Raw genomic sequence first — 72,089 nt, 5'->3', positions numbered from 1 at the left:
CTGACTTTTCTGTACAATGGGCCGAGCTGAAGGATTGATGTTGAGCTTGTGGCAAGCAAATTCTGGGTCCAACCCTGGAGTATCATATGCTGACCACGCGAATACCTCCATATTTTCCCTCAGCAGTTCCAGCAGCTGAAGTTTCTCATCAGTGCCTAGCGAGGTACCGATAAGGAAGTACTTTTCAGGGTCATCTTCTTTTACCAAGACTTTCTCCAAATCCTCTACCATGTTTTCCTCTGGAGTTCCCCCTACATCTTCCAAGACTAGCTGTCCGGCCACTTCTACCGTCTGTACCCGATTGCAGAGCTGTTTTGCCTTTAATGCTGCCATGAAACAATGTTTGGACGCAACTTGATCCCCTGAGATCTGCTCTACTCCGTGTTCCATTGGGAAACAGATGAGCTGGTGATAGGTTGAAGGGACTGCTTCCATTCGATGAATCCACGGACGGCCAAGTATGGCGTTATAAGGGGATGGTGTATTAATAACCAAGAACTCTATCTGGAGGGTTTTTGTCCCCGCTATGACTGGCAATACTATTATGCCGAGCGGCCATTTCGGCTGTGAATTGAAACCGACCAACGGGGCTACCGCTGGGGTGAGATGCTGCTCGGAGAGGCCGAGCTTTCTGAACAAATCATAATATAGTATGTCTGCCGCACTGCCCTGATCTACTAGGACATGTTTTACATCAAATCGTTTCCCAATCCCAACAGTTATAATCAATGCATCAGTATGTGGGTGTTGTATGCCTTCTAAATCTTTGCTAGTAAATGAAACAGTGCACAAGGGAGATTTTGGTACTGTACGCACCTTTTTCGATGCCGGCTCCACTGACATGATTCGTTGAATTTGCGTAGCCTTAGCGATCTCTTCCTTCAGTGCCTCCTTAGATTCCTGAGCCGCTGTCCCATGGATCACATTTATTATCAGCCAGGGTGGATGCTCAATATTTACTTCTAGAGGTGGGTTCCCCAGCTCGGCCACTTCCTTATCCTGATCAATGTATTCCCTTAGGTGTCTAGCTGCCACCAGGTCTTCCAAGTGTTGCTTCAGTGCCCTGCAGTTCTGAGTCATGTGTCCCCTGTCTTGGTGGTAGGTGCATCTGAGCTTCTAATTTTGTCGAGCTGGATCTCTCAACATTTTCGGCGGCCAAACAAAGAAGGGCTCTCTCTTGATCTTTTCTAGGATTCGATAGATTGGCTCTTTGAACATAGTCACAACAGCTTCGTGGGATTTGGACTTATCCACCTCATTCACTGCAATCCCTTGGTGTTCTCCTCGATCCGTTCTCTTCTTCTGTTGGGCTGTTTATTCTGCTGACACTACCTCGATGGGGATCTGATCGTCTTCGAGACGAGCATATTGCTCAATCCTGGCACGCAAGTCTTTCAAAGCTGTGGCCGGGCACTTGGTAAGTGATTGTCTCAACTTACTTTCTTGGCGCAGACCATGTTTGAAGGACATAACGACCATCTGCTTGCTGCACACATTTTCTTCCAGATCATTATACTCTTCCCAATATCACCTATCATAATTGCGCAGCGTTTCCTCTTGCTCCTTCCTGAGGCCAAATAGTGTATCCGGCTCTTTTGGGATCTTAGTATTGGAGACGAACCTGGCTAGGAACTCTTCGGAGAGCTGCTTCCAGCCATGAATCGATCCAGCGGGGAGTCGATCGAACCATCGGAGTCCGGTTTCTCCCAAGCTGGATGGGAAAACTTTGCACATCAGTGCCTCATCTCGGCTCCATAGAGACATCATCTGTTTAAAATGGCTGATATGTGTTAAAGGGTCCGATTTCCCATCGTACGAAGTGAACTTTGGTGGAGTGAACTTCTTTGGAGGTCTCATGGTCTCAATCTCCGGAGAGAATGGTGAAGAGACGAGCCTGTCCAGCGCTCGATGTTCTCTCTGGTGAACAGTACGGTCCAGATGATCTCGATGTTGCTCGTTCTGCCTATTGCCAATCAGCCAAGTGCGAAGGTCCTGAGGAGGGTGTTCAGTTTGTTGACTAACCGTCTTCTGCCTCTTTGCCCTCCTCCGACGTGACCCATGGGTATGGCTACTCGCCGCTTCACTCTGTTCTAGGATAGGTAGGCTTCGTTGCCTGGAGTCATTCCTGGGGAATTTTTTCACTGGCAGTTCTCTAGACGAGCTCTTTTGTTACAAATGAGAGGGCTCTGCTTCCGTCCTCTTTTCCGTCGGATCACCCAACACCTTCTTAAGTTGAGCTTTCAATTCCTGTATCTCCATTCCCATGGAATCTATAATTCAATCTCTATAATCCTTTTCCAGAAGGAAATGATGAGAAGAACCTCCGGCGAAGGGCAGTTGATGCTCGACGGATTCGGGGGTTCGATTATTGTTTCCAGTTTGCTCCTCCAGAACTGTTGGGAGTGCCAAACCTTTGTCCTTCGTCTTCTCCGTCTGTGGAGTATGTGCTGAAGGCGAAATGTCCTCAATCCCCATTGTCGAAACTGAATGCAGAGCTCAGAGATAAAGTGATCCACGCTCACTGCATCAATTGTGCGTACCGGATTCCGCACTAGATGAAAGTGGATCGGGGTTCCGCACTCAGTTGGACTATCCAGGGACCGGGACTCTTGCCACAAGAAGCACCGTTAGAGCTGCCCGGCCGGTGTTGGCCAGATAACCCCTCCGGCGTGGGAATCAGTGATCGGAGAAGGAATGTATGTTAAGTGTGATTAGAACAGTTCTCCTTAGTTCAGTCCAAATCCGTTACCTTCAATGTGAAGTTTATGAAATATATATAGTAATCCTTACTTGCTTCTCAAGGTGGTTTCATGGAATGTGGATGCTGCCAGGTGTCCTTTCAGCATTGCTCCAGGTGGGGGACCACCTGGTAGTTGTCATTGATTGCATATACTCATTGTAGGCATGTTGATAACAAATCACATTCCTTTGGTTCAACAACTTCCGTGATTCTAGGTGTGGGGGACCAGCTGAGGTGGCAACCTGTACATGCTTGCACTCACAGCTCCCACGTTTCCTTGTGAGGTTTCTCCAGCTTAGTACTCATGTACTTCAGTTCGGTACTGATGTGACTCGGCTCGGTCTTTTTCAGGATCATTCATGGAGATGGGCTGGCCCATTATCTGTTCGGCCCATAGATTCCGTTTCGCAGCTCAGCCTAGACCAGCACTATGGCTGGGCTAGCCTTTCCACTGCGGGTTGGGCCCAAGTGCTTGAGGACTTGGGTGGACTGTTGATCATGAAGTTGGGCTCAACTAGTTTGTCCATATACTCATCTAACCCACTTGGATTCAGACTTTGTCAGATTGGGCCGGCCCAAGGCTTGGACCTGACCCATTTCACATTTAGCCCCTTCAAAAAGGATTGATTCGTGAGGCTTTTACATCTTATTCCATCTTATTCTCAGTCTCTTATGCAGTCCTTTCATTTCTTTCTTTCTATGTTTACCTTAAATGATAGGGATGATAAATACTTCAATCTAACAAATCCACACGGAATTTTTTAGGATAATAGATACCCAGAATATAAATCACACACACAGAGAACACAAATTTTACATGGTTCGGCCCAATGCTTACGTCCACGGAGTAGAAAAGAGAATTTCACTAAACTTGAGCAAAATACAAAAACAGAGGAGATAAAATTCTCACTTAATTCACAGATTTCTCTCTTAATTTTCTGATGCAATGCATCCTCTCCATCCCATCTCTATTTATACACAAAGACAGAGAGAGAGAGAGAGAGAAATACCAACCCACCAAAAATTTCTACCTTCTTTAATGGTGAGGGTGAGTGTCAGTAATGGCAACAATGTGAAGAGAAGGAAGAGATGCCCATCTTAGACCTCCTTCCCTTGCGGTGGAAGTCTTCCTACGCCATTCTTCTTTGACTCTCTCCTCTGCATGCATAGGGTTAGAGCTCACAATTCTCCCCCTTCATACCCACATGCATGACTGACTTCTCACTTGAAGTCCATTCCGGCAATGTCTCTGCAAATTTCGAGTTTGTCTCTCGAGATCACCTTTCTAAGCATGTCAGCTAGATTCTTATTTGTGTGGATCTTGACCAGTTCCAATAACTGTTTTTCCATCACTTCACGTATGCAATGATACCGAACATCAATATGCTTTGTGCGGGAATGGTACATTGAATTCTTGCTCAGGTCTATGACAATCTGGCTATCACCATGTACCGTGAACTTTTCTTGCTTTAGTCCCAACTCTTGGAAAAACCGCTTTAACCACAACATTTCTTTCCTAGCTTCTGTTGCTGTAATATATTTTTCTTCGATTGTGGATAAAGCAACACACTTCTGCAGCTTGGATTGCCAAGATGCAGCTCCCCTTGCAAAAGTGAACATAAATCTTGATGTAGATTTCCTATCGTTAAGATCGCCTGCCATATCTGAATCAGTATAGCTTTCCATGACTGGTTTAGCTCCTCCAAAGCACAAACATATTTTAGATGTACCCTTAAGGTACCTCAGAATCCACTTGACTGCTTCCCAATGCTCTTTCCCGAGATTGGAAAGGAATCTGCTTACTACTTCAACAGCATAAGCAATATCTGGTCAGGTGGACACCATTGCATACATCAATCTCCCTAAGGCGGATGAGTAGGGAATAACCTCCATCTCTTCTCTTTCTTTTGTAGAGGAGGGACAAGAACTCTTGCTCAACTTAAAATGATTAGCCAGCGGAGTACTGACTGGCTTGGCATCTTTCATGTTGAACTTCTCAATCACCCGTTCAATGTACTTCTCCCGTAATAGCGACAACTTCTTGGCTTTCTTGTCACGCACAATTTTCATGCCCAAAATTTGCTGTGCAGGGCCTAGGTTCTTCACGTCAAAGGACTGTGATAACTCCTTCTTCAGTGATCTGATTACTGTGGCATCCTGTCCAACGATCAGCATATCATCAACATAGAGCAGGAGTATGATGAAGTTTCTATCGGGAATTTTCCTGACATAAACACACTGGTCTGCAGTAGTTTTCTTCTACTCATGACCCACCATGAATGAGTCAAACTTCTTGTACCACTGTCTCGGCTCTTGTTTGAGGTCGTAGAGACTCTTCTTCAATCTGCAGACTAAGTTCTCTTTCCCTTTGACTTCAAAACCTTCTAGCTGTTCCATGTAAATTTTTTCCTTCAGATCACCATGGAGAAATGCCGTCTTCACATTCATCTGTTCAAGTTCCAAATTCACTAGTCCCAAAGCTACTCGAATGGATGTCATTTTCATAACTGGCGAGAAGATTTCATCAAAATCAATACCTTTCTTCTGTCCAAAACCTTTGACAACCAATCGGGCCTTATACTTGACTACCTTTCTGCTGTCATCTTTCTTTAACTTGAACACCCATTTGTTCTTCAATGCTTTTCGACCCCAGGGAAGTTTCACCAAATCATAAGTCTGATTCTTCTGCAAGGACTGCATCTTCTCTTGCATAGCTTGCTGCCAGCTACTCTTCTCCTTATGATTCTAAACTTCTTGAAAACTTTCTGGCTCCCCCTCACACTACAACAAAATACACCTTTGGTGACTAAAACAAATTTAGTCGCCAACAGTTTTGGAATTGGCAACTAAAATGTTTTTTTAGTTGCCAAAAGTATAAAATTTAGCTACTAAATTTTTTTAGTCGGGATATATTGATTATTAGTGACTAAAAAATAATTTAGTCGCTAAAAATACTAGAATTGGGGCCAAAAAAAAATTTTCGTCGCCGTATATTGAGTTTTGGCTACTAAAATATTTAGTCGCCGAATGTAAAATTAAAAATTTATTTTTTATCTTTTGGCGACCAAAAGTTTAGTCGCCAAAACATATTTTTAGCGACCAAAAATTAGTTTAGTTGCCGTATATTAGGTATTGGCTACTAAAATATTTAGTCGCCAAATGTAAAATTAAAAAAAAAAAAAACTATCTTTGGCGACCAAAAGTTTAGTCGCCAAAACATATTTTCAGCGACCAAAACTTAGTTTAGTCGCCAAAAAATAAAAAATTGGAGGGAGACATTTCTAATTTAAATTTGAGGGATTTATAAAAGTAATTGGCGACTAAAAAATTTAGTCGCTAATGGTGTAATATATATATAATTGGCGACCATTAGGTATTTTAGTCGTCAATTGTATAAAATGATATATATATATATATTTTGTACCAAACCAAACCCTAAAATAATTTGCGCCTCTCTCTCTCTCTCTCTATTTTCGGCGTCCCTCTCCCTCCCCTTCCCCAGCTCCGCTACTCCTCTCCCCACCCTCTCTCACTGCCGCTCTTCTTCACATTCGACAGAAACCGGAGCACCTCCTCCTCATCCGCCGTCGCCATCATCATCGTGAGTACCGCCGATCTTTTCACGCCACCACCTCCTCCTCCTTCGCCGATCTTCACAGATCCACCGCCGCGAGATCCAGAGGCTTCATCGCTGAGATGAACTCTACTTCATTGATGCTCCGTCTCGCATATGCTTTCTCTCTCTCTCTCTCTCTCTCTCAAAATATTCAGAGGTTTCTTGTGGGGATCTTAAAGATCTAACTGGTCCTTTTGATTCTCCATCTAAGGGAGATTGAAAATAGGGATTGTGTTTACTTGATTGTTCTCTTCACTTTTTGGTAACAAACTCGTTCTTGGTCCTAAAAAGGCTGGAAAAACCACAATTCTCTGTAGAAAATCAATCCCAACCTTACTGTTAATTTTCACTTAAGTTGAAGTTTGGTTTTTGTCTTTTTTGTAGATAATTAAATAATATTTTTTTCAGAATTCATATTTCATGAATTTCCGAATATCTGATCAAATGTTGCTCAGCCTGTGGTTTCTGTTATATTAATGATCATTTTTTTAGTTTTTGATAGGGCATTGTCTCTGATCTGAATTCTAGGTGGAGCCAAAACGCAGGAAGAGGTGACTGATCACGATGCTTGCTATGGAGGTACTCATTTTATTGTGTATTAGCTCTGCAGTATTGTTGTTGTGTTTGTGGAAATTGTACAGTGCAAAGAAGATACTGTGCTTGCACAAACCAGAGGTTTTCTTAATTTTCCATGTTAAACCAAATTATATATAAATGTTTGTTATTCGTGCGCTAAAAGGGGGAGGGGGGAAATGGCAGCTACTTGTTGAAGTGTAGAGTCGTTAAAACACATTAAAACTAAATTATTAAGAATCAAACTTGAATCTATTGTGATATGCTTATTGTTGGTTATATTCTGTATATGCAAATAGCATAGTAATTGTTTTACTCACTCCCCACCCAAATTTTGTTTTGATTTTCCTCTTTTTGGAGGGAAATGAAAGAAAGAGAGAGAAAAGAGAAAGAAGGGGTGGATTTCAAAACTTTGATGTGAATTATTGACTGCTATGTTAGCATGGGGATATGATAAGGTTGTGCAGTCTGCACTAGCAGATCAAGCCTTCGATGCATATTACAATTTAAAGAAGAAAATGTGGTTCTGATTTCTGATGATGCAATTTTATTCTACCTATGGGATTAGGCTTTTTGTCTGCACAATTAGCAAGTTTGTTCTATTTTTTTTGGTGGTTTCAGAATATTATGAGCAAGATTTTGTAGTTGAACTAATTGTTGATTTGACGAATTGAACTGCTCATTTTCGTTTGGTTTTTAGTATCTGGTGATTTTATTCAGACCGACCACCACTCTATGCCACTGTCGATATTGGCGTATTGCTACAACGGTATTACATTTGTTATATAGGGTGTAACACATAGCTAGGGCAAGTTCTCTTGATTGTGAAGTGTAGCCTCTGTTTTTGTTGTTCATTATAAACATATGATGCTTTACAAAATTGTATTCAAATTATTATTGTTTTTAGACTGTCAACTGTTTATATATATTTCGAGATCTAGAAACTGTGCAGGCTACATATAAGTTGGGACCAGTTTGCTAGAGGTTCAGTGGGTAGTGTGTATTGCCATGGTTAGAGAGACAGTGTATACTATTAGATAAACATATTAAGACAGTACAAAAAATGATATGGCTTTTATCATCTGTTAAAATTTTATTTTGCTTTTAGAAAAAATAAATCAATTGGCATTGTGTTTGGCCCAGTAAATTTTGTAAAATTTATGGTGGTAAAACAGACTAGCTATATAAGTCTTGTTAAAAGTAGAGTTTGTTATTCATTATAACAACATAAAGTTTTAAGTTTGGGATCTGGGTATGCCAACTTATTAGTTTTGACTATCTGTGTTATCTTATCTGTTGCCAGATCGTTACTGTAAATATATCATTGTTTGTCCCAAAATAATTATTGTGCATTATGTCCTAAGTGCTATTCCCTAATTCCTCTGTATCATGAATACTTTTTATTGTTTTCAAGCTAAGATACATCTTTCCATATGGTGCTGTTTTACTTCATGCTCTTTTTGTGGAAGTACTCTTTGAATTATTCTAGTTGCAAATGTAGTCATTTGGAATCATTGTTCGAACCAATATGGATTCTTTAACTTAAGTTGCTGCTAGTGCTAGAGAAAGGGAATGGATCTTTTTACATTATAGAATCTAAGGTGGATGCAAACTTCAGTTTGTAGTCATCATGCATGGTTAAATATTGGTTTGCCAAGAGTATGATTACATAGTGCTTTTGGATCCTCTTATTCTGATAATTTTTCTTTTCTCGTCAGGGAGCAGTTCATCTCAAAGAGCTTAATCCACATTTCCTGCCTCTTCCAAAATATGTTTCTCAAATCTCACCTAGACCAAACTATGACTATTATTCGTCAACTATGCGCTTTACAATATCATCACCTGTGGTATGTAAATCATACATGACTTATTCATTTTTAAGGTTGTTTCACGTACAATGTTATTTAATTTATAAATCTCCATTTGGTATTCATCAATAACTTGCTTTTTAGACTCTTGTCCAAGTTAGCATATTTAGTAATTTGAGTTCACCATAAAACTATACATAAAACTCCTATATTATGCAGGAAATGCTCTAAAAATATTATGCAAGAAATGCTCAAAATCATTGGGTAGTTTATGGGGATCTGTTATTGGATGATCCAAGCATGGGGCATTTAATGGATGATAATCCTTTTTTGTTAATTAAATACATGATAAGTCTGAATTTGTAAATATATATGGGTTCTGATATCAGCACTGCATTAGCTAACCTTCAGTCTTGAACTACTGTGTTACCAACATTTGCAGTGTGGTTTTTACCGCAATTGAGTTGGTTTTTTTATTCTTTAAATGCTATTTTCTTTTTTCTTATTTAATTTTTATTTCACTGTCTTTTAATTTTGACATAGTTAACTGTCTTGATTATGCAGGCATGGCTCCTTGCTCTAGTTATTTTACCAGCAAGGTCAAATATGATGATATGTGTTGGATTAATCACCTACTTGGCTCTAGTATCTGTCTTAATCACCTAAATTAAATATACATATGGGTAAAATTTTTATACCCATGTTTTAATTCTTCAAGCATGTTCGAAACTGTCAATAGTTTCCCAGAAGATTAACTCATTATGCACAATATACATATGGATTTATGCAAGAGAATGTAAATGGTGAAACTTATTGATTACTCAATATATTTTTTGAATGGTCATTACTCTGGTATGCCTTCTCATTTCTGCTCTATATAATTATTTTGTACTTGGTTTGAGAATAAAATGAGAAAAGTTGATCAGTGAATTGATGATGGATAAAAATTATGTATCTGTTTGTGCTATCTTTTGTTAGTAATTGTTGTGATCTATGTTACTGATCTATATTAATTTATGTATGCAGCTTTCGGCTTTGCTTCAGTAATTGCTTTAAGGGTTGGACTACAGCTGGCTTCATCACTAGTTTTTATTTTATTTTATTTTATTTTACTTTTTACGTTTTTGGTGTTTTTGTTAGTTGGTTTCTTGCCAAATTAACAATTAGATATTAATTTTGTTTAATCTTCTGTTCTGTATGGAATTATATTTTTGAGATTGGATTATACTTGATTTGTGTAGAATTTTTTTTGGAAATATTGATTTGATGTTAAATATGATTTTTTTTATGGTTGAAAGTGAAATGTGTGTGTGTTGTGGAATGGTTGCTAATTTTATCAGTATATAGATAATTTTATTTATAAAATGGAAAAAAACTTTTGGCTACTAAATATTTAGTAGCTAAAATAAAAGCAGACTTTAGGTGACTAAGAATTTAGTAGCTAAAAAAAATAAAATAAAAAAATAAAAAGATGAAAAAAACCCTTTGGAGACTAAAACTTTGGTCGCCATAGATACTTCAAGTTTTGGCGACCAAAGTTTTAGTAACGGAAAATAATATTTTTGGTGACTAAAATTTTATTTTAGGCGACTAAAAATATTAGTCGCCATTTATAGGACTTTTGGCGACTAAAAAATATTTAGTCGCCAATACCTTCCCCGACAAGTTTTCCGCGACCAGTCTAGCGACCAAAATATTTAGTCGGGCAAAGCATTTGGCGACTGAAAATTGTACTTTTGGCGACTAAAAATTTAGTCGCCAAATGTGCATTTTGTTGTAGTGTCATCAGTAAGCAAAATATACTCAAAAGCAGGGTATTTTGACGACGGCTTAGACTCTCTTATTGATCTTCGTAACTGTGGACCAACAGTCTTTGGTGGAGGGGGTTGTGGCTCCCCCTGCTTAACACCCTCTGCTTCTGGATCTTCTTCTTTTGTAAATCCATCATGCAACTCTACATCATTGGCTGCATGCTACAGTAGCTCTTCTTCATCAGTTGCATGTTGTGATGGTGCAGGATTCAGAATAATTTTTGAAACATCATCAACTTTGGGTTTAGCTAGTTACCCAAAGTCTTCTAAGGTCTGGCCTTCTTGAAACGCCACATCTCGGCTTCGAATGACCTTCTTGTTTTTGGGATCCCACAATCTGTATCCAAATTCTTCATCTCCATAGCCAATAAAGATGCATGGAGTGATTTTATCATCCAGCTTCTGTCTGTGCTCCTTGGATACATGTGCAAATGCTTTGCACCCAAACACTCTCAAGTGAGAGTAAGAAATCTCCCTTCCAGACCATGCTTCTTCTGGAATTTAAAAATTCAGTGAAACGGATGGCGATCTGTTAATCAGATAGCAGGCAACACGAACAACTTCTCCCTAAAATGGCTTTGGCAACTTTGCCATTTTGAGCATACATCTGACCTTCTCCACAATGGTCCGGTTAATTCTCTCGGCTACATCATTGTATTGTGGGATTCCAGGAACAGTCTTCTCATGCCAAATGCCGCGAGTAGCACAGTAGGCTTTAAACTCCTTTGATATGTACTCGCCTCCATTGTTTGTTCGGAGACACTTTAGCTTTTTTTCAGTCTCTCTTTCTACCATAGCATGGAATTTCTGAAAATGCTGGAACACCTCAGCTTTGGTCTTTAGGACATAAACCTATACCTTCCGTGATGCATCATCAATAAACGTCAGGAAGTATTTTCTGCCACCCAAAGATTCTACTTCTATGGAACCACATACATCAGAGTATACTCTGCTCAACAACTCTGATTGTTTTCTAAATGATGAGTGGAAAACGACTCTATGATGCTTCCCAAATAAGCAGTTATCACAAGGATTCAATTTCACATCTTTGGCAAAGGGAATAAGAGACTTCTTTGCCAGAATCTGTAACCATTTTTCACTCATGTGACCCAGCATTTTGTGCCACAAATTTGGTGACGCCTCATTTTCTGCTGCGTTGAGGCTATCTGAATTCACCTCTACAGGAGTCTTGTAAAATGTGCTAATTTCCTGTCCTCTGGTTACCACCAGAGATCCCTTTTTCAATTTCCATATGCCTTTGCCGAAGTAGTTCTCATAGCCTTGTTGATCTAAGGCTATTCCTGAGATAAGATTTAGGCGTAAATCAAGAACATGACTGACATCTTTCAATACCATCGTGCACCCAACTTTGGTTTGGATGCGAACATCACCGATTCCCATAATCTTCGAAAAACTGGAGTTACTCATCTTCACTTTACCAAAATCTCCAGCTTGGTACGTACTAAAAAACTTCTTTCGAGATGTAGCATAGTAGGAAGCTGCTATATTTACCACCCACTCGGTGTCGTTGTCTGACATATGGAGGCATTCTTCTTCTTCGGTCTTTGGTTGACATATGCAGTGTTCCTATCTTTGGTCTTTGGCTGTCTATTACCTTGCTTTTGTTCTCCTTTCAAGGCATAACAGTATATCTTTATGTGACCCTCTTGGCTACAATGGTAACACTTGAACCTTGGCCGACTCGTACCTCCTTTGCACTTCCCTCTGTCCTTGTCTAACATATGGAGGCATTCTTCTTCTTCAATAGAGAATAATGCAATATCCTCTGAGATAGTAACTGCATTGTTCCTATCTTCGGTCTTTGGCTGTCTATTGCCTTGTTTTTGTTCTCCCTTCAAGGCATAACAATATATCTTTATGTGACCCTCTTGGCTACAATGGTAACACTTGAACCTTGGCTGGCTCGTACCTCCTTTGCACTTCCCTCTGTCTTGAGATCTTCCTCTGCTGCGTCTTTTACTTTTGCTTCTTCCGCTATCTCTGCCTCTACCTTTATTTTCTGTGACGAGGGCATGGGATTGATCTCCACCCATGTCTTTCTTTCTTGCTTTATCGCTGAATAGAGCATATGTAACCATGCTCATGGTCAGTTTTCCTTCTGGTATAGAGTTGTTGAGGGACACCACCAACGTCTTCTAACTGTCTGGCAAAGAACTGAGCAGCAATAGGGCCTGCATCTTATCATCTAACTCTATTTTGATAGTTGCCAGTTGGTTCACCAGATTTTGAAACTCACTGGTGTGTTTAGCAACAAAGATACCGCCTTTTAGCTTCAAATTTAGAAGTCTTCTCATTAGGAGGGCTTTGTTCCGAGCAGTCTTTGATTGGTACATGCCTTCTAACTTCGTCCAGAGAGCATACGCGTCAATCTCCTGGGCAACATGGTAGAAGACACTGTGATCGATCCATTGTCTGATCTGGCCAATGGTTTTTTGATTCTTTCGCATCCAGTCTTCGTCAGTTTCCATTGCTGGTTTAACTCTATGAAGCTCAATGGGGTCAAACAAATATTGGTAGTACAAGACATCTTTCATTCTAAGCTTCCAAATTGCATAGTTAGAAGCATTTAACTTTATCATGGATTCCAAAGTCGACGTTGATTCATCCATCAACACTTTTCTTTATAGAAAATGATCTCTATTTGAAAAACAGGCTTCACTGTTGAGTCCAGATTGGTCAAATTAGACAAAAAAACACTTCGGATTGCCAAAATAAAGATCGCAAATTTTTTAAATCTGATTTGAAAAATATGAATGTACTGATGTGTCCGAAATATTCCAAATAATTGGAAAACACTATCGGATCGTCAAAAACAGACTCAAAATGGCTTAGATCAAGCCAAAATAGCTGGAACGATAGCTTGGTTAGCGGCGCAGTCAACGGCTACGGCTCCGGCTTGGCTCAAATGACGTCAGTGGATGACGTTAGATCGTCTAGTGTGCGCGTGTGTGGCACGTTCTTGCGCATGAGATCACGCGTCTTTGTCATGTCCCGAACCCGCCCCTATGAATTAAGGTCATAACCGGCCAGTAATCAAGGGATTACCTACGGCCTCAAACCAAAACAAAAGATATTCCATCAGAGTTAAGGGGCCAAACAGAAGCAAGCTTAAAAATTTTGTCCAATGAGCTATTCTTACATGGCATATCAAAACATTTCACATATACTTAATAATAACTCACACCACATATCAATAGTTAACATCTTGTATACCCAGGATCATTCAAACGCATAGTCAGCTAAACCAAAAGCTTATACACATAAACGGTCTACCATGACCAATAGAAATAGTAAAAGATCATAAACAAAGCCTCTTGCATGAGGCACCTGGGGTTGAACGTCCCTTTGCTCACCTACATACATATAAATGAGAGTGAGCTAACGCCCAGTGAATAATATCAAAATAAAGAGATTAATGAATGAGATTCGTTCATAAATGAATCACACTTATAATGTACACATTTGAACCACTATTCTCATTCACATCAGACTTACAAATCTCAAAAAAGCAAAACGACATCGGGTCCAACACATCATATCCATATGCAAACGACCTCAGGTCCAATTCAAACATATCAAATGGCCTCGGGCCCAATTTGAATATATCAGGCGTATTAAACGGCCTCGGGCCCATTCTCTTTATATTCATATCCATGCGTATTTCATATTCATGATCATGATCCCTTTCATTCAAACGGCCTTTGGCCCATCACGGTATTCAAACATATCAAATGATATATTCAAACGGCCTTTGGCCCATCTTTGTATTCATGTCTAACGGCCTTTGGCCCAATCGTTCATATCCGACAGCCTTTGGCCCAATCATTTATGTTCGACGGCCTTTGGCCCAATCATTCATGTCCAACGGCCTTAGGCCCAATTCAGATATATCAAACATATCAACGGCAAACGGCAAACGGCCTTAGGCCCAATTCAAATATATCAAACATATCAACGGCAAATGGCAAATGACAAACGGCAAACGGCCTTAGGCCGAATTCAAGTATATCAAACGTATCAAACGGCCTTGCACAAATTAGGCATATAGAATACTCATTCGTATTTCAAATCAACAAATCCATGGAGCTTATACAGGAGTAGCATTTGGAAAGTAACATACTTGAAAATATCTTTACTAAGATATTACTCACAGTGATCTGCCGGTGGATTTGCTCTCGTGCTCGACCCTACATATTTCATGAACATAATGGGTCACAAACGATTCAATCAATTCTTAACTTATGCATTCCTCTTAGGCCTCTTTATTATCTTCTTACTCTATTTACAATGTTCAATGCATGCCTAAGAATGCTCAGAAATAGAAGAGAACGGAAAATGAAATACAAAACATCTTTACAAACTTTCTAAAACAGGGCTCCCCGCTCGAGCGGACCCTTTAGGTCTGCAAAAGTGCTGGTTACTTCATTTTCACGCTCGAGTGTAACTTAGGACGCTCGAGCTGAGAGTCAAACTACATGGCTTCCCGCTCAAGCGTGAATATCCCCGCTCGAGCGGACGCCCAAGTCTGCAAAAGTTCTGGGAACCAACATTCTACGCTCGAGCGGCCCTTTCCCCGCTCGAGCAGACATGCCAAATTCTGGAATTTTCAAAACTGGTTTTGAAGTTCAAATTCGACATTCAAAGGATCAAAACTCATGTTCTTGACACAAAAGCATGGAAAACATTACATAACATGAGGACAATAGCAATATGAGACCAATTCTTCAAAATCATGATTTTAATTCTCAAGTTTACCACCAAAACACATTGCTTCATGATTAAACTTCAATGTACATATAACCAAACTCCATAACTTCATGGATCATTAATGCATGTGTATTATAGATCTCAATACCATTTCAAATGGCACAAATGATGCCTATTCTCGTGAAACTCAACAAAACCATGCTTGCATGTATGCTTCAATGCTTAATTCTTCTTGTTCAACATGATTCATGTTTGAATGTATAAATTCATGGCAAATATGCACATGCATGCACATACAAGCTCCAAATTCATCAATTTCAACTCAAATTATGTTCTTGATCACCATCTAACTTGGATTCACAAAATTACAAACTTAAATTCATGAATCTATGCCCAAATACTTATCTAGGAGCTTCAATCTTCCAAATTCTAATTAATCCTTGAGTTAAACTCCAAGATCTTCAAGCTTCTCAAGCAATTCTCTAACTTGAGCTCCCTCTCTCTCTCTCTCTCTAACCGGCACACTCTCTCTCTAGAGTGTAATCTCAGCCAAAAATTAGCTCAAAACATAACATGAAGCTATATAGGCCTTTATATAGGATGGCCTAATCAAATTTAATTAAGGCTAAGCAATGGTGCTTAATTTAATCGTTCTGAATCTAATTATTTTGATCCAAATCAATTTCTAATTAAATTTCACCGTAGGCTCTAAAAATTACGCCAATCACAATGGCGTAGGCAATTTCGGTTTCTGTGGCCGATAAGGCCTTCAATTTAAATTTCAAAACAGAAAATCAAACAGATTTTCCTATGGTGAATAGATACAAAGCCAAAATCACATAAAATCATGCAATTAACACCCAAATTCACATTAAGCACATAATTACAAACACAATCATGATTAATTAACATAGTACAGGACACGGTTATCACAGTCTTCTTCCTTTGGAAGCGCGTGCGGCACCTGTGAGAGTGGACGCATGCGAGAACGACGTCACAGAGCGCGTTTAGCGCGTGCGAGCTTGTTCGGCTTCCTTTTCTGACACGGTTTTCACCCCTATGCTCGTCTCGTCGAGGGCTTTTAGATGGTGTGATCAAAAGTGGATTTTGACCACTTTGAATTCTCGGTAAATTTTGAAAATCACACTTTTTTTTTTGCAAAAAATGCTCCACCGGCTTTGATACCACTTTGTTATGATCATGGACACCCAGAATAAAAATCACACACACACAGAGAACACAAATTTTACGTGGTTCGGCCTAATGCCTACGTCCATAAGGCAGAAAAGAGAATTTTACTAAACTTGAGCAAAATACAAAAACAGAGGAGATAAAATTCTCACTCAACTCACATATTTCTCTCTCAATTTTCTGATACAGTGCATCCTCTCCATCCCGTCTCTATTTATACACAAAGACACAGAGAGAGAGAGAGATACCAACCCACCAAAAATTTCTACCTTCTTTAATGGTGAGGGTGAGTGTCAACAATGGCAACAATGTGAAGAGAAATGAGAGATGCCCAACTTAGACCTCCTTCTCTTGAGGTGGAAGTCTTTTTACGCCATTCTTCCTTGACTTTCTCCTCTGCATGCATGCGGTTAAAGCTAACAGAATTTTGTTGAGGCTTTACTACCTATTGGCTTTTTTGGCTTTCGAAGGTTAATTATGTAATTTTAAGCGTGCCAGCAAGGATCAATCAGTCCTTATAGAATTTTAATTGCCAATCAATTATCAGACAATTGTGTTGAAGTTCTTTCAGCCTTAATGAAGAGGACTTTTACTGGTGGCTTGTTTGAGGAGAAGTTTATAAGAAATAACGAGTACAGAATAATTCAGAAACTGAATTTCATTAAGTAAATAGAAACTTATAATGAAATGACCCAGCCTTAAAAAGATTTACAACAACGAGTACTTGAAACTACTCTTAAGAAATGAAGTGCAGTACAGGAATTGAAGTGCTGAAAATGTAAAGAACTGGAAATGTAAAACTGGAAGGAATATAAAGTAAATAAATTGGTTTCTAGATCTGAGTCTGAGTCCTCTACAATGTAGCTATGAATGGCTATTTATAGGCAAACATTTGTAGGAAAAATTATGTAAAATTATCCACTCTTCCACCTCCTCCATTTCATACTCCATGATCTTCCATAACTTCCTTCAACCTCCACTTCATGCTCCATGTTCTCTACTTTGTTCTCCATCATCTATTCATATTTCACAAGTTCTCATAACCTCCAAATGAGTAGGAGGATGCCACATGTCCTGCTACATGCCCTGCAATTATATAAATAATAAAAATTACAAATTTATGGTGCCAACATTACCCACCGCGACCTTTAAAAATGATATTTATTTGAATTTTTGAAGGGCCGATGCAAAACCCAAGTTATTTATAGAATTATTTTGGATAGATTAATAATTTAAAATAAATTGTATGGGTAATTTAGTAATCTTAAGAATTAGGTTTTCAACCCTTTTAAAAAAAGGAAAGAAAAAAAGAAAGAAAATGGAGCCTTGTGAAAGTGCTGCTGGGTATTTGGAGGCTGTTGTTACTCAGCGGTTTGAAGAGAAAAAAAAAAAACACAAACAAACAAGGGGAGGTGTGGATGTTGCGGAAAGGCAAGGCAACAAGGGTTTGAAAAAAAAAATTTAAGAAAAGAAACCAGAACCAAAAGGAAGAGGGAGGATTCATAAGAGTAGTGGTTTTGCTTTATTCATCACTTAGGTAAGATTTATTTTATTGTATTCCTAACTATGATTTTAGTGTTAATATATTAATAGATGATTTTATGGGCGTATATGATTAAATAATTATATTGTTGTAGTCTATGTTGGGGGTCTCGATTTTGCTCAATTTTAGAGTGTATTTTGCATTCCGTTTGGGTGGTTCATATTTTGAGATTAATATGTGATGGGTTAAGTTTAATGGTGGTGTGTCTGTGGGATACAAGATTAGCTAGAAGCAATTACAAATTTATACATGTATATGAACAACAATAGGATAACATAGGTTGAGAATTTCTGAAGCCGTGATGGCTTTGTTTTGATGCTAAATCATGGGAGTTCCTAATAGACTATTGGGTTAATTTATTCTATTGTTGTTACAAAAAGAGATGGATGGGTGCACATAATAATTGTTTATGTGGTGTATTATTTTATTAGGTTTGTGAGATTGAGGTGGATCTTGGTAATTTGAGATTAGCTTGGGAAATATTATTTTAGTTGTTTGAGGTAAGTAACCCTCTATCACTGTTGGTTCATTTTTATTCCTATCGAATCGTTTAAAATCATAAATATTTATTTATAGCCTTCATGTTCTCTTAAAATAGAATATGGGTCAAGTATAAAACAACATCGAATATTATTACGAAAAGTATTTGAATATTTGGTGAAACTATTCTGAAAATTGTACCAAATGTTTATTCTGAAAATATCGAATATTTTATTTAAAAGTTGTGTATTGTTTGAATGCAGAACATCACTCCAGTCTGACTATGATTTGGACCCTAGCCAATGGGGATTATTTATTGGCACAGAAACTAGTTTCTTTTGGGGCTTTACCACCGGCCTATGTGTGGTTCTGGGCCTTGTCACGGACTAAGTGACCGTAGTCACCAAGACTTGGGTTTTGTGAATTGCATCATTGAACCATTTGAATATCGAACCATCAATTTTGAACAACGAAATTTCATCGAATTACCTCATTGTCTTTTCAATTAAAATGTATTGCTACACTGTTTATTTTCAGCTACGAAACCATCTTACAAAATAATTGTTCATTTATTGAATGGTAGCAAAAAATATATTTATTGGTTATCGACTATTTTTTTTTTTTGTATACTTGATCCAACTAACAGTGATGGTTGGTTATTTACTAGGCTGTCTAGCTTACCCTTATTTTATTTTTCAGATTCTGAGGAGTAGAGCTGCGCGGGGTTTTTACTTGTGGGAGTGCCGAGAGTAAGACTATGATTTAAGTACTTGGATTATTGTTTTGTTAATGGATTTTATTAGTGGACTTGGTGGATAATTTCATATGATAAGAATAATCAATTTTTATGGATTTTAGCATTATGATAATTAAGGATTTAATTGGAGTATTTTACATTGTTGGTTATGTGTTGGACTCTTAGCCTTGCATGCTCACTTAAATGAGTGTGTGGCGTTGTCACGGAGCTTGGGTCGTGACAATTTTGTGGTATCAGAGTCAGGTTGTAATTTTAAAGGCTGGTATAGAATAGTTGTAACGCCCTCAAAATAATAACATTAAACCCATCAAATAAGACATTCGTTGACATATGAAATAACCACATTCTTTTATACATCAGAGTTTCATTACAAAGTATTACATGTTAACAACAAAAGCAAAATGCCCTACAGGCTTACAGCTTTCCAAGTTAACACTTGGTTACAATAAAAGAGTACTAACTCAAACACGTTAAGCCCTCGGCTTGTATTTACATGTAATACATCAAAAGTAAAACGACAAAAAGTATGTCCGCCTCTAGCCTCCCAAGCTATGTCCTTGGAGGTGGCATGCTACCTGTACCTGAAAATGATATTCCCATATAGGGTGAGCCACAGCCCAGTAGAAATACACTAAACCAACCATGAATAATGACTAAAACATTAGCAATTGATAGATGGCCAACACTGATACATTCACATAAATCACATATTTATGTCATACGACTTATGAGTCCAAGTTACTTTTCATTTTCCCTTTTTCAACAGATAAGCATATAAGCTATGTCCACATTCTCAACAGATATGTATAACAACAATATCCCACATTCACAGATAAGCATATAAGCTATATTCTCATTCTCAACAGATATGTATAACAACAATATCCCACATTCACAGATAAGCGTATAAGCTATATCCACACTTCACAAAGATAAGCATATGAGCTCTATCTTCACTTCTCTAGACAAGCATATGAGCTGTATCTACGGGGTTCATCCCCTATCTTCTCCCAACACTATCCGGTTTAGAGGTACATCCCCTATCTTCCCCTAAACCGCGGAGTACATCCCCCATCTCCTCCTCTACACATAACGTATACAAACACATTGGTTCTAAGTGGTGAGATTGGGTAGATGTGGTATTGGGAACGCTTATAATTTGATATAATGTTAATTTTATTTACATGTTATAGGGACTTGAGAATAGAATAAGATGAGGTTTTATTATTGATGCATTTAGGTTGCAATGGAACATGAGGAGACATTGGCAAATATGGCTAGGAATACACGCCAGGGTCAAATGAATCGACAGACTGGTAATAACAATCGGCGAGGGAACGTGACTAATAATGGTAGTGGTTCTCAAGCAGTCCGAGGAAATCAGGGGCAAGAGTTGGGACAACAAGAACAAGCTGCAATCCCCAATCCAATTGGAATGGTTCAAGTGCTTCAGACTTTGGCCGGAGTGGTGTAACAACAAACCACCATAGGGAATACCTTGACTAGACTTATGGAGCAACAACAACGGATGCAGCCAGGTGTTGGGCCACAACCGAGGCCATGTTGTAACATTACTAAGTTTAGGAAGATAGCCTTGGCATTTGACGAAGCCATAGACCCTTTGGAGGCTGAAAAATGGTTGACAGAAATGGAGAAGTTATTTCCCGTTTTTGAGTGTACGGATGATCAGAAGGTGATCTATGCTACATTTATGTTACAAGGGATAGCTAATGATTGGTGGCAGATGGAGAAGCGCATACACGAGCATGATGCCAACCCCTATACATGGGAAAGGTTTAAGAATGCGTTTAATGAGAAATACTTCCCTAGGAGTGTTCGTCTACAAAAACAGAGGAAATTTTCAAAGTTAGAGCAAGGGAATAAGACGGTTGCAGAATATGAAGCTAAGTTTACGAAGTTGTCTAAATTTGCATCAGCATTTGAAGCAGACGAGGATAGCAAAGCATGAAAGTTCAAAGGTGGGCTAAGAACGAACATTATGCAATAGGTGGTTCCTTTCGAGTTACCTACTTTTGGAGTAGTGCTGAATAAGGCATTATTGGTTGAGAGTGGCCTCACTAGAGCCCAAGAAGAGAAAGAAGAGAATTATAAGAAGAGGCCTAGTTCTACCAACTTTCAAACTAATAACAGTTCGAAGGGCAATGCTAAGAGACAAAACACTTCTTCGGTTGGGAGTTGGGGAAGTCGAACTGTGGGTGGTAGTGTTGACAAGCAGAACGATCGGGTACAGTGCACTAGGTGTAATGGATTCCATCGGTATAATGAGTGTCGTTGGATTACTGGGGCTTGTTTCTCTTGCGGGCAACAGGGACACAGGATAGCTGATTGCCCTAACCGGAAGGGGCATAAGATTGAACAGAAAACATGGACAAATAAAGAAGCATTAACAGAAAAAAGGGTCTTTAGGAAGTCAAAAGAAAAATGGAGGTCATAAGCCAAAGACTCAAGGTCGAGTGTACGCACTCACGCAACAAGATGTTCAGACTTCCAACACGGTGGTGTCAGGTACTGTTTTAGTGTCTTCTGTTTATGCACATGTGTTATTTGATTCTGGCGCTACAAATTCATTTGTGTCTATGGGATTTGTTGAGAAACATGGATGGAAATGTGTCTCTAGAGAGATCGACTTATGTATTGAAACCCCGATAGGAGGTGTTATGGTTGCTTACTTAATTTGCAAATCTCGTGTGGTTAGTATAGATGACAGGAAATTGCTTGTAGACTTAACTGTTTTAGATATGCGGGACTTTGACATAATTCTTGGAATGGATTGGTTGGCAACCAATTATGCTTCTGTTGATTGTCGAGGCAAAAGGGTAGTATTTCAGATTCCTAATCAACCAAAATTTTGTTTTGTGGGTAGTGGAGTTAACACTCCTCTTTTGGTAATCTCAGCTTTGCAAGCTAGACGGTTGTTAAGGAATGGTTACGAGGGCTATTTAGCTTATGTGAGAGATACCCGTGAGACTGAATTGAAGTTAGAGGCTATTCTAGTTGTGAAGGAATTTCCCGATGTTTTTCCTGAAGAGTTACTGGGGTTGCCACTAGATACAGAGATTGAGTTTGCCATTGAATTGATACCCGGCACGGGTCCTATCTCCAAGGCTCCGTATCGGATGGCCCCAGCAGAGTTAAAAGAGTTGAAGGAACAATTACAAGAGTTACTAGATAAGAGCTTTATTCGGCCTAGTGTTTCTCCTTGGGGTGCTCCTGTTTTATTTGTGAAAAAGAAGGATGGCAGTTTTCGCCTTTGCATTGATTATCGAGAGTTGAACAAGGTGACAATTCGAAATAAATATCCTTTGCCTAGGATAGACGACCTATTTGATCAGTTGCAAGAAGCACAAGTCTTTTCTAAGATTGACTTTCGTTCTGGCTATCACCAGTTGAAGGTTAAGGCAGAAGATATACCTAAGACAGCCTTCAGAACTAGGTATGGGCATTATGAATTTTTAGAGATGTCGTTTGGGTTGACCAATGCGCTTGCAGCTTTTATGGAGTTAATGAACAGAGTATTTAAACCCTTCTTAGATCAGTTTGTGGTAGTTTTTATTGATGACATTCTTGTGTACTCGAAGAGTAAAGAGCAGCATGAAGAACATTTGAGAATAGTGTTGCAGATATTAAGGGAGAAGAAATTATTTGCTAAATTAAAGAAGTGTGAATTTTGGCTAGAGAGTGCATCATTTTTGGGTCATGTGATATCTAGAGATGGGGTGTCTGTTGACCCCAAGAAAGTGGAGGCGGTGGTAGAGTGGAATAGGCCTACTAGTGTCACTAAAATTTGTAGCTTCTTGGGTTTAGCAGGTTATTATAGAAGGTTTGTTGAGGGATTTTCTCGAATTTCTATGCCTTTGACTCGTTTAACACAAAAAGGGGTTAAATTTGAATGGTCTAATGATTGTGAGAAGAGTTTTCAAGATCTAAAGAGTCGATTGGTGTGTGCTCCAGTACTTAAAGTTCCGTCCAGAGATTAAGGTTTTACCGTCTATAGTGATACATCGAAGATGGGCTTGGGTTGTGTCCTGATGCAAAATGATAAGGTAGTGGCATATGCGTCTAGGCAGTTGAAGCAATATGAGCAGAAGTATCCTACGCATGATTTGGAGTTGGCTGCCGTGGTGTTCACATTGAAAATCTGGAGGCACTACCTGTATGGGGTGAAATGTGAGATATTCACTGATCATAAAAAGTCTAAAGTATATTTTCACTCAAAGAGAATTGAATATGAGGCAAAGGCGATGGTTGGAGCTATTAAAGGACTATGATTTGACTCTCAATTATCATCCAGGAAAAGTCAATGCAGTGGCGGATGCCTTGAGTAGAAAGACCCCGAGTAATTTGGCTACCTTGATCACTGACCAAAAGAATATCTTAGAGGACTTGCAGAGGTTGAATATTGAGATTAGATGGCATACCCATGGAGTGCAGTTGGCAAACCTTAGAGTTCAACCCACATTGATTAATAGAATTAAAGATGCTCAGGGAAGAGATCCTCAGTTGCAAAAACTTAAGGCTGAAATGGAAATAGGGCTACAGATGGAATTTTGTATGCATAAAGATGGAACCTTGAGATTTGGAGAGAGGTTGTGTGTGCCCAATGATTTAGATCAAGAGAGAAATCCTGAGAGAAGCTCACAGTTCAGGATACACTGTACATCCAGGGAGCACTAAAATGTATAAAGACTTGAAGAGGAACTTTTGGTGGAATAATATGAAGAGGGAAATTGCTCAGTATGTTGCTCAATGTTTGGTATGTCAACAAGTGAAAGTTGAACATCAGAGACCTGTAGGTAAGTTACAACCTCTTCCTATTCCCGAGTGGAAGTGAGAACATATTACCATGGATTTTGTGACAGGTTTGCCTAGGACCCAAGGTGGTAACAATGCTATTTGGGTTATCATTGATTGATTGACCAAATCCGCTCACTTTCTAGCTTTTAAGGTAGGGTTTTCCTTAGAGAAGTTTGCAAATTTGTATATCAAGGAGATTGTGAAGTTGCATGGAATTTCGGTAACCATAGTGTCTGATAGAGATAGCAGATTTGTATCTATGTTTTGGAGGAGTTTGCATACAGCTTTGGGTACTAGTTTGAATTTTAGCACTGCCTTTCATCCTCAGACTGATGGACAGTCAGGGAAAACTATTCAAACTTTGGAAGACAAGTTGAGGGCTTGTGTTATTGATCTTGGAGGTTCTTGGGATGAGCATTTGGCCTTAGTGGAATTCTCTTATAATAACAATTATCATGCGAGCATTTAAATGGCACCATATAAGGCTTTATATGGACAAAAGTGTAGATCACCTATTTGTTGGGATAATGTGGGTGAAAAGAAGTTGTTAGGGCCTGAGATTGTGCAACAAACAGTGGACAAGATCAATCTTATTAGAGAGCGACTTCATACGGCACAGAGTAGACAGAAAAGCTATGCAGGAGACGCAATTTGGTGTTTGGGGTTGGAGACCATGTGTTCCTTAAGGTGTCTCCTATGAAAGGAGTAATGAGGTTTGGTGTTCGTGGTAAATTGAGTCCTAGATTTGTTGGGCCATTTGAGGTTTTAGATCGAATTGGTGAGGTAGCTTACAGACTTCCCCTACCACCTTCACTAGCTGGAGTTCATAATGTTTTTCATGTCTCAATGTTAAGGAAGTATATACCGGATCCTAGTCATGTGATTGATCATGCACCGTTGCAGTTTAAGGAGGATTTGACTTGTGAGGAACACCCTATACGAATTGTTGATAGGAAGGAACAGGTTTTGAGGCGTCGAGTCATCCACTATGTTAAGGTTCAATGGAGCAATCACTCAGAAAGAGAAGCAACTTGGGAACTTGAGGATGAAATGAAACGAAAGTATTCACAACTTTTTTAGACTCTAGGTATGTCAATTTCGAGGACGAAATTTCTTTTAAGGGGGGGGGGGAGAATGTAAAACCCAAGTTATTTATAGAATTATTTTGGATAGATTAATAATTTAAAATAAATTGTATGGGTAATTTAGTAATCTTAAGAATTAGGTTTTCAAACCTTTTAAAAAAAGGAAAGAAAAAAAGAAAGAAAAGGGAGCCTTGTGAAAGTGCTGCTGGGTATTTGGAGGCTGTTGTTACTCAGCGGTTTGAAGAGGAAAAAAAAAAAACACAAACAAACAAGGGGAGGTGTGGATGTTGCGGAAAGGCAAGGCAACAAGGGTTTGAAAAAAAAAATTTAAGAAAAGAAACCAGAACCAAAAGGAAGAGGGAGGATTCATAAGAGTAGTGGTTTTGCTTTATTCATCACTTAGGTAAGATTTATTTTATTGTATTCCTAACTATGATTTTAGTGTTAATATATTAATAGATGATTTTATGGGCGTATATGATTAAATAATTATATTGTTGTAGTCTATGTTGGGGGTCTCGATTTTGCTCAATTTTAGAGTGTATTTTGCATTCCGTTTGGGTGGTTCATATTTTGAGATTAATATGTGATGGGTTAAGTTTAATGGTGGTGTGTCTGTGGGATACAAGATTAGCTAGAAGCAATTACAAATTTATACATGTATATGAACAACAATAGGATAACATAGGTTGAGAATTTCTGAAGCCGTGATGGTTTTGTTTTGATGCTAAATCGTGGGAGTTCCTAATAGACTATTGGGTTAATTTATTCTATTGTTGTTACAAAAAGAGATGGATGGGTGCACATAATAATTGTTTATGTGGTGTATTATTTTATTAGGTTTGTGAGATTGAGGTGGATCTTGGTAATTTGAGATTAGCTTGGGAAATATTATTTTAGTTGTTTGAGGTAAGTAACCCTCTATCACTGTTGGTTCATTTTTATTCCTATCGAATCGTTTAAAATCATAAATATTTATTTATAGCCTTCATGTTCTCTTAAAATAGAATATGGGTCAAGTATAAAACAACATCGAATATTATTACGAAAAGTATTTGAATATTTGGTGAAACTATTCTGAAAATTGTACCAAATGTTTATTCTGAAAATATCGAATATTTTATTTAAAAGTTGTGTATTGTTTGAATGCAGAACATCACTCCAGTCTGACTATGATTTGGACCCTAGCCAATGGGGATTATTTATTGGCACAGAAACTAGTTTCTTTTGGGGCTTTACCACCGGCCTATGTGTGGTTCTGGGCCTTGTCACGGACTAAGTGACCGTAGTCACCAAGACTTGGGTTTTGTGAATTGCATCATTGAACCATTTGAATATCGAACCATCAATTTTGAACAACGAAATTTCATCGAATTACCTCATTGTCTTTTCAATTAAAATGTATTGCTACACTGTTTATTTTCAGCTACGAAACCATCTTACAAAATAATTGTTCATTTATTGAATGGTAGCAAAAAATATATTTATTGGTTATCGACTATTTTTTTTTTTTGTATACTTGATCCAACTAACAGTGATGGTTGGTTATTTACTAGGCTGTCTAGCTTACCCTTATTTTATTTTTCAGATTCTGAGGAGTAGAGCTGCGCGGGGTTTTTACTTGTGGGAGTGCCGAGAGTAGGACCATGATTTAAGTACTTGGATTATTGTTTTGTTAATGGATTTTATTAGTGGACTTGGTGGATAATTTCATATGATAAGAATAATCAATTTTTATGGATTTTAGCATTATGATAATTAAGGATTTAATTGAAGTATTTTACATTGTTGGTTATGTGTTGGACTCTTAACCTTGCATGCTCACTTAAATGAGTGTGCGGCGTTGTCACGGAGCTTGGGGCGTGACAGCCGAACCAAGCACATGACTAATCTAAGCAACAAAGTGCTTCGAATAATATCAACAAAGTGTTTCGAATGACATAATAGCATCAATAAAGTGCTTCTAATGAGCATGAAATTATGACTAGCTGTCTCGAATTATATATATGCCTTGAAAGGATATTACATATGTGCTTCGAATCGACATCAATCCTTTGAAGGAAATTAAACAATTTTATTTTACTCATACTTCAAACACTTAGAAAACTTGAAACCTTTTGAAGTAGGTTGATGTTGCTTGCACTTAGAATCATTCAGAGCCGCAAATTTTCATGATTCACCTTAACAAGCTGTTACACAAGCTAGCTATTATGGACTAATAAGAAGCTTCGAAGGTGGTATAGAGGACCAAAATCATACTTCGAAGGTCGAAGGTGCCGACAAATAACGAATTACATCCTTGAAAATACTCAGCAAGGCTTCGAAGGTTCACAACCACTATTATTGTTTCTTCGAAGCTGAGACCAAAATCATCCTTTGAAGGTCGAAGGTGCCGACAAATGACGAATCACATCCTTGGAAGTACTCGGCAAAGTTTCGAAGGTTCACAACCACCATTATTGTTTCTTCGAAATTGTTGTTGATGCAAGATGGAGTGCTTCGAAGCTTACAAAATTATGGCAAAAGGGCTTTTGAAGCAACTTTTGGCCAACATTGTGGTTATTCAAATTTTGTATGTTCTGGTTCACACATAATTAATGAAAATATTAATTTTGTGCTTCGAACCAATTATTAATTCTTCGAAGACACCAAAGCTGTTGTTCTTCGAACCAACATTTCTAGAATACTAGTTACATTTTCATTTTACAAATGGCGATAAAAATGTTTATCCGTAAAGTCACTAATTATCATGCCAAAATAGGCATTATTTGACAATCAATTAATTGTAATTTTACATATATTTGAAAGGAGGTACACATTTCGAAAGCTTTCTCATCCAATGTTACATTTCGAAGGTGTTTATTGATGACAAAATCACCATTTGAAAGTCACATATGTTACTAAAGGATCAAAGTCGTCATTCGAAAGTGCTCATGACATCTCTTTGAACCAAATCAAAAGAGTTAGATTACTATAAAATTAGTTTGGCATTTTAACTAGCCATTAGTGGCTATAAAATGATATTTCAATGAATATATATAACAGCACAACCATTTATCCTTTGAAAAGAGGTTTAACAACCCTTACATGTTCTTAATAACATGCTTCGAAGGTAACCACAAAACCAAATGGTGATGGTTTTATGGATCAACTAATAACCATATTCTTGGCCCAATATATTGCAATAACGAAATATTATTTGTTAGCCATTCCATCAAAGTCAACGTTTGATGTGATTCACAAATCCAAAATAGATTTGGAACAATAAAATTCATGGTATAGTGTGACCATGAAAATTCATACTTTTTGACATTTTGAAGAATGTCAAAAATTTTGAATTCATGAACAGTGGCTTGTTCATTATTCTTGACCATGTTTTGTTCAAAAACATGGCTTTCGTTGAATTGATTTTCATAATTATTTGGCAAAGTGGGTTGTTTTTCCATGTTACCCATTAATGGCTTATGAAAATCCCCCATAGGTATGTTATTTTCGTGACTTGACTCTCTAAAAATTGGTTTTTGGACCCCCCTAGCCATTGATGAAATCAACTCTTTGCTTTAGCTATTTTCAACCATGGAAAAATTTTAAAAAAACTCACCAATTCCGGCCATTAAAGCTTCAGTTAAGGACTTGGTGGTGAGAGTTGACAACTCATCATTCCATTGGAGAATTTTCACATCAAGTTGATGAATTTCTCCAATTAAATTGTGTCTTTTTTCTTCCACCAAATAATATTGTAAGGGATGAAAGTTTATTTCATCAAGAAAATGGATCTCTTCTTGAAGATCCAAAATTTTTTGTTTACACCAATAGATTTCATCTAGGCTATTTAAAATGGACGAATCCAATTCATTTTTCATTTTTTACACTTGACGTCCCACCGGGCGTACCAAAAAATATATGTTGGCTTTTTTGGCTTTTGAAGGTTAATTATGTAATTTTAAGCGTGCCAACAAGGATCAATCAGTCCTTACAGAGTTTTAATTGCCAACCAATTATCAAATGATTGTGTTGAAGTTCTTTCAGCCTCAATGAAAATGACTTTTACTAGTGGCTTGTTTGAGGAGAAATTTATAAGAAATAACGAGTACAGAATAATTCAGAAACTGAATTTCATTAAGTAAATAGGAATTTACAATGAAATGACCTAGCCTTGAAAATATTTACAGCAACGACCACTTGAAACTACTCCTAGGAAATGAAGCGCAGTACAGGAATTGAAGTGCTGGACATGTAAAACTAGAAGGAATATAAAGTAAATAAACTGGTTTCTAGATTTGAGTCTGGGTCCTCTACAATGTAGCCATGAATAGCTATTTATAGGCAAACATTTGTAAGAAAAAACTACCTAAAACTACCTACTCTTCCACCTTCTCTATTTCATACTCTATGATCTTCCATAACTTCCTTCAACCTCCACTTCATGCTCCATGTTCTCCACTTTGTTCTCCATCATCTATTCATATTTCATAGCTTCTCATAATCTCCAAATGAGTAGAAGGATGCCACATGTCTTGCAAGTATATAAATAATAAAAATTACAGATTTATGGTGCCAACACTACCAGATTGGATTCTTTTGTATTCAACTTGTAAATCCTTGCAAGATGACACTGTAGAACACAACAATAACAGTTACAAATACGCTTTACTACAAGATATTTGTCACTGCCTGGTTGGGATGTTTGTGATTGCTTTTTTGTTTAGGAATAAATTATATGAGGAAATAAAAATAATAATAATCACTTGAGAGTCATGTGTGCCATGTGCGTGCATGGAGAAATAAAATGGTATTAAAAATTGATGATATGTAACCCTCTTCTAACATTATAGCTGGAGATTTAATGCTAGTTGAATGGAAAACAATTTTGGGAGGTCTCATAGCATGTGATTGCATAACTAGAGATTTTCTAATTGGTCATAATTGATGGATTTTTCGAAGGGAAAAGTTAAATGTGCCTATTTTGAAGCATACTGGGACTGTGTCTCCTGATTTATTTTCGCTGGTGGACTTTATAGATACTTTACATGTTTAGGCTTTCGTAGTTTTGGTGCTTCTTTGCAATTATTTGCATCATCTTGATGCTCATTTCTAATAAATCATTTGTTCTTTATCAAAAACCTACCAAAGAAGAAAAAGAAGAAGAGAGTACAATCAATGCAGTTTCCTTGGTTTGGGTATCTTTTACTCTAATCCTTATATATGTAGATGTATTTTTATATTATTGACTTGCTATAACACCATCCTCAATGGTTTTGATAAGGGTAGCTTCAGTCTTTTTAGTGAATCTTCAATGGTTTTATTAGTGAATTCCTTTCATTCCATGTGGTAAATAATAGCCGATATGGATGTTGAGTTTGACGCACTAATGGAACAAAAAATGCAACCTTTATTGATATCACTCAAACACTTGTACACTAGAATTGTGTTGGAAATGGTTATAAAATTCTGGATAAAACCAGAATTTTTTCCTAAGTTCGGTCTATTTTTTAGGTGGGCCCCGAGTGTCGATTTACTCGGGTCAAAGTGGTAACGCGTTCTATGCCGCGTTGTGATTCACGTGGTATATTTGGTTGCTTAAAACCATTACCGAGTGAATGGGAAATTGAAGCCAAAGTGTGCTCCATGGAAATGGAGTTTTGGTGGAAATTACTTAAGGTGGTAAATTGGCTTGTCCCACATTGATTTGATGGGAAGTTTTGAAAGGGTTTATAAGGCTTAGGGTGAGATACTTGGGGTGTGCCCCAAGGGGTACCCAAGTGTTTTAGAGGGAGAGGTTATGGGCAAAATGGGCTAGACCCATTGGACCCAAAAATCACCACACACGCGCGCCGCCGTCCGGTCGGGCGGGCTGGGCTTGGGCGCGGGTGCGTGGTTGGGTTGGGCTTCTAATCTTTTTGGGCCAAAAACATTTGAATTTAATTTTATTTTTTATTAAAATAAAATCCAGAATTCAAATTAAACTGGTTTGGAATTATTGTTCATCCAAACAGGGCCCTTCCCGTTTTCAAACAGAATTAAACTGTTTTGGATTTATTGCTCATCCAAACAGAGCCCTTCCCGTTTTCAAACAGAATTAAACTGGTTTGGATTTATTGCTCATCCAAACAGAGCCCTTCCCGTTTCTATCTGTTTGAATAAACAGATTCAAATCTGTTTAAATTTGAATCTAACAGGTTTCATACCTGTTCAATTCAAAACCAAGAGCCACCTTTACATCTATAAATAGACTAGCCTCCCATTTGGATTTTACTCCAATTTTTCGTACTCCATCCTCTGCAAATTATATTCTTCATCTTGCTGCATTTTATTTCCGAAAGAAAGAGTGTAAACACTTAGTGTGTTCGTAAGGCAAACAATTTGTAGTGCTGTTATTGTTTGTGGTAAGATCATTTCATCCTGGGAGATAGACGTCCAAATTCTGAAAGCACCGTGGAGAGGGCGAATCTGTCTTAAGGACACAGTGTTAAACACTGGACTTGATCAGAAAAGTTATTCAAATAAATTAACCAAGTAAGTTGTTTAATTTTATTCTGTTTTTATTTGTTTATTTCGAGTTTGATTTTTGTAATCAAACAAATTCTCTCCTTTTCTCTATTTCTTTTATTCTTGTTGTTGTTTTGTACACAACAGAATTTAATCTTTTTAAATACAGTGAAGATTGTCCAACAAATTGTACACAACAATACACTCAAAGCATTTTCTTCACACAGTACCCAATGGATACAGTATTCACACTTAGACTCCTTCGTACTTGCACACACTCTTGCAGGACACTTGATTACACCACTCATATCACTTTTCTTTCACTCAGTTACTCAATTGTCCAGTACCTAGAATCTTCTAAATTTCGAAACTTTCTAGATTTCTCCAAACTTCTCCAACGTTCTGAAACCTTCTAGGATGTTCTAGAATCTTCTAGATTTCTCTAGGTCTTTCTAGAATCTTCTAGACCTTTTTGGAGTATTTTAGATTCATGTGAAAATTTCTAAAATATTCTAGAGAGAAGATTCTAGAGAGTGGAAAGAATTAGTGATGACTCGCAACAATGGAAAGCTTGTACATTGAGTTTATGAATTTTTCTTTCTTGCACATTGGAACAGTCCATCTGATTTCCCAATCCCATTGCATAGGCAGACTGACTTTATTCAGGATGTCTCTTCAAATGAAAGTACAATTAATTGCAGCCAAAGAAGTGATGCTTGTGTGACACTGTTGTTTGACTACATAGAGGACATTCTCGATCAACTTCTATACCCTCCTCTCTCAATCTATCTTTGGTTGCCAACTTTCTATGAACAGAGCCAGAGAATGAAGACCCACTTTGGAACATGTTTCTAAAACCATACTACATTATTCAAAGGAACTATATCATGTTGTCCTACCAGCATTCCAAGTAGATATGTGGTAGAAAAATCTCCATAAGCTGAGAGTGCCCCTAATAATATATATATATATTTTTTTTTTTTTTTTGGAGAAGATTTTATAGGTTGAAAAATGGATGGAGTATTGGACGTAATTTCTTGGGCCACTCTGTTCTTGGTCTAGGCTATTTCCATTATCAAAACCTTGACCCCCTAAAATTATGCCCAAATTATAGACCACTTTTTCCAAATCTATTCCATGACGAATGCCAATTATCTATCCAAAGATAAGCATCGGAGAAAAAATCGTCAATAGATGGCAAGGCTTCAGTAGATGGCGAGGAATCGAAGAACGAAGATAAAGGTTCGATGTCTCTCTCTCTCTCTCTCTCTCTCTCTCTCTCTCTCTCTCTCTCTCTCTCTCTCTCATGCTTGTTGATTTTGTTTTTGAATTAGCGTTATTGCGTTTTTGAATTAGGGTTGATTTGTGATCTGTTCTTCATTTTTGAAATTATGGTTGATTTTTGATTTGAAGTTTTGATTTATTGATTCTTTGTATTATATCTGATATCTGTGATCTTTTGAAATTAGGGTTACATTGAAATTAGGTTTGATCATCTCTCTCTTTCTCTTCCTATTCTTAAGGTTGTTGATTTCATTTTTGAATTAGGGTTATTTTGCTTTTGAATTAGGTAATCTGTAATATGTGCTTTGCTTTTGAAATTAGGGGGGTTACGGATGATTTTTGATTTAGGATTTTGAATTCTTGATTCTTTTTTTTTAAAATTAGGGTTACTTTAGGGTTTAGGGTTTTGAAATTAGTTTTGATCCTCTCTCTCTTTCTCTTCCTGTTTTTAAGGTTGTTGATTTCGTTTTTGAGTTATGTGATTTGTGATCTATGATTTTTATTTATTGATTCTTTGTATTATATCTGATGTGACGGCTCGGGTTTAAAGCCGAACCTTATTCCTTTTCGTATAAAGATGTTGTATTAAAAAGGTTTTGTGTCAAAAATCCACTACAATAATTTACACTTTTGGCAATTAAAAGAAATTTAGTTGCCAAAAGTTCAATTTTTGGCAACTAAAAATTATATTGATTGGTGTTGGTTTAGGGTTTAGCTTCTAAATTTTTTTAGTTGAGGCATATTATTTATTGGCGACTAAAAAAAAAATAGTCGCTAAATATACCATAATTGGCGACTAAAAAAAATAATAGTTGGCGTGGTCTAGTTTTTAGGCTACTAAAATTTGTTTTAGTCATGGTATACTAATTTTTGCTGACTAAACGAAATTTAGTCGCCAAATAACAGCCATAATTTTATTGTTACTCTTTGGCGACCAAAAAATTGGTCGGCGAATATTTAGTTTTGGTGACTACAAAAGATTTAGTTGGGGTACACCCAACTTTTCTAACAAAAACAAAATTAGCCTGCAAATTATTACTTTTGGTGACTAAAATATTAGTCGCCATTAGTTAAGTGTTTGGCTACTAAATAAATTAATCATTATAAATTAATCTTTGGTGACAAACAACGAATTGAGTAGCCAAAGGTACATAAAATTTTAGTAGGAAACATTCAAAGATTGGCACCCAGGTTCTTCTTAACATTTTCGGAATTCAAACGGGGGTTCTTATCTCTCTCTCTCTCTCTCTCTCTCGCTCTCTCGGAGTCTTTTGTAAGAGAGTCTTTTGTCTCTTTAATTTGTTCAGCAGATTTAAATTGATATGATTTATACTGTCCCTAACAGTTCATGCTAAAACAGCTTGATACAAAACAACTAAAAACATTACATACTCTTTCCTAGATATGAGTTTCATGAAAGAAATAATATGAAAAACATTACATACTCTTACTAGGTTTGTTTATGGCTTGTTTGTTTATTAGTCTGCAAATTACTTCCTTAAAATTGAATGTTATTGGCTTTTGCTGAAAATTAGTGTAGAATTGGCTCACAGTTTGTCTAAGAGTATAATGGAAAAAGCACTGAAGAAGATGAATAATTTAATTCACTCTCTGATCTTATTGCCTCAAGTTATCAAGTTATGCATGCATTTCTGGTACTAATGGGTGCAAATTTTTTTTGTAGATGGCTTTTGGCGCGAACTTGTGGATATTCTAATTTTGGGTAAATTACAAATACACCTCATGAAATTTGCTTAAAATACAAATTGCCCTCTGTGATTTGAAAAATTATAAATATCCCCTTGTCAGAATTTTTTATTTTACAAAATTAACTAAAAAAATAAAATTCTTAACTACTCTCTTATACAATAATAAAATTATCTAAATTATTAATTGAAATATATTTCTAATATCATTAAAAATTATTAATTGACTTGATGATTTATTAATAAAATAATCAATTTGTTATGAAATTAGAAATCTCAGGGGGTGCAATGTAATTTCTAGAACCACAAGAGGCAATTTGTATTTTAAGAAAATCTCAAGTGGTGTAATTGTAATTTACCCTTCTATTTTTGTGACATAAGACAAATTACACTTTTGTATTATCCTACTATTTTGTCATCCTTTGCTCTTGTGTGGATTAATATTGTTAATTTGTATCACGCCAAATGGCCATTTGGTATGGTAATGAATATTTATTTATTTGTGTGTACGGATGACATGTTTTTCGTATGATTCTCTGTTTTGTATGGAATTATTATTTTAGGTTGGAATATACTTAGTTTGTATGGAATTTGATATTAAAATTTATTAGTTTTTGGATGGTTGGAAGTGAAATGGATGCAAATTGAGGAATGGTTGATAATATATGTATTGTTTTGTTTATATACATGGTATAGGTTGCACGGAATACATACAGGTTGTCAACAAATTTAAAAAATAATAATAAAAAAAATAAAAAAATCATGTTTTTGTGACTAAACAATTGGTAACCAAAAAGGAAGTAAATATTTTTAGTGACTAAATAGTTACTAGCTAAAAAAATTAAAATGAAAAAAATGGTGACTAAATATTTAGTAGCCATGAAAAAAAGAAAGCAAACTTTGCGCGACTAAGACTTTTTTCGCTTAAAAAAAATTTGGCGACTAAAACTTTAGTAGCCAAAAAGAAATCAGACTTTAGGTGACTAAATTTTTAGTAACTAAAAAAAATTGCACTTTAGGCGAATAAAACATTTAGTAGTTAAAAAAAAAAACGAACAAAAAAATATTTTGGCTACTAAATAAATTAGTTGTCCTAAATAATTTCAGTTTTTGGAGACCAAATGTTTTAGTCGCTGAAAACGCAATATTATTATTATTATTTTTTTTGAAAGCTTTTGGCGACTAAAAAATTAGTCTGCAATTGAGGACTTTTGGCAACTAAGGTTTTTTTAGTCGCAAATACCTTTCCCAACAATTATTCAATGACTAATCTGGCGACAAAAAATGGCACTTCTTAAAAATTAACTACTAAATGTTTCTCGACAATTTCTTCTGCTTCTCACGCCTGGGACTCTGGGAGCCTTCATTATTTGCTCGAGCGTAAGAGTGAGCACTCGAGTAGTCTGTTTGGAATCAGCTTCTTAAAAATTGACTTTTACTCATTTCTTTCTCACTTTTTCATTTCCTCTCTCCCTTTATCACCTATTTCCAAAAAACCCTAACCCAAAACTCTTGATTTCCCTCTTTTCTACTATAAATTCATCTTAGATCTTCCAAGATAAGCGAAGAGCAAGCTTAGATCAAGGTTTTCACCAATTGTTTCACATTTTCTTCAAAGTTCTTGTTGGGCTTCTATCTCTTTGTCTTCATTCTTGAGGTATGAATACTTTTAATCTTGTATATCTATATTTTGATGTGATTATGTGACAGATTTCATGATGTATGTGTGGTATGAGAGGGGTGATTTAATTTAATGGATTAACGGAAAAAGGGGGCTTTGCCTCTATAATTTTGTAATGATTGAATATTCTTTGAGGAAAACAACATTTATCCCATGATTCTTGGATTTAACGAGAATACGAGAAAAAACCCCAAATTCATGCAAAACCATAATTATTGACTATGGTCCTTTGTTTTTGGAAATAAATGGGAAATGAATTGAGGAGATGAGGATGTGTTGAGACATCTAGTGATGAGACAAATTTAGGGATTTGTTTAAATGATATGTTGTGTGATGTATTTAGTACGCACGCGAGGAAGTTAGGTGCCCATTTGCCCGATCGTGTGAGGATGATAAATGTGGAAATGTTTGAGGTGTCCACATACCCAATCGTGTGAGGACGATAAATGTGAAAAGCTTGAGGTGCCCACAGGCCCATCCGTGTGAGGACGGAGAATAGGGGATTGTTTGGGAAGATTTTACATTCTTTTACATATATATACTTAAGTGAATTTGTTTTGAATAAAATTTTTGGAGCAACAAATTTTGGATTACACATGATTATATTGAATGTTTATATACCTAGTTAAATATATTATCTACTGGGATATTGTTCATTCCTATAATAACAACCTTTTAGGTCATGATGAATAAGCACTACCTTGTTAATTAGAGGGCATGGTGAACCTTTTGTGGAGCACGGATGCTCATTTGTTGGAGATTATTTCATTTTTACCCTTATATTTTTACAATATTTTCAATGACCCCCTCAGACTACTCTTATTTTCACGCGTACCCCCATATTATTTAAGTTACTATCAATTTTGCCCCCACCGTTACATTTGAAACAGAAAACATTAAAAAAATTACATTTTGGCCCCAAATTTCAAAAGAAAAATGCAAACCAACCCTCCTAACACTTCTCCAGTCCACAAATGAATCATTTCGATTCAGCAATGTCAACACCAGCCCTCCTAACACTTCTTCACCAAACGCGACTTCCTGGGACGAATCCTCGCCATTATCGAAATCTCCATAGCCCTCTCATGCCACTCAAATTGACAATTACTATTCATACACAGGCCTAATGGGTTCTCTTGTTTGAAAAGAAGGCCATATATACTCACTTGCCACCTCTAGCGACTTGTTATACACTGGTTCTGATGGCAAGAACATTCGGGTACGGAAGAATCAGAAGGAGTTTTCTGGGTTCAAATCGAATAGTGGGTTAATTAAAGCCATTTTAATTGCAAATGAAATCATCTTCATGGGCTATCAAGACGAGAAGATTCGATTATGGAAAGTGTTTGCGAAGAATCCAACAATTCACAAATGAATCGGGACTTTACCTACGTTGAAACCTTATATAAAGAGCTCGATCAATTCGAGCAATTATGTTGAGGTGAGAAGGAATCGAAATACGGTTTGGATCAAGCATTTCAATGTGATTTGTGTCTTAGTTTGAGCGAAGACAAATCTTTGTTATATTCAGTTTCTTGGGATAAGACAATGAAGGTTTGGGGAGTATCAAATTCGAAATGCTTGGAATCGATTTATGTTCATGATGACCCAGTGAATGCAGTGGTTGCTAGATTTGAGGGGTTGGTCTTCACCGGCTCCGCAGATGGGAGTGTCAAGATATAGTAGTGAGATATACAGGGAAAGGGTACCAAACACTTTTTTTCACAGAACTACACCATATGGGTTGTAATGTTTTGAAATTTTCAAAATTAGTTTTCAAACAACTTCCAGCATACCAAAACCGCCCATTACATGAAGAAATGAGAAAGCGAGGTAGTGTAGGGTGAAGTAGGAAGTGAGGTGAAGAGAATGGCAAAAGAATGAAGTAGAATTGCCAAGAATCGAGAAAGATATGAAGTTTGAAAGATGGCTCGAAGAAAAGTCAAAAATTAGAAGAAAAATCTCTTTTTTGTATCAACTTTCGGAGCTTCAATAGCATGCAAAAAGAAGAAGAACGAGACATTTGAGATGTGATACGAAAACTAGACTGTGAGTTGAATCCAACAACGTAAAAATGAGGCGAGACAGAATTATGACGAAAGAGATAGAAGGGCTTGAAGTGGTGGTTGGCGATGGTGGTTTGTTGGTAGGAAAGAGTGGGTTTGCATCTTTCTTTTGAAATTTGGGGCCATATGTAATTTTTTTAATGTTTTTCGTTTCAAATGTGACGGCAAGGGCAAAATTGATAGTAACTTAAATAGTATGGGGGTACGCGTGAAAATAAGAGTAGTCTGGGGGGTCATTGAAAATCGTGTAAAAGTATAGGGGTAAAAATGAAATAATCTCCATTTGTTGTGACTGTTATGATTAATTAATGGGCTAATGTGTTCAGATTGTTTATCTTTTGAATTACATGTAATCTTGTACTAATGGGAACATGCCAAGTATACTATGAATGTATAATCAAATGAAAGTTCAATGATAAAGAGAAGTGTTTTGGGCATCATATCTTTTCCCATTATTAATATATGCGTATCAATTTATGATCACTGGTTGGAAATTTAATGTACAAACAGACAATGTAATGTATAAACGGAAAATGGTTGAGGTGATTTTATTGGGGTGTTACATCTGATATCTATGATCTTTTGAAATTAGGGTCACTTTAGGGTTTAGGGTTTTGTAATTAGGTTTGATTCTCTCTCTCTCTTTCTCTTCCAGTTCTTAAGGTTGTTGATTTCATTTTTGAATTAGGGTTAATTAGTGATCTGTGCTTTACATTAATCAGGACCTCCAACTTATAAGTTTCCTATGGCTGATTTCCAATTACCTGCTTCAACTGCAAGAAACACTTTGCCAACTTGGGTGGTTTGTTGTCCCACAACATAATCAAACACCATGATAAAACTTTTCAATTAAAACGTTTAGGCACCCGCAACATTTTAGGTATATCATGACACATTAGCAAAAACTAGGGTCTTGTTACTCAAATTTCTTTGAATAACATCTTGAATTGAGTTGTTGCTTTTTTCCCTCTTTGTTCATTGATTTTTGGAGAGCTTGTCACAATAGTTGGCAAAATTTATGGTATATCATGCTAGGTATTCTTGTTCCTCTCATGATTTTAAGTTAGGAACATAAAATGAAAGGAAACAAAATAATAAACCAATTCTCTGTTTCTTCTACTTTAATTTCCAAGTAATCCTTTGGATATATCCAATATTATTTTTAATTAATTTTTTGTAATTAAATTTTTGTTTTGTTTTGAGTTTTTATTTAATAATAATATATTAATTGTTAATTAATTACAATTTCAGTTGCCGCTGCTAGGTGAGCCTGGAGGGTTGTTGGGTCTGGATCAAAGGATAGCATATGTTGAAACACTCATATGTCGTAAGCTTTCATATTTTTTTTTCTTTCTCTTTAATACTTATATGTAGGGGTGTACATTTGGCCCGTCCGGCCTGGCCCGGCCCAACCCACCTGGGCCCGAGCTTGGGCCAGCCCCATGTCGGGCCTCGCGAGCTCCCCACCAAAATTTGGGTCGGACTGAACCACGGGCCAACAAACTAAGTCCAAGCCTAAGGGGTATTCGGGCTTTGGCTGGGCCGATTGACCTGGGCTTGGGCTCAAGTTTGGGTGGCTAAACATTTTTTTTTATATATTTTTCTATTTTTTAAACCAAAATTTTATTCTTTTCTATCAAAAATGACACTCTGCCTCGGACAGGCCAAGCAGACCGAGTTTTGAGTGGATCTTGAGCAAGCCCTTAGGTTAGACTTCAAAATGATGGCCCCAACCCAGGCCCTAGAGTCCCAGGTTGGGCTCAGACCAGGGCCCGAGTCGCATGCGAGTTTCGAGTCACCCACGGATCGCGAGTCATTTTTACACTTCTAGTTATATGATTGAAAAAAAAAAGAGTATATTTAATATAGAGGAGATAACGAATTATATATATCTTCCCTGTATATATTCTTTCGCCTCCTTAATAGATGGCTAGGATCAATTTGATCCAAAGACTATCATTAGCCTTTTACAATATTTTAAGATTTTTAAAATTCTCTAAATTATTTTAGTACATAATGGAGATTTTTTTTTTATATTTTTCTAGAATACTTTAGAACCTTCCAAAACTTTTTAGATTTGTCTAAATTTCTCTAATATTCTGGATTCTTCTCGAATGTTCCATAATCTTCGGAATTTCTCTACAACTTTCTAAAGTCTTCCAGATTTATGTGAAAGACTATAGAGGATGTTGAATCTCAACAAGAAATGCAAGAAATAGAAAAAAGAACAGACATAACAAACAATTGTGTGATTTGTCTCTCTCACAAAAAACAAAATAAACCCTAGTACAAAACACATAAAAACCCCCCAATTCAAAAACACGAAATTCAATTCTATACATAAAATTCATTAACCTGCTTCCTCTGACAAACCAATTGAACTAGTTTCCTCACCGTCTGCCATAGAAGGTGAATTTGAGTAGGGAAGAGAGAGAACAAAGAGAAAAAAATAGAGAGAGAATCAACCCTAACTCATCGATGACCTTGTTTTATTTCAATTCAATACATAAAATTCATTTACTTGCTTCCTCCGACGACTCTAACGAACCAATCGAACCAGTTTACTCACCGTCTGCCTTGGAAGGTGAATTTGAGTACTGAAGAGTGAGAACAGAGAGAGAGAGAGAGGGAATGTGCTAGAAAGAGAGCATGTAGAGAGAGAGGGAGAGAAAGTGTGTGTGCGTGTGTGTGTGCGTGGAGGCAATTTGAAGAGTCCAGTTATGGATGGATTTGGGTTGGGCAGGTGGGTAATGGCCAGCCCAACTTCAGCCCAATCCAACCCAACCCAACCTTATTTTTTCAAGATTTGAGCCCAATATTTTAAGTCCATTAATTAATAGGCTGCATTTGACGTTAATATTTTATTTATTTATGTATATTATATTGAAACTATATAAACAATTTATTATAAATTTCAAATTACTTAAAATTCATTATCATTCCCAAGCGTTGCTCGAAGTATTTGGAGGAAGTGGACTAAAGTGCCAGCAAGAGCCTTGAATAAACGCAACTCTTTTACAAAAGCAGTTTTACTGTTGAGACTTGAATTTCATCCAAGTATGACACTTTTACTAAACTAGTATTTTTAAAACATATTTCTCAATTCCAAGCACTTGTATATTTATTTTATTTTTGTAAAGTCGTGTTTTATTTTATTATTATTTCTTTGCTAAACTCATTAAAAATACGTTTTGAAAACACAAATTTATGAAACCACCTTTGTTGTTTGAGTTGTGAGTAGTTAAGCCTTAAATTCAGGGTTTTTTTGCTTTTATTTATCCAAATCTCTCAACTTCTGTGTTTTTTTTTTTTTTTTCCTTTCAAATTCATTTCAATTTTCAGATTTCAAATTCAATTTTACAATTTATAATCTTGTTTTTTTTAAACAAAATAATTATATATACATGCATAGTGTATGTTGTCACTTCTAATGTGTGTGTATATATATATATATATATATGTATTTTTTAAAAAGAAAATCAAGTTTCATAAATGGCTCCAACTTAATTCAAGCAATTGCTTGAGCTGAGCCCCAACCATTACTTCTAGGCTATGGACTTGTAATTCGATAGCATCTCTAAAACAATCTCATATGAGTAGTTAGAAGTTCAAATTTCGAGATTAAAGTGTGTAAGCTTTAAGAATTGTTCAAATTTCGAGATTAAAGTGTGTAAACTTTATGAATTTTTATCTCCATTAGGGTTGTTCATGAGCCCAATACCTGACATGATACAGTCAAAATCATGCTTTTTTGAACGGTTGAGCGATTTTGTCAATCTGTAAATTTCGGTTGCTCCGTCGAGTGTCTGAGTTTAGCCAACAAAAACGCACATGAACTGAACCGACCACATGTGCTTAGTTACGGTCTTGCCTTACGTGATCCTTCTTGATTGAATGCTCAGATTACATACTATCAAGTCAAAATCTCATCTCATCAGAATGAGTAATATAACATGCATCAATTAGTGTACTAATTAATATACCAACACTAGTTATAATATTATTATTGATTTCACTTATTATATAAATTACAAATACTAAAAATATCTTAAATTATGTCACATCATCAATGAGTACACTAGTTAGTGCATTAATTGGTGCATATAGAATTAGTCCATCAGAATACAAGCATTTGCAATTTGTGCTAAGGCTGAGCAAGAAATCCGTGAAATTCGTGATCCGATCCGGTTTAGTCCAATCCAGTAGATTTTGATTGATTTTTTGAATCCGTGATTCGATTTTGAATTGAAAAATTAAAAATTCATATCAGTTCCGGATTGAACCCCACAGTGCTGGATTAGAACTGATCCGGACCGTATATACATAGTTTATATTTATATTGTATACCCTTCTGCATAGTATCTTCTCTTATTTCATATAAAACCCAAAACCTAAACCTACATAGTATCTTATTTTATTGCTTTTGTTTGTTGATTTTTAGTTTTAATTTATAATGATTTAAATACTTATGGTAGAACCAACTTTCTTGTGATGGTATAGATTCCAAAACAGTATTTCAATATCATAGAAAGACATTTTGCTATTGTAAAACTAATATGATACTATGTTTATATTTTTATGAAATTAAAATATTCTATATATATATATATATATATATATATATTGTTATTTAATTATGTGAATCCGTAATCTTAAACCGATTCAATCCATATTTAAATGAAAGGTTCGGATTGGTTCAACAATTTAAACATGTTGAAATGTTCTAATTTTTTTAAAACCGTAAATAACGAATTAATTATGATTTTAAGCCAATTTATATCAATCAGAACTATACTCAACCCTAATTTGTGCTCCACCCTCTCTCATCTCTCAAGCATTCCACCTACCTTCTCTCCCCCATATCAAAAAACCCTAGCCCCTCTTCATGCAACTCCCATGATTTCTGATCTCCTTCTGTCATCCGTCTATTTTACTCGTAGATTTCTCCCTGATTCGAGTGTTGGTGAGCATGGCTGAGCAATGGTTTTACTGGCATGCGATAAATATATATATATATATATATATATATTTATTTTATGACCGCATGGCCAGACCAACTTACAACCAATTTTTATTGAGTTCAACAAGTTAATTTTTATTGAGTTCATCAAGTTGGCATCACTCGTGTTTGAACTGGAGACCTTCAGGGTGTAAGGCTGACGTGATAACCAACTACACCACGACAAATACATCTGACTCATATGAAGGATGTGTCTGCACACGAAAAGGGGAAAAAATTCGTTCGAAATTTTGTCTAAATTTTTCCTCTTCGTTTGATCCACCAGCACAAAAAAATTTCCTAAAAAATTTGTCTAATTTAATTAAGAGTTAAAATATTTAAATATATGCCATGATGAATGCATGAAGCTAAAATTTCAAGTATGCAGCTACGGGAGCCCAAAAATGCTCTTAATAGAACTCTATAAGGTATCACGACACGAGCCCACAAATGGTCATGATAAAACTATATTTGGTAATTATGTATCACCCACTAAACTAAACAGTTCCAATTTTTCCACTTTAAGCTCACTCCATTTCAACAAGGTGCACTCGCATGGTTAAAACATCTTTACGCTAGCTAGATATGTACAAGCACATAATACAATTTACCTGTACACATAAAGAAACCCTGAGGAAGTAACGACTCAAAAAACTGCAGAATCAGCGCGCCTAGAGCTACTCAGCATCTTTAGTTATTGTAGTATTGTCTTCAGTTCTACTAGGCTTGTTAAATGATTTCTGGGTGTCCAAGACCGGCATGTAAGCTTCAGTTGTCTTTTTGAAAACATCACTAGTTGACTTCTCGGATTCCCTGGGACTCACCAACTTCTTCTCGACATCTTCGAACTTGGCAGTGGCCCATGGTGCAGTGCCTACACTCCTGGCAGAACTAGGCCCGTCTATTGTCAGTGTAGATGCCTCGTCTCTAGAAGCATACCAGGTATTACCACAAGCAATACACTCCAACTATAATCCCAAGACCAGAAAAAAAAAACAAAAGATAGTCAATGGCAACTAAAAGAAATGGAATTCCTCAATACAGTTCTAGAGTTTTGAGCTTTTCTTAACTATACATCATTAGACTACAATTAGATTAATTGGCAGTAAAATAGGATGTTTGATGTATATTATATATTCATTAACTCTTGATAATTGTTGAGTTCCATATTCTGCCATTATGCTAATTGTTACCAGTAGGGACTACAATAGTAAAAAAAGCCTTTTCAATGATTAAGTTCATAAAGAATCGATTGCACAATCAAATTCGACATTAATGCATGAATGATAGGAACCTGATAACGGTCTCCAAGTCCAGCTTGTATGATGTCTATTAGACCCACTTTTTTCTCTGAGCATCTTTTGCAACGAGCATCAGTCATCTGTTACAAGAGTCAAACAAGTAGCTGACCACAAATAACGTAACAGAATATTTATGATATTAAGGACTGTACTTAATTAAGGATATGTTGAATTCCTATCAGCAAATGACACTCTGTGTCCAACTGAGGCATACTTGCAGTGTCCAAATAGGGAAAAGGAACAAGGGCATTACATCTTTTGGTCGTATAAAGTTAGTTTAGTTATTACTTTTTTCATTATGTTTTTCAACTATACAAAAAAACTTAAAACGCAACGGGAAAGCTCGTTATTTTCTCATTATGTCACTGCTTCTATAATGGCATACATGGAGCAGAGTACTCCGAAAGTGAAAGGCAAGGTGTGCTATATCATCATATCTTTGTGAAGGGGCCCAATCTCTTATCTGTAATCACACGATGCTAAGCTTCTAACCATGTTTAGTCATGGTCCCTGCATCTCTATTTTAGGATGCTAAGCTTCTAACCATGTTTAGTATGGTCCCTGCATCTCTATTTTAGGGAGTTGCAGCGTCACAAAACCCTTTCTTCATGTCAAAATGCTACATATATTTCTTTAATGTACTGAAGAATAAGACCAGATTGAAGCGGCAAAATCATACCTGCATGCGCTCTGACTCTTCAGGCTCCTTGCTTGCTATTTCCTCAGCAGTTAATCCCTCCTGGAAGTGAAAATAAATAAATTATTGCAACTTGAAAGATCTTTCTTTCAGCTTCCCCACCCCCCAACCCCCAAAAAAATACTAAAAATAAAGACTTGCCCAAGCATAAAACCCAACTTGACCACTGAGAGATTTTACCAACTTGGCAAGCAGGCACCTTCATTTGTCTTCATAAAATTTTAACATGTTCAACATGTACAATGACAATTCACAAAGCTCCAAACTTGTACTTTAAAGTGGTTTTATGCCAATACAGCTCTTTTTAAAATGTACAGGACACCCATTCTATTAGAAAAGGTAAAAATGACCACTTCATCCATAAAAAGATATCAAAAGCTCCAGTCTTTCACTTACCTCTACAAAACCTCCCTCCCTCCCTCGTATATTTCAAATATACACGCAATCCTGTATGTGTGCGCGTGCGTGTGCAGATGCACAATGTGAACCTTCCAGACAACACATTTGTCTACACAGCATAGTTTCTTTAAGTTGTCATGTTTAGTATGTATTTGAATGAAATGTAACTTGGATTCCAACTTGGCAGAGCAGTTTTTTATGTTCTTAAACTCAATAACAGCATAAAAATATCATAGAATGTGGGGGTGGTTGGGGCTCTAGGCCATTGGGCAACCCAATCAAAGCCTGAATTTGTAAATCGCAGTTTGGGCTGGGATTGGGCTCAACTACCTCGGGGTGAAGCTTGGACAGGCCATGGCTTGCTAATGGCTCTGGTAAAGCTTGGGTTGGGCCTGGGCAAACCCCTCCCTAGCTCAACCCAACTTGCCCAAGTTGTGGCCCTACCCAAAATAGGCTGCATACGTCTTCTTTTTAAAATTCTTCTTGATGCAAAGAATCACACTATAGTTCATAGAAACCAAGAAGATAGTAGAACAGAAGTCACAAAAAAAAACATTACAAAAGCACCACACCAACCAAAAATGAAAGGATCCCCATGAAGTCCCCAAGAAAATGAAAATACCATGAGAACATGAAATGAATTTTTCAACTCATAAGATTAGTATTTAAAATAAAACAAAAAAACAGAAACTCTTGCCCTTCATTGTAAGGAAGCAAAACTCAATCAGTTTTTATTCTTATATAAAACAAGAGAAAATTATTCTCATAGTAAATAGGAAAATGCATCCAATCAGCTCCATTATCTAAACCAAAGGCTTCAATCAAAAGTTTAGTCAATCAACCCAAAGGGAACTTGATCCAAAATAGTATGAGAGAGCAAACACGCAAAGAGTTACTATTGGAAGTGTTCCACATCCACCAATGGCAAAACATATCCTAGTAGATAAAAAGTAACTTTTGAGTTCATTTCAATCATAAGATACAGAAGAGGATGGTATTTGTGTTTGTTAGAAACAACATCTATACTATTGTATTACGAAAAGGACTTAGGCCTCGTTTGGGAACAGGCTAATTTAGTAACTTTTTAGCTATTTGGCTAAAAAGGTAGGTAAAAAAAACTTGTATGTTTGGGATGACTTTTTGGCTAATTACGAAAAGATGTGCAAAAAGTAGAGAGAAAAGAGAATTTTTGACTTTTTGGTATAGGTTGTTGGCTTTTTGGCTAATTTAGTAACTTTTTGGCTAATTGGCTAAAATAGCCTCTTGCCAAACGAGGCCTTAGTCTAAGAAGCACGGACACGGACACGGACACGGGGGACACGGCGATTTCAAAAAAATGGGGACATGGACACGGGTCGAGGACACGACAATAAAATATGTTTTCATATATTTTTATTTGCTATCTAGATTAATATTACATCCACAAACAATCAATATTAACAAAAACTAACTCTAATTCTATATTTTTTTTTTTTATAAAAGAACACTTTTAAATTAACACTTACAATTTATATCTTTTTTTATGGATGATCTATTACATATTTAAATCTAAGAAAAAATAATAAACATTCAACATTCATCAAAAGTACTAAATAAAATAAGAAAAAAGACAACTTGACATGTCCCTAATGTGTTCCCGATGTCCCCGAAGTGTCTGTGTACGACACGAATACGGCACTTGTTTTGAAGTGCCAGTGCTTTGTAGCCTCAGTTGGTGTCTTGAAGCTTTTGCTTCTCCTCATGCCACATGGTAGATTTTCCTATCCTAAAATAAAAAGTTATACAAAGAAGTAAACAAGGTTCGAACCTAAGACCAAGGGGTTTCATTAAGAAGACTCTTACCAGTTAAGCAACATACATAGGTGGTGTTTGGGAACTTGGGTTTGGGATTTCTTTTTAATTTTTTCCACTAAAAGACAAACTTTTTGCAAAACCAAAAAAACACATCCAAACAAAATATCACATCCAACCCCATAATCATTTCACTTTTTCTCTCACAAACATCACATCCAATCACAAAAAAACCCAACTATCTTCCCAAACACAAAAAAATTTTCTCCAATAATATCCTACAACTAAAAAAATTTACATAAAAACCCACTTCCCAAACACCCACATATTATAATATTTTTTTTTTGATAAATAGGCAACATACATATTATAATATTAATTTCTTTATTATTTGTTTTTATTCTTACTTATTTGAATTGCACACACATTGCATGTGCCACCAACTAATTTGGATAATTCCTTGCCCAAAATGACCATGCTACTCTTTAGCTATTGAGGTGTCATCTGATATTTAAGTTTTGCATTAGCTGTCAACCTAACACAAACCCCCACCCCCCTCCCCCCTCTCCTCCTTTTTCTAGGCTTGAGATCATTGTATCAAGGATAAAACATCACGCATGACATGCAGAGTTCTTTCGTAAAATAGTTTACACCAAAACAAAGTAGATACAACTATATCATTAAACAAAAGGCTGCACTCCGGATATTAAAATTACAAATATTACTTGCTAAAAAAAAAAAAACATCACAAACATGAACAATGTCCTGAGCCACCAACTCTTCAAAAATTTATAGAGGCATAGAACTTTCACCAGAGGTATATGACGCCTGATATGGCAATACACATAATGCATCCTTTGAAGGTAGCACATGTAAAATGGAGAATAATGTGATCCCTCCGTGTATGCTACCCATTGTAAAGATGTGAATGAGGTTGATGAAAGTGTAGGCAATGGTGCTTCTGAAATCTTTGTTGAATCAATTCCTTTAAATGGAGTTAAGGGGAATATGGATAGCCTATATGACCATCATCATCACCAAGTGAAAACTGAAAGAAGCTTAAAGAGAAGATTTGGAGACTCCAGCTTGCTAGGGATAAACAAAAAATTTTACTGAAGTTTTAACCTATAACGCTGTTTTGGCTGTGCCACTTTGGCTAGCTTCATTCTAGGCTAGTTGCCTAGTTTCCTTGTGGTGAGGAGTTTGTGGCTTGTTGTGGCTGTGTCTTTGTGTGCCCTAAGGGTGGTGCTTTGTGCTTTCTTTGATTACCCATTCTTTTTTTGTTATTAAATTGATTCCTTGGCAAAAAATAATAATATTAATCACAACTGAAATGCAGGAGAAAACCAATTCCAGGAAGAACCAACAATAAAGATGATACCTTTAACTCGTTAGGTGACATGTTCAGTATTTTCGAAGGTTCCAACTCTCCATTCAGTAGACGTCTGGCTAATAATGAATTGCTCTGCCAATAAGTAAAGAAGTAAAAGAAAAGAAGACAAAAAAAAGAAAAAAGAAGAAGAAATCAACATCTCAGCACAAATATGACAAAATTCACGATAATTAGTAAGTATATAGAACAACGCAGCAAGTTACTTCCCTCGGGGGTCGGGTTGGGTGGCCTCTCATCCGCCATCCGTCCAAACTTAGTCGGAATTGGGAAAAAGAAATCTGCATCCGTCCACTTGGTTAGCGGATGCGGATTAAGCTGGCTGTGCAAGTTGGCGGGTGGATATGAATTGGTTTGGCAATTTGGGCTTTACTATTTTGGACCTTTTTTGAACCTTTTTTTTTAGTAATTCTTTACTATTTTGTGCTCAAAATTTTTTATAATAAACATAAAGGCCCAGCTTTCATATTTCATAAATAACAAATATAATTACTATATAAAGGTCATTTTTTTGACACACAAAGCATAAAAGCATAACTTCATTTTCTTAGGAGTATTAGCAGATCGGATTGGGTCGAGTAGCCTACCATCTGCCATCCATCCGATCTTAGGCCTGATATTTATTCCAAGGCTATTCTACTATATGCTGTGACAGTATGTATGTTTTAGAGAGAACTCTAGCTATTGATCAGTGTATCTCTCAAGGTCATCAAACATGTATTTAATTAACGATAAGTAACCAGAGGGTGCATGCCCAGTGATACCTAAAGGAATAAAATTCAGAGAGGGTAATGACTCGTGCATGTGCGAAACAAAATAAACAGACAGACAACCATCTAACCTTAAGATTGAAGACCAGCTGCCTCATCTTTTGGTTATACTTCTGAAAATCTGAGGAAAGGGCGTCATGTGAAGCTTTCTCAAGAGCAGTTACAGCAGGAACAGCAGCATCTGGCCAGACAAAAGTTGTGATACCCTGTAAAATGCAACCAAAAAAACATCTCATAAAATATCTTTTATCTCTGCTTTAGAGTTCCATTATGTATTCTCATCTCGTAATCCTAGCAAAAGGCGTTATACTGATTTTTCTAGAAACCCAAGATGACCATGCCAAAATCAGGTGAAAAACTCCAATACACTCACACTCTTCTCTTGAGATCCATTTGCACTTTTTGAACCTCTGTCCCGTGCCTGATCAATACCATGAGATCCACCTTTTTCTTTATCATCACTCTGCCCATTGTCCATGGGACTGCATATGAACTGAATTCCTTGAAGAAGCTTTTCTAACCATTTGTCACGTTGTGTTTCACCAGTTAGGGTCTTAAAGTTTGACAAAATTGTGTAGTATTCTGAAGCATTACTTGTAACACTCCCCGGTGTTTCAGCTTTAAGAGATTGACCAGACTTTGTCATTGCCTCATCATCCCTTGAGACATCAAGAAGTGACATGCTTTTTTTTCGAAGCAATCTTTTATTCTTCAACTGATCTTCCTGGTCAACAGGAGTATCTTCTATCTCAATGTCAGGAAGATCCCCCAATCTTGATAACGTTTTCTGAACAAGAAGATCAATTTCATGTTGTTTGTTATCTTCATAGTCTTTGTCAGTTAGTTTAAACAACCTCCTTTGTTCAGTGTCATACACCTTTTGCACAATAAAGCCAGGATGTTGTTTACGGTTTGGAATCTGCTTGTTTAATGGGATAAAGTGCACCACACACTTGTGCAACACAGATTCTGCCGGAACATCATCACGATGGAAACTATAGAACAATTCCCTTGAATCACATGATTGCCAATTTCCCCCTCCTTTTTTCTCTGCCTCCTCAGGACGATAAAACCACTGTCCAGTTACCATCATGCTCCCGTCTTTGGTCTGAGTAATATCCTGTAAACAGAACAAGAATACCATCATCCAAGGTCGAAAAGTAACAATAAAAAAAACTGAACATACCAAGGTGAAAGAGTTCTATACTAGAAATACACTTGAAAAATAAGTGCAATGCCCAAAAATCAACCAAGTGTTGCCAAAAGTCAATACCTAAGTATAATACAAGAAGATCAACAATTTAAAAAGATGCAACCACTGATGCCCTATTGAATCATATACCTCAAAGATCTTCACTTGTATTAAGTAACTTCAATGTTTCAAAAAAAAAAAAAAAAACGAATTATTTGCAAAATGCTAACACTGAAATTTTAACATCATAAAATGGATTCAAAAGGTGTCCGCCATTGTATAAACTTTCCTAAGCCATGCATTCTCCAAGAGAAGAAAAACTAGAATTAATGCAGCATTAAGAGAAAATGCCTCATTGGCCAATCCTGGAAACTCAAGTTTCTTAAGACTGCAACTAAACCATGATGCATTTGAGGGCAACCAGTAACACTACAAGTTATGTTAGAAGGCAATTACTTCCGCTTACATATGTCCAATTTGTATTCAACTCAGAATAAATAAGAATAGAGAAGTACTATAGTTTTTAACAAAACTATGATTCAAAGACCCTTTAATAACCAAATTGTGGCATATAATGATGTGAACGAAATATGCAGGAGTGTGTGATCATAAGTTTCACAACTCCACAATGACATGATATGCAATGAATCTACAAGTTGGAAACTCAACAAAAATCTCATAACCACAGACGCAAATGCATAATATTTCCAAGTATCTTTCAAAAAAACTACGAAAGTACTTTAGAGTAGCAATTACCTTAATTATTGCCACATAAGGCTTTTGATTTGATTCCTCAGGAACTAAAAGCACAGGATCCTCCTGCACAAAAACCATATATAATACCACAATGCATAAGCAAAAAAGCATTAAGTAAAATATGTTTCATCACTTTAAATCATGATATAGAAGTAATTAAGGAGAAACCAAATTTCTTAACCAAATGGATATAAGTAAAATGTATACAAAAAAACATCACAAACATTTTTGAAAAATTATGAAGTACGAAAAATAAGATTAAAATAAAAAGAATCCATCATGAGATAAAAGGAGAGAAGAGAGAGAACCAAAAGAACACACAAGAAGTAAAAGAGAAGGGACGGGGAAATGAACAACACCACTTGTGAGAAATATCTTAAGAAATTTCTCAATTTACAATTTCCCATCATTTCAGAGAGAGAATTCACATAACTCATACCCAACTCATCCTCGCAAAAAGAAAAAAAAAAAAATTCCATTCTTAATATGCAATGAGTTTAATTCTCATCTCTAGACCTAAAATCTTAACCCCAAATCAAAGCACAATAACAGAAACTGTATTTGTAAGCCCCTTTTCTTCCAATACCAAACTTTTCCCTTTTTTTTTTTTCTTTTCTTTTTTTTAAGCGATAAAATTAATCCCCCAAATCCAATTAACACCAACATAATTGGCAATTGCTATCCAAAGTAAAAAAAAAAATTGCATTCCCACTCATCAAGAACCACCCTTTAAAGTTAAAATCAATTACTCAAACAATCCATCATCAATTAAAAAATGGATTAAGAAAAAGAGAAATTGCAAGCGAGAATCGAAAGGGGGGAACTCACGAGATCATATCGAAGTCCATCATACTCAAATGCCTCGTAGTGACTCTTCCTCCCACGACCCTTGCTAGAAACCCTAGCGACATCGCCAATAGGTTTAGCGTCTTCCTGAACCGCTTCCTCCTTGTTGTCGTCTTCATCATCGTCGCTCACAGACTTCTCTTCTTCTCTTACCTTGTTCTTCTTCTTCATCTTCTTCTTCTTCCTTCGTCCTCTGGGTTCCTCTTCTTCCTCAGCATCATCATCATCGTCATCATCCCCAACCTCACTGATCTTCACCTTCTTCCTCTTCCTCCGACTCGGTAGCTCTTCCTCTGTATTCAACGAATGCGAACGCGGTGCTCGCGGCGGTGCCTCGTCCTCGTCCTCGCTCGTCGCCACCAGCGCTAACCTTCGGCCCTTCCCCATTCTCTCTCTCTCTCTCTCTGTGCGCCAATCGCTGAGATTTTTCTCACTGAAATCGTGAAAATGGGTTTTGTTTTACAACGCGCCAAGCCAACTCCAAAGTGGTAAGGGTTTGTATTCCCACACAATCCGCTCAATACAAGAAACTAGGCTATTGGTCGGTCGATTAGGGCAGATGGAATTGTTACTGAAAGAATAATTAATAAAAAGATTATTGATATGGCGATTATTAAGGAAGGAATTAAATAAAAGTATGATTTTTTAATAATAAGGTGGAAGATCGATCGTAATAAAATTATTAAATTATTTTTATATTAAAAAATTAAAAAAATTATTAAAATAAACATGCGTGTTTAGTAAAAAAATAAAATTAAAAAATAATTTTTTTATATAAAATAGATTCAATCAGTTTATTATTTTCCTAATTTCACCATCTATTCAGCCAAGTTAATCTTCCTACTGAGAGGATTACTAAGCTCCTTAGATTATCAATCCGCTCTCCCATTTCACTACCAAACACACTGTGGGTGGGATCCACAGCCATGGTAGTCCAATCCGATCACTCAAGTCGCGAAACAAATATAACTTTAAGGTTTTAGATATAAAAGATAAAATTATATTTTAGGGAGTTTTAGTGATAAAATTGGACATTTAATGATGAATTTTGGGATTAAAAATTTTGTTCAAAAAATAAATCTTTTTGAGGCTAAATTATTTTGTCTCTAAAAAGTGCATTTATTAGTGACATTTTCAAAATTCTATCTCTAAAAATTATTTTTTTGACTTTTTGGAACTCTCTTTTAGCAACTATTCTCGTGACAATTGAAATTAATTCCTAAATAATTTCTACAACAAAATTTATACTTTTAGAGGAAAAAAAATTATCTCTAAAACTTTTATATGTTGTAATGCCTATTTAAAAAGTTGAATTTGGGCTAAAGAAAATATTTGAGACCCTTTAAAATTTTCACAAATCAACTCACAATGATGATCTGAAAAGTGTTAATTTTTAATTAGTTATACGCTTAATGATTGTGATATTTTAAATTTCTTATGTAATTTCTTTTAACTTATTAAAATGTATGTAAAAAAGTAATATTTTAAAGTGAATATAGGTTTTGTTTTGTTTTCAATTGAATATAATATATTTTTATTTATTATTTAAGTTAAATATATAATTTTGTAAATTAACAAATTAAATTGAAATTAAATATTTTTATGAATAATTTCATTCAACATAAATTAGTTTCATTAAATTTAATTTATGAACAAAATTTTAAACTTTTTAATACACTTCATAATTTTAGTTAGTGATAAAAAATAAAAAAATAATAAAAATTAACATGATTGAGTTCCGATGTGTTGGATGTATCTGCACTTATAGAAGTTTTTATTTTCAATTTAAATGAAATCTCACCAAAGATTGACCATTATTAACCACAAAACTTACCAAAGATTATAATATTTGAGCCTAGAAAGCCCCTTCCTTCCAAGAATGTAATAGATGCATACATGCAAATAAGGCTGTAAACAAATTGAGCTGAGCCGAACTGAGTTTTAGTATATTAGGCTTGTTTATTAAGATTTTAACTAATTCAAACTCAAACTCGAACTCGAGTATGTTCACGAGACTTAACGAGTAAAAAAAATTATAAATTTATATTTACGTATGAAACTAAAGTTACAATTAAAACTTTGATTATACAATTATATATACAAAATATATAAACATTCTAAAAAAAAGTCAATATTTTATCAAAATAATAATATCTACTACTACTATTATATAAATGCACTATCTATAATTAACTATTATTTACATTTATATTTTTTGAATATATAAATAACATATTTATCTTATTTTTCATATAAATTTTTACATATTTAATATATAAATAATAAATATTAAATGAACCAGTTAACGAGCAAAACTTACGAGCCGAGTTTTAGAATATTTAGACTTGTTTATTAAAAATTTAACGAATTTGAACACAACAAAAAAAATTAACAAACCGAGTCCAAACAAGTTCTCAAACCCGTCCACAACTTTATTCATTTCCAGCCTTATAAGCAAGACATTTCCTGTGTACTTTTTTTTTTTTTTCCTTTTTAAATTGTCTTCAGTGATTTTTTTATAAAAAAATTTAAGAAGTTTTAGATTTTTGAGTTTTACTTGACTAGACAAATTGAAAAAACAAAATAAAAATTTTAGAAACAAAATCCACAAAAGACAAAGAACAAAAAAAAGAATCCAAAAACATAGTTTTTTATTTTTATTTTTTGAAACTTTTTTAAAAAATCTAGTTTTTAAATTCATATACACAAGACAAAAAAAAATTAAAATTTTGACATAATTATTTACAAAATCACTAAAAATGCAAAATACAAAAAAAAAAAAAAAAAAAAAAGAGAGGAAAACAAGAGGAGGAACTTGTTTAGATGTTCCAAGCAACTTGTGCATCCACCATGCATTTGTTGGTTTTCATAAAGTTGAAAATGTATTTGATATCCAAAATTGTGCAAAATAAAATGTTTTTTTTTTTCCTTCTTCTTCTTTTGCTTTCTGTGGCTGATAAATCAAGATATATCAATGATTGCCAATGGTGAGTATTTTGTTTACACATAAAGATAAGCCAATGAAATAATTTAGTCATTCTGATGAATGATTGCCAATGGTGAGTATTTTGTTTACACATGATACTAATGGGCACTCAAGAGGGCCTACCCCCACAATATTAAAGCCCAATAACTTCAATGCTGAGTAAGGACCAATAATACTTAAGCACTTGTCAGGCAAAGGTTAGTCACGTAAGCAAACAAAGATCCTATAAAATTATTGCACCCACACATCAAGCATTTAATGAGGTCCTCATAGCATTAAATACGACAACCCCGTCATACGGTAGGAAGCAAACTCACCATGAAAGATGTCAACTAGGATATAGATTTTCGGCCAATAAGACAGCTTGGAATGGACAAGGAAATGATGAGCAAAGGATATAAGGAAGTTTTCGAGATATATCGAGGTTAAGTTATATTTCTATCCCTAGTTACTCTCTCTCTCCCTCAAATCAACTTGCCCTAACCTAACTTGGTCGTCGAAGTGTCCATCGGGGAAACACCTCCCCCTTTAGACCTTTTTGTAGGTATGCTTAGAGGACCCCGAGGCCAGCAGACCTGTTAAAAGTGTGAGCCAGTCCGACCCATCCACCAAGGAGGTCATTGCATTATCAGTTGGCGCCATCTGTGGAAAACTATCTCTGGACGGCAGTTGTGTTCATTGTTACCAGAGGGAACTCTCTTATCACCCATCTCTTCCATCAAGGTGGATGGTCACGACTAGGTCCATGGCTTTCCAACACAATGCTGGTAACCCCAAAGCTGAGTCCTTCAACCCAAATAACCCACCTCCATATTTCGTAGAACTTACCAACAGCATCAACCGTTTAACCGAACAAAACCAAGCCCTGATCAACGCTTTACTCCAGCGCGACTTACCTATCATTCCTTCACCACCACAAATAGTTCCCTCACACCCGAAACAAACTCACAACCACCACCAACTCCCACTGTAGATGTCCCAAGGAATATTTCCACCCGTCGCCCCACGACCTCAACCATCGAATCTTGACGGATTGCACCCCTCTCCCCCAGACTCGCAGTTTTGTCAAGAAGGACCATCACATTTTCATAACCACCCTCTACCGCACCACGCTACCGCCCACGAAGGCGAGGCTAGCAGTGTTCAACCACCGATTCATGCTTCTGGGGATCATGTCCCCATTTGGGATGAAGAGCTACAGGCCATGAAGCTTCAGCTGCAAGGGGTCATGCAAAACATGCAACACAGACCTTCATCTACCATCAACTCTCTTTTTACCGCCTCCATCCAAGATAAAGCTCTCCCCCCCAAGTTCAAAATGCCATCAATTGACACCTTCGATGGTACCACTAATTTGGTCGACCATGTAGAAGCATATCGGACACTCATGATTTTACATATCTTTCCAGACGAAATCATGTGTCGCATTTTCCCTGTCACGTTGAAGGGGTCGGCGCGCCTCTGGTTTAGCCAACTTCCCCCAAACTTTGTTACATCCTTTCACCAGCTCAGCAAATCCTTCTTGAGCCATTTCATTGGTGCTTAGCGACAACAACATCTAGTGACCCAACTACTAAACATCCAGTAGACGAAAGGGGAGTCGCTACGCAACTTTGTCACCCGTTTCAATACCGAGGCCTTACAAGTGGAGGAAAATGATGACAAAGTCATTCTCACAGCTTTCATGGTCGGTTTGCGCCCGTGAGATTTCTTCTTCTCTGGCCAAGCCTCTCGCCACAACTACGTCGACGGCCATTTGGAGCTCTAGGGATAGCTTGAACTGCTCCACGGTTATGAGACATAGATCTGGATAAGCAGCCCTCTCAGATGCCATCACCTTAGTTAACTCTGCTATTTTGGCCCTTTCCTCCTCCAAGGCCTTCTCTAACTTTACCATTCGTACATGTGTCTCATCTTTATCTTTCACAGCCTACTCATGCAGCTCTTCGTTGTTCACAAGAGCTTCTTCCAACCTCTCATTGGCATTGGCGCAGGCTTGCTGAGCTTCATCCGCCTTCTTTTGCTCGCTCACCAATTAAACTCCAGCGACACAGCCTTACGACGTGTCGCTTCCAGTTCTACCTTAGCAGCCGACAGTTCGGCAGTGACCTCAGTTTGGTCTATTCTGGCACGTTCAACTAGATAACCTTGCATCACTGCCAACACCTCTATTTTCTTCACTCTCTGAGCGTATGCTAAGCCTTTCGGACACACGTTTCGTGCCGTTTTCCTTTATCTCGCCGTCTCCACCCTCACATTCTGCAGTTGAGACCCCACTTCCTCCAGTTGGGCCTTGAGCAGCTCAACCTCTACCCTCGCCTCTTCTCTTTTTTCCCAATAACGCGGTCGTTAAGGTTAACGCCTCTATCTGTACTGAACAAAACCCTCTCATGAGGTCTGCCTCTGTGAACCACGACACATCTCGCACGACTACATCCTCAATAACCCCCAGCAGATGGTTTGCAGCTGCCCTAGCTTCATCCTCATGACTCACTAAACGGCCAACCACCACGCGCACAAGATACGTGGCGGTCTCTAATGACCCAAGCATAGCTCCACTTTCCCGTTCTCTTCCTAACTCCTGACTTGGGGGCACGTCTCCTGCTGGCACATCCTTGGAGGGCAGGTCTGTCGATCGGTCGGCCTTGAATGCCTATTTTTGCTCCTCCTCCGCTCCTTACTTGGCCGATCGAGGGCTCAGTTAACCCTTTCTCCGCCTCCATTTCAGCCTCTCCCTCCACTTCTAAGGACATATCCTCTGCCTCATCTCTTGCCTTATTCAACACTGATCCTTCTTCAGCCCCCACCCTAACCACCTTCCTCTTCTTCTTCTTCTTCATCAACACCAATTCCATCTCCTTCCTACTTCTTTCCTTCAGTGAATCCATCGGCGCTCACAGAGACACGAAGGTTATTAAGTCTTTTTCTCTTAAGGGTTTGGATCGTGGTCGAATTGACCTCTTTACAGCCAGCTTCGGCGCTGGGCCTAACTATTTCTCCTTATATTTGTCCGCCATGGCAAAAGCTCGCACATCCTCTACCTCTTGCTTCTTCCTCCTTGCCTCTACTTCTTCTGAAGCAGGGTCTTGTAGCTTAACTTTTCCGCATCCCTTTTTGGAAATTCGAAATAAGCCCTACAATTCGGACTCTCGTGGTTCTGAATCTAATCTCACAAGTACAATGTAAAATTGATAAACACCAAAGAGTCTAAATCCGGCAAATCGTTTGAAAAATTGATTTTGAATAAAAAATACCAAAATTGGACTGCTTTACCAGATACAGAGTTGCCGTATAAATATTTTATTTTAGAGAAATTTAGGAAACCCATGACTCGTGTCAAAGGCCACGTGTCCGTCATCACCAAGATTGTCTCGTCTCGGAAACTTAGGTACGAGAAGGGAAGGTCATGAATACATTTGAGCACCCCCACTCGCTCAATCAAAGATCGGCCTCTACTAATCATAATATGAATCTTATTTACATTATATGCTCTTGTTCTGGTTTATTAAGCTAGTATTACTATGTGATGCACACATACACAAGTATAGACTAAATCATAAGAATTAGATCACTTGATTCATGTTTGTTTTGAAAATTGTTTCGAAATATGTACCACTTGAAAAAGTGATCGCATATAAACATTACTCAAACCATTCCAATTCAAGCTATAAGCCTTCATCCACAGGCATTCAAGTAGTTTTATCAATTAAGTAATTAGCCTCATGGCAAACATGCTAGATATGGCAACAATCACACGCATACGATATGCTAAAGCGAGTAAAAGGCTCACCTAGTACTCCAAGCCAAAATAAATAAAAGAGTTAGAAAAATGCATGATCCTAACTATGCAACATGGCTAATGCAACACATGCGATATGCTATCTAAGTAGGCTCGGCTATTGATACGGCATATGAATCAAGTGAATAGCATATGGTCTAAGCACGTATTCAAAAAAGTATTAAACTAACAATGCAGTTAGAATGATGCACTGAGCCTTGATGCATGCAATACAAATGGATGCAAACATGAAGTATGCCAAACAAAACGTGATGTCCCTAAACTAACCATCATAAGCAGTTTAAATTAAAGGGAGAAAGATATGGGGTTGGAAGACATACACATTATTATAACATTATGCTCTCATGAATGAGAGTCCGAATGAATAAACTAGTTAATTAGCTAACTAATTAAAGTTAAAGCTAATTAAGCTAATTATTACAAACCGAAATGAATAGACTAGCTAAGCTACTTAACTAATTATTACAACAAATTAATTAACTAACTAGTTAACTAACTAATTAAATAATTACAACACAAGTGTAATAAGTAATTAAGCTAAACAACTAACTACTGCGCCTCGGGAAACGAGGGATGTTCATGCACATTTTGATTTTCACCCGAAAATATCACCGTTTTGCTTCCGGAGAGCCTCTGTTGCGCAATAGAACACACACACTGTTGCCCACTTTCAGAATAACTCTGCTCTACCAAAGGAACACACTGTTGAATTTTGCATCAGTGGCTGGTCGGCCAGTGATGAGTGTTGCTGGCCACTAGTGATGGCCGACCGGCCATCAAAGGTGGTCTGCCGACCACCTATCGGCCATGGAAAGTGGCCTGCCGGCCACTGCTGCCCAGTTCTCTTTGCTACAACAAAAGACAAACAGAGCATTTATAGGGTATTTCATGAGCAAATCAAAGGAGTAGCAACTTCAGTTCACAAACCATCAATGGATGCAATTTCATTGCATGATGGCTTATGAAACCAAGTGTACAAGTTCAAAAAATGAAAAACAAGACACAAACCTCCTCTCTTTCATGAATGATCAAGGAAAGTGGTGACCTTAGAACCTTGAATCATTTCGTTACTAATGAGTATGTGTGAGACCATGAAATATCCTCTCACATGGATGTTGTAGAGATCCAATGAAGAGAAGAGCTTCACCCATGTAGATCTTCAAAGATGAACATACTCGGTGCCACCCAACTGGGGTTGCCAGCCGGGGACTCTCCGATGATGAAGTTAGTCCTTGAATCAAGGAAGTAAATTGTATATATATTTGAAGAGGTGTGTGTTCTGTAGAAAGAGATCAAAACATACCTTCCACTTGGGAAGCCCCCTCCTTTATATAGATGGGGGGTGTGATATTTGTTTGGGTTGGACCCATTGTAAGCTTTGTTTGGGTTAGGCCCAATAAGCTAGTACCTATATTTTTCTGGCTTCCACAATTGTCCCAAAACTTTCATTATCTGCAGTAGAAGGAATGAGAGTTTTTCCTTACCAAGTTACGCTGTTCAAATAACTGTTAGGTTTTTTGACAAAAAATACATTTGATAAATGAATAACATAAATGAATGAATGGCTAGATGAATGTATGTATGTATGAATGTATGTACAAATATATGTATATAGAGGAGAGAGGTGAGCTAAAGCCCAATGAGTAATACTATCTCTATAACGATAGGCCACGGTATTATAACCCTCGGGTAAGGGTGTAGGCCGCGGTATTATAACCCCGGGCAAGGGTGTAATATATTGTCGAGTGCAAAGATTGCTTCCAAATATGGACTTTCGTGCCAAGCTAGAAATATTTCTATAAGCTGAGCACGGAAATGATTGCCTGAACCAAATAAGACAGATTAAATAAGGTAGATATATTATCCAAAAAATGGACCACGGTATTATTACCCCCTGGTGAGGGTGTAGACCTGCGGTATTATAACCCCCGGGTGAGGGTGTAGGCCGCAGTATTCTAACCTCCGGGCGTAGGTGTAGGCCGCGGTATTCTAACCTCCAGGTGTAGGTATAGGCCGTGGTATTCTAGCCCTCAGGCATGGGTGTAGGCTGTGGTATTCTAACCCCCGGGCATGGGTATAGGCCTTTGCTGATGGCGCTCCATGTGGAGTGCGAAGATTACGCTGTACTCAGAGACTTTTACTGATTTTAAGTGGCGACCGAGTGCCAATATAACAAGGACTTTGAATAATGCATCTTGTACCGAATAAGGTGGACGTTTTAATCACAAATAATATTGCTCCGCTTATATGGAATTGCCAAGTAGATATTGGGTCAACTATTTAATTGCCGAGTTGCTCGGTTTGCGTTTAGTCCAAGGTAGACTTGCCCCATTGTTTTTGAATGACAGGTGTTAGTCGGAAGGAATGCAGATTCCCATTGCCCTATGTTGCAGGAAAGATTCGGCTTTGGTAAAATGACGGCGCACAACAATATGCGAACTGCAGACTGCCAAATGCGAATTGCCGACTGCCAAGTGTGTAATGTAGTGCCCCAAAACTAGCGCTTGCTTGGAGCGGTGTGAAAAGGAGCTGGAGTGTGTAACTCAAGTAAATGTTGTAATGTTTGTACCAAGTTAGCCGAGTATACATGAATATCAAAGGTGCCGAGATGATGATCGGCTGGTGTGCCCCAATTGGAAAGCGAAAAATTGACTCAGATGTCCTAGTAAGCAATTGTTTTGCCAAATAATGTTATTAGGTGAATAAAGTTGATGCACGGCCGAATAATGATAGTGTTGAATTAATAATGGTGCCGAATAATATTGCCGAGTAAATTTGATGCACTGCCGAGTAACTAGTGTGCAAAACATCGGTGTCTTTCATATATAATGTGATTTTGCTGAAAAGTTGGTCAGCTACACTTGGGTCGGTGATTGTGTTGATCTTTTGGTCAGCGATTTTTCTTAGCTTCGCAGTGTGTCGGCATCACTTTGGAGTTGGATTTGCTAAGAACTTGGTTGGCAATGGTTGCCAATTTATTGAAGTTGAGATTCTTGTCCAACGTATATTTGCCCCATTACTTTTGAATAAGATTGCTTATTCGGAAGGAATAAAATTGACTTGGGCCAAAATTGCCAAGTAGGCCGATAACAATTTGAAATGGATTCTGTGCCCCTATTCGGTACCGTGGCGAAATCAGAATGAAGTCGAGACAAAGTAAGGTGCTTAGTGATATGCGAAGTGAGCCATTGCGCTCAATTTTTTGAATAAAATCTGTAAAAAAAAAAATTTAGTTGAATTTGCAAATTCTGACTGTACGGATGGACCCAGAATGTGTCAAATAGCTGAAAAGGACTATTGGATCGTTGTGATCAGACTCCTGATGACGTAATTATAGCCAAAATGGATCTAACGGCTCAGATCAACAGGGTGTAATGCAACCGCGAAGCACATGATTATTTCTTCATATATTGCTGGATCGTCTTCTCCAGTGAAAGAATTCATTTTCTAGGCAAACTTTGAGCGGCCCGTACAGCTTCGTTTGAGCTCCAATTTTGACGCGGTTTATTGCGTTGGACTCGTCTTAATGAGTACTTCACGTTGGTATGGGCAAAACTTGAGTTTGACAGCTTCAAAAATTTCAGTTGTCAGAAAATGTGAGCCGTATTGCAATTTTCGGCATACTTTAGTTGCTTCTTGACTTCTCGGGTTAGTGGGTTTGGACTCTTTGAGCCGATACGAATCCTGTGGTATGTTCATGTGGATTTCGGCAAGCTGAGATGCTAGTTCTATGCCGAGTATTAGTGTCGAATAAGTCACAAAGTTGCCGAATATTGTTCCGGAATAATATTGTAAACTTGTCAAAGAATGTGCCAAATAAGAAATGTTGCGGTGTAATTTTTGCTAAGTTATAAGCCGAGTTGATCATATGCATACAGCGTTCATAATGCCGATGAATTCAATTGTCGAATAAGTTAACATGTAATGTTGTGAGCCGAATAACATAGATAACGTGACAGGATTGTCCAACGTTGACGTATGGACAGCCGAGTAGTGTTGCTGAGTAAGCAATGAGTTGAATAAGTCAATAAGTTGTCAAATTGTTCGTTGGGCCTGTGGATGTAAGTTGGTTCATTGGTGGTTTTTGAATATGCATAGTTGTGATAGCCGAATGTAAAAGAAATTCAAACTGTAGGTCTTGCCCCAACAGTAGATGGCATGAATGATCGGTGAAGATGGATAATTATGGCTTAGCTCCTGGAGCCTGTTGTCAAAATTGCATGCTAATCGGACATGATTTGACCGTTGAACTGTCATTTAAAGTCCCCGATTTTCCAGTGATTGATCCCAAGCTAATACTCGAAATTCACAAGATTGGACCTCAAAAATGGATTCTACACGGCGAAAAACTAGAGGGTCGGCATCCTCGAAGTTATTAGACCATCCGATTAACTAGAATGCGGTAAGATGCAACTGAGCATGTTGTGCGGAGGAGCGCATGATAATTCCTTATTTCATCACCTTCATGCTGCATGTCGTGAAAGGCAAAGTGCTCCAATTTCGAGCTTGTGACTTTGAGACCTTGTATCTCCTTCGTTTTAAGTCCGATTTTGACGCAGTTTGTGGCGTTGGACTCGTCTTCATGAGGACTTAACACTGGTATATTCAAAGATTGAGTTTGATGACACTGAAAAATGTCGATTTCTGGACATTTAGTCGATTTCGCAACTATTAGCGGCCTTTGGTTACATCTTGGCTCCTCGGGTTGGTAGGTTTGGACTCCTTGAGTTGACATGAAATCGCTAGTATTATAAGATGTGAATTTTGGCAAGCCGAGATGCTTGTATTATGCCGAGATATTAGTGCCGAGGCATTGTGTTGCCGAATATGTCTAATGCTTTGAAGTGGACGTATTTGGCCGAGTAGTCACCGAATAAGCAATGGTAGCCGAATAAGCGATGTCACCGAAGTGCGGGTTCCTAAGCTGGTTAGAATAGTATGTAGTGGCGGAGAGGTGCCAATGTATTGAAACTCTTGATTAGATTGAAACTTTGCGAGTGATTAGCTACCGATCAATTCGCCATAAGGCCTTATGTGTTTGGCGCATAACTCCTAGATCACCCCAGGCGAGAGTTGCTCGGCATTTGGTTGGCACGTATTAAAAATCATTTGCCAATTCACTTTTTGTTACTTACCGAGAATTGTTCTTAGAGGAGCAAGGCCCAACTATGGGTGCTGATTGACACTCATCTTGGCATGCCGAAACACTAGTCGGCATCTCTTAGCTTGCCGAAACAATTGGTCTGCAGCTCGTAAATTCTGCTCTTTGATAGCACTTGGTTGGTTATCCAAGAGATGGAGCACTGCAATCTATGTTTTTAATTAAATTGAAGGTTATAAGCATATATGTATATAGAAAGCATATTGAAGACAATAATTATTCAAAGAGGAAAGAATAGAGATTCCACTTAGCAACTTGTGTTCGCATAATCTCAAGAAGTAAACTACGTAAAAGTAAATTGAACCAAAGAGAGAGAAATTACTAGATCAAAACATTAGCCGAATAATCCAAATGTATGCAGAACAACATATGCATCATTAAACTTGGCCTCCTAACCATGGAAATATTAATAACTCTGCAAACTTAGTCAGGAGCATATCTTAAATATGGAGTTTCTAATTAGCTCCATATAAAGCCGATCAAAATATTACCATAAATTACTATAATAACTCATGGTGTAACTTTGCCAATAACTCTTGGGGACAATTTTTTCTAGAGAGAGAGGGTGAAGACCCAGCCATGGGTTTAATGGTAATATCCAGTTCTCGAGCCAAACACGTCGTCAAGCTATCCATGACATGTTGGACGTAAACATATAAATGCAAGTCAATATTAATATTCATGTAAATATTTATGATCTTGTAATAAATATTATTTTTATACTCATGATTGGCAAGTCGGCAACGTCATTGGCTCGCCGACTTCTGTGGTACCTCTTGGTCTTTTATCTTGCCGTTTGCTGAAATACTTGATCGGCAATTGATTATGTGATTAACCCTTCATAACTTTCTTAATTCCATTGCTTGCCCAACCTCAAGCAACTTGCCGCAGTGGGTAGCCGAGTTGCCAAAATGTTCCCTGCAATTTTTCTTGATAAACTGAAATGAACACCTAAAAAAGAAATGGCCACAAGGATCAAGGTGATAAATAACTTTATATGCAAAGACTACAAACATGAGTTAATCGTTGATGTTGCAAAGCAAAAAATAAAAGAAATCCAGGAGGTGGGTCCTGCCCCACTGGGTTTGTCTTGCCAAGACATTTGAAAGGCAAATCGCCTTGGCTGACATGCTAAAGCACTTGGTCGGCACGACTCCACCTTTGCCGATAATAGTGCTAAAGAGAGCCACGGTTGGCCCATAACACCTTGTCTGTGAGCCGAACAAACAAGTCTGATGCATGTGCAAATATTTGTATCCATGTATATATATATAAATGTATTTTTGCAAATATAGAGACAGCTTTCAAAAATGAGACTTAGAATAACAAGAGAGTTGATGAACAACCCAATAAAGAGTTACTGTTGCTAAGTTGGTTGATAGACAAGCCAAATAAAGTGTCGAATAAGAAAGTTTAATCCACTCCAAGTTATTGTGGTCCAATTCTAGTGAGAGAAAAAATTGAAGACCCAGCCTTGGATTCTACAGAAAGTTCTAGCATAGGTACATGTGCATAAATGTCAAGCATCAACTTGAAGCTAAGTTTTGAGAAACAAAGAATAAATAAATAAATGGACAGATCCACGTATGGATTTAGCTAAGCAACTTTATTGAATTGCCGAAAAGATGTGTGCACCAAGAAAAATGTGAAACCCATTTTGAGAGAGAGAAAATAGAGATGTAAAAGTAGACCCATGAATTCTATTCTGATTTAACACTTTTTTCATCAACATGTACCAGGAACAAAGAACCAGGAACAAAGAACAGAGATCTCCATCAAAGTGGTGTTGGATTTTTACTTACAGTCACATGTTTGTTATTTCTTTCGTTGAACTCTTTCAGACGTTTCCCACAGACGACGCCAATTGTGAGACTATGAAATATCCTCTCACATTGATGTTGTAGAGATCCAACGAAGAGAAGAGCTTCACCCATGTAGATTTGCAAAGATGAACATACTCGGTGCCACCCAACCGAGGTTGCCGGCCGGGGACTCTCCGATGATGAAGTTAGTTCTTGAATCAAGGAAGTAAATTGTATATATATTTGAAGGGGTGTGTGTTCTGTAGAGAGAGATCGAAACATACCTTCCACTTGGGATGCCCCCTCCTTTATATAGATGGGGGGTGTAATATTTATTTGGGTTGGACCCATTATAGGCTTTGTTTGGGTTAGGCCCAATAAGCTAGTACCTATATTTTTATGGCTCCCACAGTATGAAATAGTTCAAGCTTCCATGTGTTCAATTAACGTCCGATTGAACACAACCAAATTATTATCTTTCATCATTTTAGCCTCAATTTTAGTTTACCAACCATTCTTTAATCAATTGAGTCCAAATGGTGAGTTTAAGTCCTCTAATGGAAAGAAGACTCAAACTAAGAGTTATCTTAGGCATGAAAGAGGCATCATGCCATTGGTAATGAACCCCCTAAGGGATTAAACCATTAAGCATGACACCTCAATCTCATGCTTTAAACAAACAAGTTGTTTGAACCACTTTCAAAGCAAAACAAAAAGCCAAGAAAGGAGGGAGGTTATAGAGATTATTAATACTGAAAATGAGTGAGAAAAGCATAAATAAATGCTATCAACTCAAAGGAGAAGGTGTCTAAGGCCTAGAACACCAAACTCATGAGGACTATTACACTACAAGCATGTAAAACAAAGCTCAAATGCAACCAACAAACCAAAACAATGCTAAAACAATATAAAATATGCTCTAAAACATGTTGAAATTGAGCTAAAAAAAGCTAGACTAATATGTTAAAACATGGCACAAACTAAGCTAGTAAGCAAGACACAAAGAGGGGAAGCTAACCTCTCCAAATTTGGACTTCAAAACATGATTTTGGCCACTGAAAAAGTTTTGAAAATCAGTGTTCAAAAGCTCAGAAAAAAGATGCTGCAAGGGTGGGAAACATAAGGGCAAAGACCTTCAAAACAAGGTACAAAGAAGAGTGAACCACCCCTCAACCTTTAATGGCCTTAGGACCCAAGTTTCAACCCAAAAATACAGAAGTTTTACAGCCCAAAATCAGTAGAAAAGATGGAAAACAAGTGGTGTAAAGATGGTACAAAGGCAAGAGAAGGTATACGTCTTGAAGATGAATGAACCCTTAAGTCATAAACCGCCAATTTTACACTCTCAAGTACTTCAAGAGCTCAAATTTAAGCTCAAATCATCTCAGCAAGAAGTTCTCTAGGTTTGGTTTAGAATGTTTAGCAATAAGCTATGCAAGTTGAAAGGGAGAGAGAGAATTATAGAGAGAAGATTTTTCCAAAATTATTTCCTTACTCCTAAATGTTTCTAACCTTGAAAGTAAGAAGAGAGGTCCTCTATATATAGAAAACATGAGCCCTAGGTCAAGAATATCTAAAAGTGACAGCTGGAGCTTTGTGGAAACAGCTGGCAAAAAATATCTGGGTTTTACACCAGTGGCCAACCAGCCGGCCAGAAGTGGTGGCCGGCCGGCTAGAAATGGTGGCTTGCCGTCCACAAATGGTGGCTGCTGGCCACCTGCTGGCCATGCTTCCAGGCCCGACTTCAAATGGGTATATCTCCTTCATCTAGACTCGACTTTAGGTCATTCTTGAGTCTAAATTGAAACCCCTGAAGTCTACTTTCCAATGGTGGTAGCCTCACATCTAAATTCTAAGTGTGCAAAGAGATTTTCCTATTTTAGTGAATGTTGCTCAGTTTTGTCTTAACGGTTTCATGCCCAAACTCTTCCCCAACTAGTTTTCTTCCATTTTCTTCTAATTTTCTTCAACTCCAAACCTATAAATAAGAAGTTTAAAAGATTTTTCAAAGAGTTCACCTCTCTTCCATTTATTTCCACTTTGTCCTTGCTCGGTTTACCGAAAAGTGCAGCATTTAACGAAATACGAGCCTTGGAACATTATAGAAACATTTTCAAAAATATTTTGAAAGAGAGGGTTTTAAGGTCTAAAATAGTTTTGGTCCAAAAAAGAGGTGTAAAGTTAGGATTTAGAACCTCTTCTTACTGAAGAAATCGAGCAATTAGACAGCGCTACTTTCATCATCAAGTGATCAGTCAGTGGCGCCCAAGTCTTAAAGACAGTCAAAAATGGGGTGTCTACAGGTCTCCTATGGCCGGCTCAGGCCCCAAGCTCAAGGCAAACAAGGCTGAGGACTAGACAAGGTCATCCCATTTCATCCCAACATTCTCCCTTCACCTGTTTCACCATCCTCTCCGCTGTAGTATCCAATTTTGGTTCTAGCGACTTAGTGGGAACTTTCTAAATCATGCAGACTCCCCTCCCGTCCTCCGATTACACAAAGAACCATCTTGGCCTCCACCCTTTCACTGATGAGGACAACCCCACCACCAGTCCCCTCCCCACCATCGCTTGCAGGGTTACCCAGGTCTCCTGTTGCCCCGAGGCCTTGTAACATGCAAAAAACTCATTTACCGTCATCTTCTCTCTCCCGGTCGCTCACGGCCACTGTAACAACCCCGATCCGCAATTAGCTACTAATCCGTAATTAAGGATGTTAATTAAGTGGATAAAATAAATTATTTGTTTATTATGTATTTTGCATGATTTTTGGCTTTCTATTTGTTACTTGTAGAAATATCTATCTGGAATTCTACTTTAATATGAAAATTGAAAGCCTTATTGGCATCCAAAATCGGAATTGGTTACATGAATATGTTATTCAGAATTTTTAGAACCATATGGCAATTTTATAAAAAAAAAAAAATTGATTCAATCTGATTAATTAAGTTGCATTTGGCAAGCCTTATGTTCTAATTAATGTATTATGGCATCATGACTATATATATGGCCCTTTAAGCTCATTCTTAAGCTCATTTCTTCAACACTTTAAGCTCCCAAAATCTGAGATTTACATTGTAGAGAGAGAAACTCTCATTTTAGAGAGAGAAAGGAAGAGATTGAAGAGGGATTAAAGGTTTTGTGTTGAACTCAGCAAGATTGTGTAAGAACAAGTGTGTTTAAAGATTCTAGGTAAGAATTCAACCCCCAATTTATGAATCTAAGTTATCAACTTGAAGATTATGTGTTTAGATGTGTAAATTGAGCTTTGAATAAAGAATTTGGTTGTAATTCATACATGCATAAACATGAAGAGTCTTGCCATGTGAGTTAATTTTGAGCATCTAAGTTATTATCATAAGTTATTTAGCACATGCATGTTTGAATTATCATGTTTTGAACCTTGATTTCATGTTTTGGAAAATAATTTCTTACATGCATGGAGCTTATGAGCTCAAATTTGTTAACTTCATGAGTTTTAGAGAAAAGAGCTTTAAAGGTTTTACATGCATGAATGTCGAACTCAATTTTGACTAAAATCATGAGTTTTGGGCAAAAAGGTTTATAAAGGATCATGTGTTCATGTGTATGAATAAGTTTTCCAAGTTTATGAACAAGCCATGCACGAATTTGCCATTGAATTTGCATTTGGAAGCTCAAAACTCTGTTTTGGAAACCTAGAATTTTTTAAGGTCGCTCGAGCGGGGGATTTGCCACTCGAGCGGATATTTCGTGCATCCAGTAGTTTTGTAGGCTATTACAGCTCGGTCGAGCGACCACTTGGACACTCGAGCGAACCCTTTGTATATTGTTGATTCGCTCGAGCGCAGGAGTTGTGGCTCGAGCGTAAATTGAGACCATCCAGTATTTTTGCAGGCAGACCAGTCCGCTCGAGCGACCAAAGATACGCTCGAGTAGCCAGGCCAAATTCAACATATTTTCAAAAGGCATTTAGTGTTCATATTTTGTTCCCATCCATTTCTGAGCATGTATAGGCATGAATTGTGAGTCTTTTAATAGTAATGAGCCAAGAAATAACATGAGTGATTGATTTAGAAAATATGAGGCTAATCCGAGACTCAAGAATGTGATTCACGTGTTTATGAGGTGAGAATTAGACAGAATAAGAAAAACAACGTAAAGAAAGCTAAGCCGTGATGGCCATATAAATGTGTAGTGATATGATATGTTTGTGTTATGTACTTTTGTGTTTATAGGTCAACGTCCGAAGATTGATTGACCGTTTATGGGAGCCACTGTGAGTAACATTTCTGTAAAGATATGTTTGTAACAAGCCCGCGGGGGACCTCGCTACAGCTCGGACTCGACTTTGTAGTCACGGTTCTAAATCTGAACCAAAGAGTCCAAATCCGGCAAATCGTTTTAAGAAAACAGATTTTTGAAAGAAGTGCCAAACATGGACTGCTTTGCCAGATACAGAGTCGCCACCTAAATATTTATTTTGGGAAATTTAGGAAACCCTGACTCGGTGCCAAAAGGCCACGTGTCCGTCATCACCAAAGTTGCCTCGGCTCGGGAACTTGGGTACGATTGGGGAAGGTCACTTCGTGAGCACCCCCGCTCGCCCGGTCATAGACCGGCCTCTACTAACCATGATATCAATTTTTGAAAACATTGTGAGTTCTTATTCCGGTTATTAGCCTAGGTTACTATGTGATGCTCACAGCATACAAGTATAGACTGGATCGCCCGAATTGGAACAAAACACTTCTTATTTGTTTATTTGAAAGGTGGTTTGCTACTCGCAAGTAGGCTTAAAATGCAGATTTTGCCACCCGCAGGTGGGCTTAGAAAGGATGGTTTTGCCACTATCTAGTGGGCTTAAAACAAACAGTTGATGATTTATTCCAATCCAAGTAACCCAACCTTCACCCACAGGCATTCAGGCAGTTATATCACATGAGCACATAGCCTCATGGTAAGCATGCTATTCATGGCATTCACTCACACGCATGCAAGGATGCTAAAGCATAGAACTTACCGAGTACTCCAAGCCAAAACAAAAACTGTATTAGAAATCATGCATGACCCTAAGTATACAGAAATGCCTAATGCAACACATGCAAAATGCAACTATAGCAGGCTCGGCTATTCTAAGATGGCATATGAAATGCTACAACTAACATGTATTCAACTTGGTATTGAAAGTACAATGCAGTTAGTATGATGCGCCGAGCCCGATGCATGCAATACAGATGAATGATGCAAACATGCTGTCATACTGTATGCTAATTGAAATATGCCTTAATCTAACCATCAAAAGCGGATAAATAAAAGGGAGAAAGACGTGGGGTTGGAAGACATACATCACACTCACCCACACTTATTACAGTTGTGCCCTCACTCGGAGGGTCCGAATAAATACACAGTCCAAATATTACAGTCCCGAATAAAAGAATATTACAGTCCGAAATATTACAGAATTCTAATTAATAAATTAACTATGAAAGCAAATAAAACTGGCGTGCGAGCCAGAGACCGCCTTGCTTCTGATGGATGATGCATGTCCAGGTTGTCTTGCGCGGAAATCCACCGGAATGCCCCAATTAGCCTCTGTTTACACCTGTTATTCTTGAAAAGCGTGCCAAGTCCCGGAAAGTTGCTGATTCCTGATTTTGCTGCAACAGAGAGCAAGAAAGGGGCATAGCAATGTATTTGCACAAATATATGCATGTCTCGATCCTCGTGCCACCAATCACGCATACCGAGGCATGATGGCAGAGGAGTCGAAATGCACAACTCAATATAGGATGAATGCACATGAAACTACAGCTAAAACCTAACTCCATCATGGATAATCCGGAGT

General features: G+C 37.2%; 3 protein-coding genes and 1 pseudogene across 9 annotated transcripts; 3 read left to right on the top strand and 1 right to left on the bottom strand.

Annotated features, from left to right (window-relative positions):
- The first annotated feature begins 6,220 nt into the window (after positions 1 to 6,220).
- On the top strand, positions 6,221 to 10,040 carry LOC114321859 (uncharacterized). 7 transcript variants are annotated; one of them, XM_082902510.1, is made up of 5 exons: positions 6,482 to 6,618; positions 6,885 to 6,935; positions 7,630 to 7,698; positions 8,648 to 8,776; positions 9,302 to 9,590. In XM_082902510.1, the coding sequence occupies exons 2-5, from the start codon at positions 6,921 to 6,923 to the stop codon at positions 9,401 to 9,403; spliced, it is 315 nt and encodes a 104-aa protein (XP_082758636.1). In that variant the 5' UTR covers positions 6,482 to 6,618; positions 6,885 to 6,920; the 3' UTR covers positions 9,404 to 9,590. The 7 variants fall into 7 exon arrangements, 6 of the variants coding, with proteins under 6 accessions (XP_082758638.1, XP_082758636.1, XP_082758639.1 ...); XM_082902511.1 differs by lacking the exon at positions 6,482 to 6,618 and adding an exon at positions 9,764 to 10,040 and having other exon boundaries at positions 6,782 to 6,935; positions 9,302 to 9,420; XM_082902512.1 differs by lacking the exon at positions 7,630 to 7,698 and adding an exon at positions 9,764 to 10,040 and having other exon boundaries at positions 6,221 to 6,935; positions 9,302 to 9,420.
- A 14,491-nt stretch (positions 10,041 to 24,531) lies between these two features.
- Positions 24,532 to 25,142, top strand: LOC145805483 (uncharacterized). Its single transcript, XM_082900624.1, has 2 exons — positions 24,532 to 24,716; positions 24,917 to 25,142. Exons 1-2 carry the CDS (start codon positions 24,532 to 24,534, stop codon positions 25,140 to 25,142), a joined length of 411 nt encoding a protein of 136 aa, XP_082756750.1.
- Positions 25,143 to 37,319: 12,177 nt separating this feature from the next.
- Positions 37,320 to 38,065, top strand: LOC114321870 (protein JINGUBANG pseudogene; annotated as a pseudogene).
- A 5,758-nt stretch (positions 38,066 to 43,823) lies between these two features.
- Positions 43,824 to 53,153, bottom strand: LOC114321858 (bromo-adjacent homology (BAH) domain-containing protein). Its single transcript, XM_082902520.1, has 8 exons — positions 52,497 to 53,153; positions 51,669 to 51,731; positions 50,094 to 50,840; positions 49,792 to 49,926; positions 48,942 to 49,025; positions 45,353 to 45,412; positions 44,667 to 44,753; positions 43,824 to 44,340 (listed from the first exon to the last, which is right to left on the bottom strand). Exons 1-8 carry the CDS (start codon positions 52,899 to 52,901, stop codon positions 44,050 to 44,052), a joined length of 1,872 nt encoding a protein of 623 aa, XP_082758646.1. The 5' UTR covers positions 52,902 to 53,153; the 3' UTR covers positions 43,824 to 44,049.
- Positions 53,154 to 72,089: the final 18,936 nt, after the last annotated feature.

This window comes from Camellia sinensis, chromosome 13, assembly GCF_055761805.1.
Source record: "Camellia sinensis isolate YWXY chromosome 13, ASM5576180v1, whole genome shotgun sequence".
Classification (NCBI taxonomy): Eukaryota; Viridiplantae; Streptophyta; class Magnoliopsida; order Ericales; family Theaceae; genus Camellia; species Camellia sinensis.
Note: the sequence above shows the minus strand (reverse complement) of the source record. Positions and strands in the feature narration are given on the sequence as shown.

Excerpts from the sequence above, each read along its gene's own strand:
- LOC114321859 (XM_082902511.1), top strand. Across the intron at positions 7,699-8,647 it reads ATTGGCGTATTGCTACAACG|GGAGCAGTTCATCTCAAAGA; the intron begins GTATTACATTTG and ends TTTTCTCGTCAG. Across the intron at positions 8,777-9,301 it reads TTACAATATCATCACCTGTG|GCATGGCTCCTTGCTCTAGT; the intron begins GTATGTAAATCA and ends TTGATTATGCAG.
- LOC145805483 (XM_082900624.1), top strand. The coding sequence starts at position 24,532 with ATGGCACCATATAAGGCTTTATATGGACAAAAGTGTAGATCACCTATT. Across the intron at positions 24,717-24,916 it reads TATGCAGGAGACGCAATTTG|GAAGTATATACCGGATCCTA; the intron begins GTGTTTGGGGTT and ends CTCAATGTTAAG.
- LOC114321858 (XM_082902520.1), bottom strand. The coding sequence starts at position 52,901 with ATGGGGAAGGGCCGAAGGTTAGCGCTGGTGGCGACGAGCGAGGACGAG. Across the intron at positions 51,732-52,496 it reads ATGGACTTCGATATGATCTC|GAGGATCCTGTGCTTTTAGT; the intron begins GTGAGTTCCCCC and ends GTTTTTGTGCAG. Across the intron at positions 49,026-49,791 it reads AGCTGGTCTTCAATCTTAAG|AGCAATTCATTATTAGCCAG; the intron begins GTTAGATGGTTG and ends ACTTATTGGCAG.